This window comes from Leuciscus leuciscus (genome assembly GCF_965113295.1).
Source record: "Leuciscus leuciscus genome assembly, chromosome: 1".
Taxonomy (NCBI): domain Eukaryota; kingdom Metazoa; phylum Chordata; class Actinopteri; order Cypriniformes; family Leuciscidae; genus Leuciscus; species Leuciscus leuciscus.
In genome coordinates this window covers 72,324,111-72,396,199 of record NC_138725.1, presented here as the reverse complement: position 1 = coordinate 72,396,199, position 72,089 = coordinate 72,324,111, and the positions used below count along the sequence as shown (strand labels likewise).

At 38.6% G+C, this 72,089-nt stretch overlaps 3 protein-coding genes and 1 long non-coding RNA gene across 7 annotated transcripts in view; all 4 read left to right on the top strand.

Annotated features, from left to right (window-relative positions):
- pecam1a (platelet and endothelial cell adhesion molecule 1a) overlaps window positions 1-14,415 on the top strand; it is a 19,012-nt gene extending 4,597 nt beyond the window's left edge. The window contains exons 3-15 of one of the 4 annotated variants that reach the window (XM_082185466.1): window positions 641-934; window positions 3,223-3,504; window positions 4,842-5,102; window positions 5,676-5,945; window positions 6,175-6,456; window positions 8,208-8,477; window positions 9,500-9,638; window positions 9,740-9,819; window positions 10,652-10,705; window positions 10,782-10,847; window positions 12,845-12,916; window positions 13,734-13,808; window positions 14,173-14,415. In XM_082185466.1, the coding sequence (XP_082041592.1) occupies window positions 641-934; window positions 3,223-3,504; window positions 4,842-5,102; window positions 5,676-5,945; window positions 6,175-6,456; window positions 8,208-8,477; window positions 9,500-9,638; window positions 9,740-9,819; window positions 10,652-10,705; window positions 10,782-10,847; window positions 12,845-12,916; window positions 13,734-13,777 (2,114 nt within the window). In that variant the 3' untranslated portion in view covers window positions 13,778-13,808; window positions 14,173-14,415. Of the gene's footprint in view, window positions 1-640; window positions 935-3,222; window positions 3,505-4,841; window positions 5,103-5,675; window positions 5,946-6,174; window positions 6,457-8,207; window positions 8,478-9,499; window positions 9,639-9,739; window positions 9,820-10,651; window positions 10,706-10,781; window positions 10,848-12,844; window positions 12,917-13,733; window positions 13,809-14,169 lie in introns of all 4 variants that reach the window. The other 3 variants (XM_082185464.1, XM_082185463.1, XM_082185465.1) reach the window with 3 other exon arrangements.
- Window positions 14,416-53,993: 39,578 nt separating this feature from the next.
- LOC309510885 (uncharacterized protein) lies at window positions 53,994-58,280 on the top strand. Its single transcript, XM_082185856.1, has 4 exons — window positions 53,994-55,343; window positions 55,563-55,613; window positions 57,574-57,657; window positions 57,904-58,280. Exons 1-4 carry the CDS (start codon window positions 54,128-54,130, stop codon window positions 58,119-58,121), a joined length of 1,569 nt encoding a protein of 522 aa, XP_082041982.1. The 5' UTR covers window positions 53,994-54,127; the 3' UTR covers window positions 58,122-58,280.
- LOC309513155 lies at window positions 56,320-57,031 on the top strand. The gene is made up of 2 exons (XR_014211345.1): window positions 56,320-56,363; window positions 56,774-57,031. It is a non-coding gene; the product is annotated as an uncharacterized lncRNA (long non-coding RNA).
- Window positions 58,281-66,912: 8,632 nt separating the features above from the next.
- ppp1r27a (protein phosphatase 1, regulatory subunit 27a) lies at window positions 66,913-70,682 on the top strand. Its single transcript, XM_082187310.1, has 3 exons — window positions 66,913-67,653; window positions 69,142-69,292; window positions 69,613-70,682. The coding sequence occupies exons 1-3, from the start codon at window positions 67,236-67,238 to the stop codon at window positions 69,731-69,733; spliced, it is 690 nt and encodes a 229-aa protein (XP_082043436.1). The 5' UTR covers window positions 66,913-67,235; the 3' UTR covers window positions 69,734-70,682.
- Window positions 70,683-72,089: the final 1,407 nt, after the last annotated feature.

Here is a 72,089-nt window from a genome sequence, read left to right as displayed (position 1 = left end):
CCCAGCTCGGTAGACTATAGGGTTGACTATTTTCAGGCGCTGCGTCATATCATTACGCCTGCTGCACTCATGGTACGGCAGCAAAGTTTCTTGATTATTACGCAGGAATGAGAGTATAGTTCCTAGCCATAGTTCCTAGCCAGTGTGAGTTGAGTTGATCACGATCTTTTTGAAGCTCACGACGGAGTTTGGAGGTGTTTCTGTTTAGCCTCTGTCATGCCAATAAAGTGACAATGGGGCAATTTCATCCAGACTCATTTGTGCTAGGCCTGTGATTTACATGAATGTGTCCAATAGGTTAAAAGCTTTCTGAAGCTTAGAAAGTATAAGTCATTGTGATTTCATCCAGACACTACAAAGGCTTATAAATTGGTCAAAACGTGTTTTGTTTTAAATCTAGTGTTTTGTTTCTATGATGGGTGTAGGTTTAGTGGTAGATATTTTGACATAAAAGCAATGGAAGTCTATGCAATGTCCTCTCTAATATAGTGAAACAAATGTGTGTGTGTGTGTGTGTGTGTGTGTGTGTGTGTGTGTGTGTGTGTGTGTGTGTGTGTGTGTGTGTGTGTGTGTGTGTGTGTGTGTGTGTGTGTGTGTGTGTGTGTGTGTGTGTGTTTTATCTCTGGGTCTTTCTGAGCAGCATTCACCATTGATCAGGTGACGTTGACTGTGCTTCCTGGTAATAATGTGGCGAGTGGCTCTAACCTAACCTTGCATTGTGAGGCCAAAGTCAGTCACAGCCTCCCCCAGCCACTGACATACACCTTCAGCTTCCTGCTGGACGATCAGGTCATGTACTCCAAAAATACCAGCGCCTCATTGGTGGAGCGCAGTTTATCTCCAGCCAGGGTGTTCAACTCGGGTCGCTACCAGTGCGCTGTCCGCATCTACGACAAGATCAAGACAAGCACCAGTCAGAAACTCATAGTCACTGGTTAGTTACATAACTGATGCTCATCAAAGCATAATTCTACTAATTCTATTTTAGCAGCTGTTGCTGTCCACTTACAGTGGATATAATAGTCTACACACCCCTGTTAAAACAGCTGGTTTTTGTGATGTAAAAAAGGAAATAAATCATATCAGAACTATTGCATGTTTATTGTAACAGTTGCAACCTCTACAATGTCACTGAAAACAGCTGTTTTAACAGGTGTAGACTTTTTATATAGATATTTAAAGGGATACTTCACAGTTTTTTCATATTAAACTATGTTATTCCCTTAAAGGGGTCATGACATGTTTTTTTCTTTTCTTTTATTGTGTTCCCTTAGGTGCAATTATAGTATTACTATAGTTTTTTGGACACATTTTTTTTTAATTTAGTGATTTATGACCTTTTCCCACCCTGTTTCTCATCCTCTGATTCAAACAGTCTGTTTTGGGGGGGTTACCCCTTTAAGAGTTCAGTGTTAACGCCCACTGTTATGATTGGCTAACGTCAGTGCCTATGCATCAATTGTTAACGCCCCCTTGTCAAAACGTGCGGATTTTGCGGAGCTGTGTTTACCGTTACCATAGAAATGGGTGATGCGTGCCAGGCGATGGCGATTGCAATGATGTCTGAGTCGGAATCAGAGGAAATGAACCATCAACACAACTAAGAATGCATCAGCCCGTCCACATAGAAAGTGAAACTATTTTGTCAGTTTGACAGCCTACATCTTTTAATAGCCTACGGGGCATGAACATGACGGTCATGAAAACAATAAGTAGACTAAACTAAGTAAAAACACGGTGATTATTCATAATGAATTAAACTGCAATTAACGTTTTTAAAAAGTTTTAAGTTTTAAATAGCCTAACGTTACATTGCTTACAGTTTGCGTCGTCGTTGTTGAGGCCAGAATAGTCCACACGGCCTTATCTTATACAAAAGTTTTCTGCCAAAGCCAGCATCATACTGCGATTGTTCTCAACTGTCACTCATCCTTGAAATGTGGAGAACACACGCTTAAATTAACAGTGCCGTGACTGGGACGTCCGCAAAAAATAAACTGCATCCTTCTTCCCCTGACGTCTGGAACTTTCAGCAGCGTATATTATTCAAACATGTTGTTTGTCCACAGCCAGGAACAGCACATCTGTGACATCGCAATCTTATTGTAAACAGACCCACTCGCTGCACGTCGACTGAACACATGTGAAGCGCGTGACAGATGCGATGATGAAATGAGGCATAGTTATCTTGCGCTTGAAGCGCTTGTCTACGCTGGAGGCGGTCATATGCAAACGACTGGTACGTCACTTCGTACCGTGACGTCACTTCATACCATGGATCCAGAACGAGCTGTATTTAGAGCTTGATTAAATAAATGATTCGTTTATAATGGGGAGGACGTCTTAAGCTATGAAACTTGCAGGACGTTTTAATGCTACAAAGACCTCTTACATACCAAAAGATCAAGGCAAATTTGGTTTATCATGTCATGACCCCTTTAACTAAGACGAGTTGATACATACCTCTCTTGTCTCAGTGCGTGCACTCAATCGCTCTGGCGCGGCGGCACTTTGATAGCACTTAGCTTAGCCCAGTTCATTCATTAGGATCCAGACAGAGATGAAGTTAGAAGCGACCAAACACCTCCATGTTTTCCCTATTTAAATACCGTTACACGAGTAGTTACACGACCAAGTATGGTGACACAAAATAAAATGTGGCACTTTTCTAAGCGGGTAAAAATGATAACTATAATGTATGGCGGAATAGCACTTGGGAGCACTTCGACTCGGCGTAGTAAAAAGTCACTCCTGAAAAATCCTCTCCCCCTCTCCCTCTCACTTCTGTCATTAGAACCAACGTGACTTTTTACTGCGCCGAGTCGAAGTGCTCCCAAGTGCTATTCCGCCATACATTATAGTTATCATTTTTACCCGCTTAGAAAAGCGCCGCGATTTATTTTGTGTCACCATACTTGGTCGTACCCCATACACCCTGCAGAGCGATTGAGTGCACGCACTGAGACGAAAGAGGTATGAATCAACTCGTCTTAGTTAAGGGAATAACATAGTTTAATATGAAAAAAACGGTGAAGTATCCCTTTAACCACATATGTTTGCGACTATTTTTTATTTATTTTTAGATTCGCACCAATAATGTTTGAGATCTTTTTGGATTTGGAAAGTATTGCATGGTTTTTGTTGTTGTCACAAAATTTTGTAGTTGATGTGACTGACAAAGGTGAGTTCAGGGGTTAATGAAGAGTCTTTAAACTCATGCAGGCCTTCAAGTCCCCACGCTGAAGGTGAAGTCTGATATCATTTCTGAGGGGGAAGACATCACTGCCACATGCAGCGCACCCGAGGAGACGGGCAGTCTGACCTTCTATTTCTACGAGGACGATCAGGAGGTCAAGCGAGTCCCTAGTAAGAGCAACTCTGTGACGACCACTCTCACCTTGCAGAAGCTCAAAGACGTCTACCTGCACTGTGTCTATGTGGTTATCATGCATCCTGACGCGGGCTTCTCCAACAAAAGCAACACGGTGAAAGTGATTGTAAAAGGTAACATCATGTACATTTTGCTGTTACCCATGCATGAAATCAAAATTGTTGTTTTGTGGCTTTTAGTCCACATCTGTTGGCTACACTCAAAATTATTTTAGTCTGTTTTTAAGGGTTAGTTCACCCAAAAATGAAAAATTCTGTCATTCATTTCTCACCCTCATGTCGTTCCAAACCCGTAAGACCTTCGTTCATCTTCGGGACACAAATGAAGATATTTTTTATGAAATCCGAGAGCTTTCTAAACCAGCCATAGGCAGCAATGTCACTGCAACTTTCAAGGCCCAGAAAGGTAGTAAAGACATAGTTAAAATAGTCCATGTGACTACAGGGGTTCAACCTTAATATTATGAAGCGACGAGAATACTTTTTGTGCGCAAAAATCCTCCAAAATAACGACATTATTCAACAATCTCTTCTTCTCCATGTCATTCTTCTACGCTGTTGACGTAGTGTAAACAGTGCAGCGCTTCCTGGTTCTATGTCAAAACGCAAGCTCACTATTGGCCAGCTCCTGTATCAGCATCACACGCATGTGTCATGTGCTCACATCACCAGCGTCGGCCAATAATTAGTCAGCATTCTGGTGTATAACCCGTAAGCGCTGTACTTTGTTTACTACGCGAATAGCGTAGGAGATCTGACACAGAAGAGAAGAAATTGTTGAATAATTATTTATTTTTTGAGCACAAAAAAGTATTCTCGTCGCTTCATAACATTAAGGTTGAACCACTGTAGTCACATGACCTATTTTAATGATGTCTTTACTATCTTTCCTGGGCCTTGAAAGTTGCAGTGACGTTGCTGTCTATGGAGGAATCAGAAAGCTCTCGGATTTCATCAAAAATATCTTCATTTCTGTTCCGAAGATGATAGAAGGTTTTATGGGTTTAGAACGACATGAGGGTGAGTAATTAATGACAGAAATTTCATTTTTGGGTGAACTAACTTAAAAAAATTATGCATTCAATTGTATGACTGATGGATTGATCAAATAAATGCAGCCTTGGTGAGCACAAGAAGCTTCTTTAAGAAACATTAACAATCTTACAGAGCCCAAACTTTTGAATGGCAGTGTAAATGCTGGTCATTAATATCAAAATTATTGAATCTTATTTCACTTATGGATTATGTACATTTTAGTCCAATAAAACGTAAAGTTATAATGCCCCTAAAGTTATAATGCCTCTCAACCCCATATGATATGGCAAGAAGTATAGCAACACAAGAAAATACAGCTAAGCAAGTCATTTCATGGGGTCTTTATTGAGCATATTCACAGCTGACTATATTTTGCATCGACAGTGAGATTGATTTTTTATTTTATTTTTTTACAGATCTTGATGTGATCAGGCCGCAAATAAGCATCTCCCCCAACGCGAATGTTGTTGAGGGTGACAGGGTGCAAATCACATGTCAGGTGCAATATCCCTCAGATCTCGATTTGTTCCTTACCAAAGGCAACACCGTACTTAATAAATATCACACAACGTTCACACACAGCTTCACCGTAAGAGCTGAGGATTCAGGGGACTATGTGTGTAAAGCAGAGAAAGGCAGTGTGCAAAAGAGGGCCGTCTATGGGCTAAATGTCACAGGTAACTAACCACAACCATACACATTTTGACTAATCTTAGAATGCTTTCAGCTATCAAGAGTCCACTTTCATCTCCATATGACATAGTTGGATTAAAGGGTTTATTTGCTTTTTGTTATTATTATTGCATTATAACAAGTTTGCCTTTTTATTTCAATAATGTAATTTATGCATTGAAGCGAAAATTGGAATATCACGTTGAAATGGAAAATGGAATGTTAAACATTTTCACCATTACAAAATATTTTACACACATTTTGCACATAATGCTATACTGTGTAATTCTATACTGCGAATGCAGATTTTGTTTTGATTTGTTTATCAGAACAAAATTAATTAATTTATTAATGAACAAATAATACATTTTATTTAGCCAAGAGTGTAATAATGTATATTATTATAATACACAACATGTAAAATAAATTATATATATATATATTTATTTTTTATTTATTTTATTTTTTATTTTTTTTAAGTTTATTTTATTTCAATAATGCACTATTTTATGAACTATAATAACCCTAAACTGCATGATAATAAACTAAATTTGTCTGACTCCATGTTCACTCTTTAGAACTGTTCTCGAAGCCGATTTTGAGAATGAGCACAGATAAGGTTTTTGAAGGGGAACGCTTCAATCTGACCTGCCACAGCGCTGTAAGCTCCTCGGAGAAGATCAATAAAGCGGACATTAAGTACACTTTGCTGAAAGAAGATCAGCACATTTATTCAGGTGCCGAATACTCTGCCACTGCGAGCCTGGCCACCAATGGGAAATACTCCTGTATGGCAGTGGCTAAAGGAGTTACCAAGACCAGCCAACCACTTGATTTAAAAGCTAAAGGTGAAGAGAATGCTTTTACCAAAGCTCCGGCATTAGAGGACATGCATATATTATCCACATTATTAAAAGATTGTTATAACAAAGCATTTTCCATTATTACTACTATGAAAATAAAGCAGACTTATTTATTTCAATTGATATGGTGCATTGCAAGAACACACTTTATTTAGTGAATAGGCACCCTAATGCTTTTTTCATGCTTCTCATTTTCCTCCCCTCTTTTTTCCAGTGCCTGTTTCTACCCCAGTCATTCGTGTTGTTGATATGGTGATTGTTGGTCGGCCATTCAAGGTTTTGTGTGAGGCTGAGAATGGAACGCTTCCAATAACATACACCTTGAAGTCCCACATGTCAGAGGCTGAGAGGAGAGTGGTTGAGGCAACTGATAAGGCACTCTTCAGCAATAACTACATCAGTTCTCCAGAAGAGATTCACAGCTTCACATGTCAGGCTCAAAACGAGGGGCGATCAATCCGTATCGCTAGTCATCCACTAAGAGCAGAAGTCATAGGTAAGAGGACCAAACCCTGATATCTTCATGCTCAATAATTTGTGTGCCTATTCCATAATCACTGATAGACTTTTGTGTCCGGTACCATTTTTGATGACTGTTACATTCATTGTATCCCTGTTCTGCAGAGACACAAGCTTTTCAAGACAACATTCAAAGTTTGTCTTGACGAAAAAAAACAAGCCTCTATCTACATTTTTTTTTTTTTTTTACTCTAAAAATATACTTATGCATACAATTCACTGCGGTTTCCAGCTGAAATAAACAAGAGTGGCAGTAAAACACAGATAACATCAATTCCTTTTCGAATTATGATAACAGTTAATTAGCACTAATAGATTCATAATAATAAATTAGCAACAATGTCCTCCTCAGCTATTTTATCAAAAATGTTCCCCCAGATGATGTTCCCCACAGCGGGCGGACCTAGTCAAAAACTAAGTGATAACAAGCCCCACCCATTCAGAGGAACAATATGATTGGTCAATTTTCCTGTCATTTGATATTCGTCTTTTGACCTCAAAACACTTTTACCATAGTGCATGATTTGTAAACATACATTTTGACGTTTACATTACATAATCAGCTCCATGTGTATGGCTTTTCTGCTGTAGTAAACTTGTCCAGTATCCAGTAAAACATAAATCATGATAAAAGAGCTCAATGAATTGCTTCAGCAAATGAGTCTTTATCTTACTTTTGCTTTCCTTAACACTATCTGTTAGGTTTAGTATATGGTTTGGAGTATCTCATTTAAAATCAAGTTTAAAATCTGGAGACTCTTCCAAAGGAATTAATTAATTAATCAGTGTCGGAGAAACCAACAGTGAACATACTTTATGAATGCATGTTAAATCTGTCTATTGTCAAAACACAAGTTTATAAAGTTTTTAAAGGGGTAGTTCAAAATAAAAATAAAAATTCTGTCATTATTTAATCATACACACACACACACACACACACACAAAGCATTCAAATATGGCCTAATCTGCACTGTTGTCATGGTTAACGTTTAAAAAACACAAAGAGATGCATGACGCAGGGTGATGATTGTCATTTTAAATAAATGTAATAGATTTAATAAACACTCAGAGAAAACACAACCACTATTAACGCTAACGCAAGACAAAGAACTGAAGAAAACTGAGGGCTTAAATACACATGGAATGAAAATCAGTGGAACAGGGAACAGGTGTGAACTAATCAGACGTCATGACAACTAATGAAAGAACTAGAACTCAGGAGACAATGAAAAAAAAAAACAGAACAAGATAATTAAACTAAACAGAACAAGACATGAGTTTTACCTTTATTTTGAATTACACATTGCATTATGTTGTGCTTTAGGGTTGAAGGAAATGTCTGGAAACTTGACAGAAAATGTACTGGTAATTTTTTGCCGCGATATTATCAGTTGTTCTACTGATAAAAAAAGTGATCAATTTTTTTATTCAAAAAGTGGTCCGTTAAACTCATTCTCTATTTCTTCTTGAGTCATAAAATAGTTTTAAATAACAGAAGTTGAAATCAGAAATCTCATTCCTGTTCACATTCAGATACAAATTTGAAATGACATTGACTCCACACCGGAATGGTGAATGGGATTTAAAGTTGCGACAGAGCAGTCAATTTCTAGTTATTAATGACTGAAAGATGACTTCAGAAAATTAATGGACTATAGTATTATTGGCGTTAACTGTCTCTTACTATTTTTGACTAAAGTAGCTGGTATTTCTCTGTCTGTCTATCAGTACCAGTGTCCAAGCCAGTCCTGGTGCCACAGGACATTACAGTCACAGAGGGCTCAAATCTCACCCTCACCTGCCGTGTACAGAAGGGCACTTACCCAATCATCTTTACCTGGTATCACAACAGGCTCCCTTTACCCACCCAAGAAGTCAGATCCTTAGAAGGAAGTCATATCATCAAAGCCATAGAACGAGACCAGCGAGGCGACTACTACTGTGAGGCATCCAATTACAACATTGAAATTAAAAGGAGTCATCCTTCCAGGATTGGAGGTACATTTTTAAATACCACACCATCACACCATTTGATCACCATGATAAGCCATAGTAGAACTTCTCTGCTTTGAAATATAATTTTTAGAACTATAACACTTACTCTACGCAGATGAAAGTTGAATAAAGCAGTCAGTTAATGCAGTTTTTCTTAATTCTAACAATGCAATATTGTGAGAACATGAACGTGAACAAACATAAACGACGCTCTGGAAAGTTGACGGGCCAGTGCTGCAACGTCACAACATTGTAAGCCTTGCCAATTTAGATATTCAAGCGCAAGAAGACGTGAAAGGGAACTCAATTCATCACTCGCGTTTCAGACAGCGCTCGAATACTGAATTGAACTCTCTTTTACGTCGTCTTGTGCTTGAACGGACAAATTCACACAAATTCCAGTCTTGGCTCGAGTATCCTAGTAAAGATAGTCGGTTATGTATTAGGTGAACGTAAACAGTCGAGAAAGACAATGCATGTGTATCAGTATATTGAATCCGTGCATTAGGTATAGAAGTGACAGCAGCCTAATATTCCTGCTGCACTGTGTTTTTAATGTTAATAAAACAACAAAGGAGAAAGATAAAAATAAATAAAAAAAACACTCTCTGCTCTTGACTGAATAACATTTGTAACTTTAATAATCTGTTTAATTTATACAGTGAACTTTGTTCAATGTCTCTACCTGAAAACTACAGTTACTTGTCTCAATGTTTTAACTTTATATTAGTTAGGCTAGTTGTTTTAGCTGCAGTATCGAAATTTGAATAGAGAATTCTGTAACATCGAATATTGTTATCATAACTGCCTCTTTTTGCAAAAACGGGCGGTAAAAAAATATTTATGGCTGGTAAAATTTCTTAAGTCAGCGGTTATTGGCAGGTGTGGCAAAACGTGTGTTTTAGGCCCTTGCTTGTACTCATGTAGAGTATGTTTCTGGCATAAATGTGGCAATGTTTACAGAAGATGTTGGTAAAGGTGTTCACAAGTTCTTTCTGATTATTTGTTGTGTGTGTGTTTTATAGTCACTTTAGCGGTGTGGAAGAAAGCTCTTATTGGAGTGTTCTGTATCTTGCTTTTGGTGGCTATCGTCATAGTCCTGACAGTCTTTTTGAAGAAAATGCCAAATCCACGCAGAAAAAAGCAAGCAACTGAGTTATCAGTGTAAGACACACCTTAATTTCAATTGAACATCTACAGTTCGTATGTCTAATATCATAATTTGAATGTTTCTTCATTCTGTTTGAAAATGCTTTTTGTCTCAGAAAACCTTCAAGGCCCAAATCAGGTGACCCTATGAGAATGAGCCTCACTCTCGACATTGAAGACAACACCATTCTCAATGGTAGACAATGTCCATTATTCTTGTCTTGTTAATATTAATAGTGCATTTGGCTATTTTTGAAGCTGCTGTGTGTTTAAGGCAAGGCGCCACAGGTGAATAGGCTAAACACTAATAGATATTACCATACTTTCCCTAGTTGATTAATCACAGTATATTTAGACAATCGTTTTGTGGGATGTTATGTAATATGCAAATTAGGCATTATCTAATTACATATGCACACATTTACATACACTGCATAAAGCCAGGTTCAAAAGTCTTGTTAAAGGTTTTTGAATTTCTCTATTTATGACAGCATAAATCAGAAAGTACTGTCAACAGCCATAAAAAAAAGAAAAAAAAAAAAGTATTTTTAGGTATACAATGTTATATAAATCAGATGAATGTGCTTCTGAAGTGGATATTTCTGGCTTTTCTTATTGTGATAAAATGGCCTTTGATGATATACTAATTGAAATAGAGGGGGAAATTGTTATAAAAATAAAACAAGTGTTTTTTTTTGTTTTTTTCCACTAGTATAAAAGAAGACTAGTTATGTGCCTGTTTATTATTTGAGCTGTATACTGTTCTAAATCATACTTTCTATGAGTACTTTTCTTGGTGGATGAACTTATGATTTTATTATTACCATAGTAATTCTTGTACATGCAAACAGTGATATGCAGATCGTTACATCATATCTGGTATCTTTGCGTGTTGGGTTAGGTTAGATTATTATAATGGCTGAATTGTATTTTGATTACCAACTCATATTGAAAATTGCATTTTATCACTTTTTTTCCCCCCTGACACCGAATGTTGAAGTCATGTCTTGTTTGTTTCTGCCTTACAGGCACTCCCTGTGTGATGGGCAGGAATGTCTGGAGTGAAAATGTTTCTGGCTCAGGTACAGACTTTAAACAGGATGAGGCCTATGTGATGTGAGTTCATCTCATGACAATGTCTGCTTGCTATCAAACTAGATTCTGACGATCACACCGATGTGGACTCTGAGCTGGTTCACCCACAGGAAGTGGATCCCAGCAAAGGTGAGAATGTCAACGAATCCCTCAAATGGAATCATTGCAAAAAAAAAAAAAAAAAAAAAAAAAAAAAAAGTTATATATATATAATGTCAGTTCTACCTGAATATTGAAAGAGCATTGAAGCGATTTGGGTATTTTTGTAAACCACATCTGGTGCTCAAATTATAGATTTGTCTCTGTGTGAAATGCTGAGCCACTGTAAACGTTGTCATGACACTCTGCGTATTTTCTAATCTCAATTAATTTTATTAAGAAATTGCAAGAACACAATTTAGTGTGCACATACAGTGATGTCACTGCCACCAGATTTTCTAACTTCCACATTTTAAAACTATAAAATAAATTAAAGTATAAGTACAATTGGTTGTGCTTCAAGATGCAGATTTCAAACTGGCGACCCAACACAGTACAACATGTGGCACAAACCTTGATATTGATTAAGTACAGTTTTCGAGGTTGAAGGCATAACATTTGACCTGTTTATATTGGCCAAATAAATTTGCATCAGTGACATCGAGATACTTACGTTTTAATTTTAGTCATAAAATATGTCTATATAGTTTTTAGTTTTAATTTAGTTTAATTTGAGTTATTTTAGTAGGCTACATTAAGTTAAACTAATAAAGAAGGATGACTAATAAAATAATACAATAATTGTAAGATTTTTTATGGTTTTAGTTAACCAAATTAACCCTGATTTGCATTGGAATTGAACTGACCACGACACACAGGAAAATGAATTGGAATAGGAATTTTAGATATTCAGAGAAATTCAACACAGGTAGCAGACACCCTCAAAATGAAATTAATTTATTACTGTAAATACAATGAAATATGTCAATTTGATTTCGGCTGTACAGCAGCTTTAAAAGAAAATAGTCAGCTGAAGTCAGTTCAGTGTTAATTCAATTCCGTTGTAAAGATCTTCAATTATTAAATTAGTTTATTTAATCTATAAAGCAGTTCTGCAGAAAACAGTGATCATCATCATCCGGCTCAATTCAGTTTTCATCCCACGGTATCAGTGCAGTTAAATAAGTAATGTTGTTGAATTTTAAGTGTCCCCAACTAAGCAAGCCAGAGGCGACAATGGCAACAAACCAAAACTCCATCAGGTGACCAAAATAGAGGTGAAAAAAAAACCTTAGGAGAAACCAGACTCAGTTGGAAGGCCAGTTCTCCTCTGGCCAACGAACGGACACGGTGATGATTCAGGATGCATCTCAAGTCAGAAATCTGATTGTGGATCGGTAGCATCGGTAGTACAACCAAAATCAGACCAACTCCTACAGGTAGTCTCGGGGTTTGGTCCCCCAGCACGTCCTGATGTTGCTGAGTCAGTCGCGTTCCTCTGTCAACATATTTTGTTGATCCTGGAACAACATTCCTGTCGGAAAATGTAATCCTTACCCTATCCCTACCCCTAAACCTAACCCATAAGTTATCCCTAAAATCAGAGGAAAATGATAGGTGAATAACACTGATGTAGACGCGCTTAACCCTCAAATCTGATTGGTTGTTCAGAATGTTGTTCCAGGATCAGCAAAGATGTTGATCCAGGAACATGTTGCACTTGGTGAAATCAGGTTCTGCTGGTACCCCGATGTGCATCCGGATCCATGTGTGAAAGCCCCCTTAGTGGACCCATCTATATGAGCATTCAATCACTCAGACAAGTGGACACAAAAATTGAGCTGTGTGAGGACTGTGTGCATGGACATCAGCGGACTTAAATTACTTAAATGAAAAGTGAAGTATAACTTTGGGTTTATTTTTGCTGTCCTCACTATGCATGATTATGGTTAGTTTAATTATTTGCAGTGCTAATTATATTTTAAGTATTGTTGTGTGTGTTGTTTCTCCCCTACTGTCTAAAACTAGAAATGTAGTTATTGGATCATGACTATTTATAAAATCACTAAAGTCTACCCAGTAAAGTAAAGAAGAGCAATTTCCATTTTGATGCTGAAAAAAAAAAAATGTGTTCATATTTCTATTAGAATTTCTTGTGAAGAAAAGCATAGAGCCTGAATACAGTGGCCAGCATACAGAGGTCCAGATGTCCACACCAGGTGAGCTCTGATCTTTGAATCACACACATTACAGCACGACAACCCTATGGAAGCTTGTTTCCACCATGAAAAAAAAAAAGGGGGGGGGGGGGGGGGTACTGTGACTTTTTATCTTGCAATTCTGACTTGAAAATGTAACATTTCTTGCAATTGTGAGACACTCGAAATTGCGAGTGAAAAAAAGTCAGAATTGTGAGATTAAAAGTTGCAATTACCTTATTTATATTTTATTCTGTGGCAGAAACAAACTTCCATACTACCCTCCCCTTCAAGCATGACCATAACAGGCAGTAAAAGAGGCACATTGTTGCATTGCGTACTAACATTGTTAATGAAAGTGTGGTTTCATCATGCATGAGACGCCAGGTGGCTTTTTTCCTGTGCCGGTGGGAAAGAGCTTCCTGTTTTTCACAATGGGCCCTGGAGCCTCATGTTCCTTTGCCCAACCGACACAGAAACTCGGCCATTGTTTCATCAGCGCAAATAAACACTCCATGGCCCCTTTTCCCTAGTTGATTAATAGCGAGACATCTTGATAATCATTGCGGTATGCGTGTAAAACAATGCTGAAACATAGCAGAGGTCACACTGAAATGGGTTTTGGCATGCCCACAGATTGCCAAACAATAGCTGCATCTGGAGGGAAACAGATTACTTACACAGGCACATTAGCATGGCACTAAACCGATAAGCCCACGGCAGGCATCACACTCCTCTTCCTTGGGAGTTGGTTCAGGAAGTTGGGCTGTAGTTATTAAATTTGCATCTATTTTCCGCTGCGGCTCTTTTGTGACGGTGGTTCATTTGTTTTTTATAGGAGTTTCGGAACAGGCTGAGGGCGTAAGTGACGCACAATGTTGACACAGACACAGACACACAAGTCCACATGTAGGTATGTACAATTAGTTTTGCCACAGGGAGGCCCTCTTGTGGAAGAAATGGGTGCCACAGAAGAAATACCTCATATCTCATGTGGTCTAACTTATGAAGCATGACAAGAAAATGTGCTGGTCATACAAAATCCAAAGAGGAATAATTAGAAACTATATTTTGCACAAACATTTTTTTATTTCAGGACAGATAGATAGATAGATAGATAGATAGATAGATAGATAGATAGATAGATAGATAGATAGATAGATAGATAGATAGATAGATAGATAGATAGATAGATAGATAGATAGATAGATAGATAGATTGATTGATTGATTGATTGATTGATTGATTGATTCTTTTATTTGTGTCTTTCTCAGCAGGCGGCTCTGGAGTATGCGCAACTCAACAACAGTGAACAAGAACCTGCATAGTGTCTCAACACATTACATCTAATTTATTCAGCTTCTTCACCACCAGAAGCTGATTTTCATTTATGATATGTTGACATTGAACATTTTGGTTTGACGGTGTCATTAATATTACTTTGTGGCCTGGATGGTGTGTAATGTGAGTAAGATGTGTTGTGATGTTTATATATCAGATATTAAAATCTGAGCAGTCAAGTCAAGTCTTTATTCTTATTATTTATTTTTTTTTCCTTTTTGGAGTGTTTTTTCAAGAACTATGAGGAAAAGGAAAACCATCTGTGCTTCCAGAACATGGGGGAGCTGCTGAGCCACTGGAAAAATGAAGTATTTTAAAGTGGAGTAAATTAAAAGGGACCATTATGGGAGGTTGTTGTAACTTAATTGCAAGAATATCTAGTTATTTTTGAAAAAAAAATTCACAGGTTTTAATTCTCACCATAAAACCAAAACTGCATTGATTGCTGTTGTAAACAATCTGAGACTGAGGCATACATGCTGCCAATGAAAAAAACTGTGCCATTTTTGTTTTATTATAAAAGTTACCTTTAGTTTGTGTAATCAGGCAAAACACATATCAGCCCTGTTAAAAAAATAAAATTAAAAAAACATGCAAGTAGTATCCTTAAATTCAAGTTATACCCTTATAAGCTGTCTCTGCAAATATTTTTTGTGGAGATTTTAACATATTCTAAAATTAGGTTTAGTTTTTTGGGGGTCAAATTTTTACATATTTTACAAACTAACTAACTCAGTGTTTGTGACTTTGGACAGAAGTAAGGTTCTTTTACAGGCCATCTCTGAATATCACATAAAATAGTGCACTGCCTGTGATACTTCTGGTGTCCTTGGATGGTGTCAGGCTGCTTGAGGGTTCCAATGTGACACTCATGGGCTTATCAGCATGACTTCCCATCTATCATATTACATCATGGGCAGTCACAGCAATGGTCCCCCTTTGTGGAAATAAGGGAGTCCCATAATGAGGTGCCACTTTAGCAGCTAGCAATGAATAGATCTTGAGGGGTGCTACAGTAACTCCAATGGCTTTGTGTAGGACACCACGCATTGCATAAGTCGTAGCAGTAAGGTGTGTACATTGAGCTTTTCATCACTCTCAGACATGTGCTTATTTTAGGGAGGGGGAACATCATGTACCTCTTTTTTACTGCCATAAAGTGTCCCTCTCTTGCTCTCATTCGGTCATAACATGAGCCCCGACTCGATGTTGCACCGAATTCCAGTCCTGCCGTTAGCTGCAATGCTAAAATTGGCACGCTGACCCCTGTGAAATGTATTCTGGGAATATGTTGTCTTACACTTTGCCTTATGGGGCCAGTCCAGAACGCAACATTGTGAATATCTTAGACTTGTGACAAGAAGCTCCTCTTTCCTGCATACACACCCTTCAGCACTGTAATGCAACACTCCATATCTTCAACAGTTAAAATGTACTTTATTATTAGATATCATTAATCATAATGGTTGTGTAATCTGGTTAGTGTGAAAATTAGGAGACACACTTATGCAACAGTTCACAGGTTACCAAATATTTTTCTTAGATGACTCTGTTTAAATGTGGTACAACTCAGGTCAGTAGCTAGGAAATCTGTGTCTGCTAATTGATATTTCTTTCCAGGTATATTATCCTTTCGATAAATATGTAATTAACAGAAAATGAAGGACATATGTATGATAGCATGTATGAAATCTTTTATGTGTATGAATGGATGTTTTGTTGGACTACAGATTTAAGGCTAGCCCACACTTAAAGATTTTTTAAAAATCTTATTAGATTTTCAAAATGTGCAAGGCCACAAACATGACGATAGATAAAAAAATTATAGATTAACAGTTTTATTCGGATAGTGTGTGGAGTGCCGGGATGTGACCAAGACAGCACAGTAAGCACTTACAGATTCATTCACAAACCACCAGAGTCCCGACTGTAAAATCTAGAAATCTTGCAAAATCTCTCGGGGTCAAACGTGACTTTAGAGTAAACAAACATGGCGGACGACGGGCAAGAAGAAATGGCGATAATAGTGTTTGGACTGTTTTTGACAGAAAATTCATTAAAAAAAAAAAAGAAAAAAGAAAAGAAAAGATGGATGAAGCTGGTTATGCTTCCGTTGCTTTCTGTTTGGGTATCGTTTTGTTCCAATGACAATCTACAGAGAGTGTGCGCATTTGTCTCTGGGTTTCCCCCACACAACAGGATTTCTGATCATAAATATTCAGCGTTCAATGTTGGATATTTACAATTTGACATTGGCGTGGCCCCGACATTCTTCCAAGCAGATTCAATCACTCTTAACACACGTCACACCAAAAGAAAATGTGATAAGGTCACCTGTAGAACCATTAAGATAATAGGGACTTTACCTAGGATTGTCGGAAGGGGAGAATTGGGCCAAAATTTGGAACCATTATCTTGTAGTGGGGGCCTTAAGATTGACACCATCAGATACCGCCAAAATATCCTGTCAGCAAGACAGACAGGCATTTATGTCTCTACCTGTCTGTCTTCTTTAGATGAGCTTCCACTTTCCTCGAAAAGCTCCCGATGGGATGACATGATGAGGGAACAGGAAGGTGCCTGGAATAGACTATCATCCATCTGAAGATGATATCTGTGTTATGTAAAGAAGTCATGTGGGTATAGTTCACTCCTCACTAACCTTCACCCAGCCTGAAGATCAAATTCATTTTCCAAATGAATGAAATTAATAGTTTTAGTGGATGTTAGAGCTTAATGTAGATTTTTATTCTGAATGTACCTTTTGTATGTGCCCTAAACTCTGCAATCCAATGAAAATACCTGATTACCTATTCATCACATGTATTCAGAATTAAATATATGTGCATATAAAGAGTGGCAGTTCAATAGCATTGTGTACCATCTTCCCATAACAACAACCCTTGCTATATTGGTGCTGCAGTATGTTGTTATGGGGAAAAGGAGGTGGGAACCGGCGAACATTCAACAACTTTGATAATAAAATAAACAAATGCAAAATGAAAGTAAAATCGTGGTAGCCCCTCACGGACGACTGCCGCACACACGTAATAAAACACAACATAAAATCCAGGCCTAGTCCTCTCTCATCCTTCACTGTCGTCTCTCTGCCTTTCATGCTTCCAAAGCTCATCCGTGAGAGATACGAGACCGATGCGTCACGCAAGTGGCGCTCATCAGTAATCACGCCACCGGCCTCGCCGTTCTCTCCCGGCCATCGACCTCGACCTGCTTTCCACAATCATTGAGTCATCAGGTAGCATCTATCTGGTCCCATGTTGCTAACAATGCAAAAAAAAAAAAAAAAAAAAACGAGAGAGAGAGAGAGAGAGAGAGAATTAGAAAAAGTGTTCCAAATTTCTTTTGCTAATATGCGTAAATGTAACAGGTCCTTCTCAACCCACTCCGAGCGGGATTCGAACCGGTCTCCTGCGTGGGAGGCATGCGCGCTAGCAAGGACGCTAACATGGCTCTTGAGGCCAGCGGAGTGTGGTTTACACGCACAGCTCTTACTGGCCCACGTCCGTAACACTCACCCCCCTAAACTTCACTCCCATCCGCGTCATGGCACCAAATGTTACCGGTCCTGCTTGACTCGAACCAGGGTCTCCGGCGTGGGAGGTTGGCGCTCTAACAAAGACGCTAAAGACCGTACCCGTCAGCGTAAGTTGCTAGTGCACCTCTTGAGGCCAAAGGACGTTTTTTTTGTTTTTTTTGGGGGGGGATGGGACAGTGCATATTAATGAACGTACAATAGAAATTGACGTAAATACGCCGGATTTAGCACAATGCTAATTTCCATCCGTAGTCCCAGACATAGGAAAAAAAGAAAGAAAAAAAATTCATTACTTATATTATTAAGTACTTATTATAATAATTATTTAAGGTGTGTAAATGCCTGTGCATAGACATCCTAAAGTGCTTGTTATAAATATATAAATCTACCTATCTGTCTACCAATCAAAATCTACCTTCTTATTATGTTCACATTTTTGATTGTTATTCAGCCATCTTTTAAGCTGTTTCTTAAATGAAACAAAAGTGGGGCTACCTCTAATTTCCGTTGGCATACTGTTCCAATTTGTGCAGCCTTTAACAGAAAGGACGTTTTGTTCAAAAGTAGACTTTCTAAATTGTACTTCACAATCCCCCCCCCAAGTAATTGATCTAGTACTAGTCTCGCTATTTCTCTTTTTGATAAAATCCCCCAGGGGTGGTGGGGCCATTCCATTCATTGATCTATATTTAAGACAGCTACTTTTAAAAACTTTTACATTTTCAAAACTTAGGAATTGATACTTCTCTAGAATTGAACAAAGGTGAAACGACTGAGGTTTCCTATCAAATACCTTAATTGCTCTTTTGTAGAGTTGATCAATGGGTTTTAGTGCAGTAACACCAGCAAATAACTAGACTGTGAAGCAGTATTCAATGTGAGAAAAAATCATACAATTTAGCAACCTCTGTTGTAATGAAAGACCTGATTTGTTTGTAATTTTGTAAATAAAATTGTATAGCATTGGTTACCTTTTTTATGTGCTTTGTGAAAGTGAGGTTTGAATCTAGTATAACCCCAAGGTTATAGTGAGGTTTACATGCACAGCTCTTACTGGCCTACGTCCATTATAGCCTCATGCCCAATCCTTTTGCAATATCTCTGTATGAGTAAAATTTGAAGACTTTCTCATGTAACTAAATATTCAAGACTGGGGAACCACAGGTAAAAATGTAAAATGTAAAAAAAAAAAATATATTGATCAACCATTCATCCGATGTGTGTTCCTCAATGTCTGTGAGGGTTACAACACTGCTCTTGGCACTGTGTTTTAAATGCCCCTTTATCCCCTTTTGCAAAGTGTAAAGCACTAACAAGTGTATATTGCAACATGGCACCTGTTTTGCTGAGTGTTACTCTGATGTATTTTTTGGGGGGGCTAAATTAGCTTACCTTGTACTGTGTCCTTTCCACTTCCTGTTTCCTTGCTAAGCACGCACTCATTGGCTGCTGATGGTGTACAAGAAAAACTCACGCCCCCATTGTGTAAGCAACACAGTGACCGTTTAAAGCACCCACATCTTTTTTGGAGTTGGGAACTCAATCCTCACACAAACAATCATACCATCAAAGCTCTCTCAACCCACCCAATGAAGTCAGATACACACATGCGCCTGCAATGCTTCAAAACAGCTGCGTGGCTCTGCTCAGAACTTCAGGCTATTCGCAAGCTAGCATTCTTCATACCTGCTCAATGTCAGTGTGCCCCGGCTCACATTTGCACAAAACTAACAGCAGGCGCTCAGGAGACTGGTGAGAATCAAAGAGTCCAATCAATAAACACGTCATAAAAAGCTTTGAATGGAGCATTGTGTGAAGCTCTCTGAGGTGGACAGACTGTATTTGTGGTTTGTTTTGTTTGGATCTAAGGAAAAGAAACAGGGATTTTCGTTCATTCAGGAGCTAAGAGTGTTAACCCAGCTACAACCTATAATGTGTTTTCTTTTGTCACCTGCATAGTTCAGCAGTTCAATGTTCCTCAAAACATTTGCAAATGTCGTCGCAAAATGATGTGGTTGGAACAACAGCAATTGACCTGTGGTTAGAAGAATAGTTAATTGTTATTATGGCCTGTGAACTTACATAGACCATGGCAAGGATGTAGTATGATGTTTCATATGTAAGGAATAATTGACTCTGGGCCGTTGAATTATTTTTCTAATAATTTAGCGGCCCGGAGTCAATTATTCCTATCATTCTGAGGCAAAAAAATGGTATTCTATTGTTTACTATATTTATTTGCTTGGTCAGTGTCGTTGTGGGTTTTGGTTCTTTTGCTGTTGTAGTCTGTAAAGACCTTTTAAATAACTGAAATCATTTGGCGAAGTGATATGGAACTGTTATTCGGTCAAGACCTTCCTGGAACTACTTTAGCCGTGCATTTCCCTGAAAATAATTGCACACCATAGAACATTCGTCAACCAATCCGATTCAAGCATTCAGCAGCCCTGCAGTATAAATAGAAACAAATAAACTCATCTACTCACTAGTCGCTTTCACAGCCTTGATGTGTTTATTATCGCGCACTTACAAACTACTCACACTTTCAGGGAAAATGTTTTAACAATAAAGACTTGTAGGATTGCTTATTGAGAATTGTAGGAAGCTTATAGTGATGGTGATGTTGAAGTCATGTGACTGTGGTGTAGTTCACTTATATCACGTTATGTTCATATGTTTAGCTTTTTACATCTGACGATTTTATATTTAGGCTTTCAAAATTCATAAGTTGTGTTCATTTGTGAAGATTATTATGGTGAACAAAACATGGAAGAATCAAACTTTTGCTGGTCATAGAGCTTATTTTCTGCAATAATACGAAAATCAGTGGAAAAATCATACTGGGTTTTTTGTCGAGGGAATCAGTGTGATGCTTAATTTACGAGTTGGTCTACAACAATTCAACATCACTGCAGCGCTTTGTATCCTGGGGTCGGGTGACAAGATGAACCTGCAACTGTATCAAACATCATGAAATAAAGGAAAACAAAGGAGAACAAAATATTGAAGCAGTCCTCAGATGCATGTTTGCTATTTACAGCAATATTCTGATATTTATTTGATCTCACTCATTAATTAGCAGAAGTTATTACTCCACCAACTGCATGACATAATTAACGACAGTTCTGTTGTTGAATCAATGTGGTTTAAGTGACGAACGTGCAACAAAGTTACTACATTTTCTTGAAACTGTTGTGACTAGCTAGTCATGCTAATGTTCCATTATAATGTCTATAACTAGCTAGCTAATCACAACAGTTTCGAGAAACTGTAGTAACTCTGTCCACAAACAAAACCTTACTGTTTAAAGCACTGGTCTTTCCAGCAGGGGTAAATGGTCAGGGAAGAAGGGACTTTTGCTTTCAGGGTAAGGAGGGTGAGACCTGTTAGGGTGACCTATTTTTGCTACACTCCATTAATCTGCCATCTGACCTAAACTGTGCTCCATTATTAACAGCCCCTAGAGAACCTGCACTAATTCTATAGACTGACTTTTAGTTCCAGAGGATCATACTACTCTAAATGTTTGGTGAGTTACGTGTTGCATATTTTGTGTATGACATGTGGTGGCTTAAATTCTGCTAGTCCTAAAATTACCTTATTATCAACACGTATTTCCACTAGATAAACAGTTAAAGTTGCTAAAATAGTTTAATTATTTATATCATTTGCACCTTTATTCCACTTATACTACGGTCACACCTCAATATATTGTTCAGATGTTTTATTTCAAGACATTTGTCAGGTTTTTGTCCTTAAACCTTAGGTTTATGTGAGGCGTTAACAGATCGAATCTTAAACCTTATGATCTGAACTCAGACACATCGGGGATGCCCCGATAATGTCAAACATGTTTGATATTTAGGATTTTAAATTGGGATGATTATGATTATGAATATAATTACATCAGTGCTTTCACAATAGCCAATGAGAGACAAGTTTAGGGACAGCTTATAGATGATAAAGTGTAATTATGTGGGGAACAGAATGGATATAGTTTTTGAGTAAAGATAAAGGATGGAGCAAGATTTGGTTTGGGGAGGGGAAGGGATTTAGAGAGACTGATTCATCTGACAAGTTGCTTGAGAATCACTGAAAAATAATGTGCAATGCATATTATGAGAAAATGATGCATGTCAATCTGTTGTAGGAGGCCTCCAAAACAAAATTAGGAGCCTTTAAAATAGCATAATAGGGGCATTTTAAGGACCTTTGAAATGGCTTAACTGAAATCATTTGGAGAAGTGTAATGCGGTCAAAACCTGCCTGTAACTACTTATCCGTGTGTTTATTAGAAATAATTGTTCATCTTAAAACGATTATCATCCAATCACAATCAAGCATTCAATACCCCCCGGAATATAAATTGAAATAATAAACATGTATATATATTTATAAGCGTAAATTTTATATTATATTTACGATTTAAGGTGAATTTAGGTTGATTGGGACACTTTTTCCCATTCATCTCAAAGGAAAAAAAGTGTCCCAATCAACCAAAATTCACCCCCTATATAATAAATCTTAAATGTAAAATCTAAATGTACAGCTATATTTCACTCATTAGGGAGCGATTGGGGGTTCGGTGTCTTGCTCAAGGGCACCTCAGTCGCTTCCTGTCGGCTCAGTCGCTTCCTGTCGGTATTGAGAATCGAACCCACGACCTTCGGCGCACAATACTTTCTAACCATTAGGCCATGTGCAACCAAAATATTTTGTCCCAAATGTATTAATACTTCAAAAATGATCTTTTATTTTTTGACATGCAACTGGAAACTCAATGGAAAACATGTGCTAGTGGCTTAAAGCAGGGCAACTCTCCAGTTTATGGGATAAGATCCATGAGTCTATTCCGTGCAACCAGAGCTAGGTGTGGAAAAGTCTTGTTTTGCTGAGTGCAAAGCTCAGTTTAAGCCTGGAAACTTCTCACAGAAAGCAGGCCACAGTGGGCCGTGCCAGGGCATTAAAATCTGTCAGCTCTCCAATCTGTTGAAGGCTTTATAGTCTTACATTCAGCACACCAGCAGAGTAAACAATATTTATATTGTTCTATGGTAAAATACAAAAATTGGGATGAATTTTGTAGGAGGTGTTTGTGAGGTTTTGTCCAAGACCAATCTTTTTTCATTATTTGGTTGCTAAAAACTGTTCATGCAAGTTTAAAGTGGAACTCTATGAACCACACCAGCCTTCACTATGCTTTCTACTGTAACTTCTAGCACATGGTAATATCAAAAGCAGCTGCTAAAACAAAGTAATGCATGAAAATACCCATCATGCAGCATATGGTGAATGCTGGCTTTCTGAGTAGACGAAGCACTGCTTGTGCTAAAGACCACATGCTAGCTTTGTGTGTCCTGTGTCTTTACAGCGGTCACCGCTAGCAGCAGGTGATTAGCCGCTCCATTTAGACGGTGGATTACTGAACCCTGATATAGACATGGGCTATACTTTTTATATTCTGTTCTGGTCATGATCTAAACCCCTCTTGCATCCTCAGTAGTGTTTATGGTCCAAAGATCAAAATGAAAATCCACACATTCGTTCCAAAATATTCTAATGCAGGAAACACATGCACAACCCGATTTAAATGTGTACTTCATAGGCGACAACTCAGAAGTAATTCTCCTCACACAAAGCACACATACATATAAGCCAACATTTTGGTATTGGCATGTTTTTTTTGTTTTTTTTTGTCATGCTTTTAAAAATGTGTACTTACTGTAAACTAATCAACTTTTTCAGGCACCTAATTGATGTTGACTGCGATTAAATGAGAATGTATTATAGTTTAAATATTAAAATGTGATTTAGTTGAACTTTACTGAAGTTGAACTTTGTTTTTGACCCACTTAAGTATATCTTTATATGTAATTTCATAATTACTTTTATTGTCTTAGAAATATGGTTAAAGTTACTGCTGAATGAACTGACAAGCATTTATGATGAACTAAAATATACTTTAATGTAATTTCCATTGAAACTTGTGTCATTTATTTAAATATATTTGTAATTGCACGTGTGTAATTAAGTTAGATAAGAATATATTCACTTTAAATATATTCTAATATATTTTAATATATTCACTCTTTATTGAAGAACACACTACAGTTAAAATGATCACCAATAATCAATAAAAATCAATTACTTTACATGTGCTTTAGTATGTTAGTCAGCATAATAAAATAAGTGTACTTCTTTAAAGCACGACAAAAGATTATTAAAATAAAGTAAAACTTTTAATTTGCCATTATTTCAAAGAGAATATTTAAAATGTACTCAAGTGTTTTAAGAAACAGTCATGAAAGTGTGCTCTCTTTAAGTTCACTTAAGTGGACTTTTATTTCAGTAATATGTTATCTGTTATAAGTTAAAATTAAGTTTATTTTGTATTTTTATTTTATTTTATTTTTTTAATAAAATTGTAAGATTTAATGTAGCCTACACTACAAGTGCACATTCAGTAAAATTAAGCACACTTCTTTTTCACAAGGGTCGGTACCTTTTGGAGTATCCTTAAAGGGATACTTCAGGATTTAGCTTTGTATCAGTAGAAACCTGTAGTATTTTCAAATTACCGTGCTTCCCTCCCTCATATCCCCCTGAGACGAGAGATTTACGTATTTTTTGTCTGTAAAAAATCCTCAGATGACGCAAAAAATCGTCATTATGCGTCATCAGAGGCTTTTTTGGCCAGAGGCTAAAAACTACAACCAGTAGAAGGTGCTAGATCCGCATGTTTTCAACCCGCCCATAGAGGGTGGGATCTCACTCACAGAATGTACACATAGTGTCAGCCATCTTTTATTTGGAAACTAAGCTAACAGGTTCTTGTTCTGTGGAGAAAGCTGAGTAGTAGGGATTACCATCCTCTTTTTCCCGGACATGTCCGGCCGTCGAGATCGTCCAAAATGTCCGGGATTCGGATTTTGCTTTCTGCAGTCGCCATTCATTGTTTACATGCACACCTTTTCTTTCAATCGGACTGAATTCATTCCGATTGGTGAATCTGAATGCAGTGTTTACATGAACGCTAAACAAGTGATGGGTTAATGAGAGTTTTAACATTGCTAAGAAAAATCTCGCTCCTCCGTGAGAGATACGAGACCGGTGCGTCTCACAGCTCATCAGTAATCACGCCACCAGCCTCGCGTCGTTCTCCCGCGGCCGTCAGTCTCGTCCTGCTCGCCACATTGACATAATGAATGGCGACTGTAGAACGCAAAAGCCGAATCCCGGACTTTTTTGGCGATCTCGAAATCCCGGGCAGACTTGTCACGGAGACTCACTAGTAGCCTAGCCTTGTTGTTTAACTGCGCTCTTACCGGTAGGCGTGGCTTGGGAGTGGCCTCCTAGGGCAGCGAAGCAAGTGCATTCTGGGAGTTGTTGTCTTTCATCCACATGAGCCACAAATACATTGTCTGGCTTTTCTCAGTGTAGAAAGCTCCAAATTAAAAAATAAAAAATTTCTACTACATAAATGACCCATTTTAAATACACATTCATCTTTCCAGAGGTGAAGTATCCCTTTAAAGGAATAGTTTAAATGAAAATTATCCAATAATTACTCATCCTCAAGCCATTCTGGCTGTATATGACTTTCTTCTTTCAGCTGAAAACAATTGGAGTTATATTAAATAATATCCTGGCTCCTCCCAGTTTTGTAATGGTATTCCCAGACAGCAATCAAGTGTCGGCCCAGATCCGGGCCACATCTGGTACATGTGGATTAAACACGACGTGCCAGAATTGGGCAGGATCTGGGCCACTGGACACTTTATTGCTGTCTGGGATGTGTTCGGCTGAAAGAAGAAAGTCATATACACCTAGGATGGCTTGAGCATGAGTAAATTATTGGATCATTTTTATTTCTGGGTGAACTATTCCTTTAACCCCCAGGTATACTTTCTACACTTCAGGTATACTAAGACCTTTCAAAATTGACCATGAACGTGGATGAAGTTGAAACGAGAGCCAGTTTGACAGATTATATGCAGAACAAATGCCTGTAGTCTTAGCTGTGCTTGAACAGGACTGTGTTTGTTTGTCAACTCATGGTCAGCAGCAGTACACCTAATACTGGCTACCTGACAGCCGTAACATCAGCCCATCTATGGTAAAGCACTGAGCATGTAGCAAATCTAACGCATGACAGCAGGACTGACACTGCAGCCAAAAAGGCAGAGAGGTCAAATACCAGACCTCTCATAAATGGACAGCTTTTCAAAGTGAAAGCACTACATAAATTCTCCACATGAAGACACAGTAAACTAAATTATGAGTGAGTGTAGCAGATGCTACAGTAAATGAGGTTAACAGTTTTATTTATTGGTGAACTAGCAACCTTCTAATGACTAGGCCTTAGCTTTAACCCAGTACACCACGCCATCTCATATAGTGTTACATGGGTGTCGTAAAGCACAAGCTATACTGTGAGCACATGTTCATTTAATAAATGTTCGGTGTCATTACACAAATTGAGTAAGTGTGGAGAGTTTATGTAGTTTATTAAACTTTATTTATACACCCCTTTATTAAATATGTTGGCTTTGATTGCACATTCAACTATCAATAGTGTGATTTTAAAGCATAGTAAAGTAAACATGTAAATCATGCTCCTAATGTGCATCGTTTTTTGATGGACATAATTTTTGTTTTTTAAATAATATTCTATTGATATTAATTCATATGTTTTTCTTATTTATTTATTTTTTTTACCAAATTTAACTTGCAGAAGTTACTTTTGTAGGGGTGGGTTTAGGGCTAATGCTTACACTTACACCACTGTTCAAAAGTTTGGGGTCAGTAAGAACTTTTTATGTTTTTGATATTCACCAAAGCTGCATTTATTTGATCAAAAATACAGTAAAAACAGTAATATTATGCAATATAAAGTTATGTTGTAATATCTGTTAAAATGTTATCCCTGTGATCAAAGCTAAATTATGACCATCATTTCTCCAGTCTTCAGTGGTACATGAAGAAATCATTCTAATATGATGATTTGATGCTCAACATTTCTGATTATTATCAATATTGAAAACAGTTGTGCTGCTTCGTAGTTTTGTGGAAACCGTGGTGCATTTTCGGTAACACTTTACTTGAAGAGGTGTGCATGAGACTGACATGACACCTTCATAATCATAACATAATCATCATAATATGAAGGTTTTATGCTTGTTTATGACAACTGTCATTAAGTGTCATTCGCTCAATTATGTAATTTTTAATGCAAAGATGACATTGTTTGAGATGTCTTTGTTATGACAACATGACATAAACCAATACATCATAAATGTGTAATAAACATGACATAGCAGATTAATCATCAAACTTAAGAAACTACTTAGCTTTATGAGTTAACATTATATTTCTGATAATCTATAATTTCTGTCATTAAGTGTTAATACTGTCAAATTATGTTATAACTAATACTGGAATACTGGGGAAAAAAGTGGTCAGAAATATATTTATGACACAGTTATAATGGTGTCATGACAGCCAATGTCAAAACCATCCACATGTTAACCCATAAAGCTAAGTGGTTTCTTAAGTTTGATGATTAATCTGCTATGTCATGTTTATTACACATTTATGACAGGTTATGGTGTATTGGTTTATAGCAAGTTGTCATGACAAAGACATCTCAAACAATGTTATATTTGCATAGAAAATGTCATAATTGAGCGAATGACACTTAATGACAGTTGTCATAAACATGCATAAAACCTTCATATTCATGACATGTGTCATGTCATGATTATGAAGGTGTCATGTCAGTCTTATGCACACCCCTTCAAGTAAAGTGTTACCGCATTGTCTTTCAGGATATTTTGATAAATGTAAAGTTTAATATTTGAAATATACATCTTATTACACGTGTCTTTACTGTCATTTTTGCTCATTTGAATGCATCCTTGCTGAATAAAAAAACTTTTGAATGGTATAGTTTACTTCAACCTTACAGTTTTTCTCATTGAATATCCTGTGTAGGGAAATACAGTGGGTTTCGAATGGCATTTCATGTAAATATTTAACCTGAAATATCCCCCCAGATTGTGTCTATGTCAGTATTATGTTCTGTTACGTGTGTTTTAGTCCAGTGACAGTGACAGTGACCGTCTGGCCCTAATCATTACTGAGATATATATGAAGAGTTCAGATGCAAAAGCCTCTAAATGCCATTTGAAATTTTCTTATAGAATGATCATTTTTATCAAGCTTGTACATTTAAGTTCAGTAATTTCACTTAAATGATAATTAATAGATAATCTTCATTGCCATTTAAGTGAAATTATTGATTTTAAGTATACGAGCTTGATAAAAATGATCATTCTATAAGAAAATTTCAAATGGCATTTAGAGGCTTTTGCATCTGAACTCTTCATATATATATATATATATATATATATATATATAGAGAGAGAGAGAGAGAGAGAGAGAGAGAGAGAGAGAGAGAGAGAGAGAGAGAGAGAGACTCAAGACTAGAGCGATACACTCTGCACGTTTAGTGTAGGAGTTCTCTGTTCTCTGTTCTGAAGTGTGTATCACGTACACTCTGGAGCAGAGTGTGGGCAGGGCTGCTTGTACTATGTATAACATGCTTTATTTGTGATGTTGACCTGTATAATGTGAGAGGTCTCATCATGTTGGCACATATCCAAGGGTGATGCAATGCACCAAGAAACAATCCCTTCTAGCCAACCATGTTCATTTTCTCCTCAACTGTGGGCCAATCTCTGTCGCACTGCCATAAATTATAGTGTGCAATATGATAGTCAGGGTAAAAACAGCTACCCCTGACTGTGAAAATTGAATTATCTCCACCTCAATAATATCTCTATGTCTAGACTTCAGCTCTGGGCCAATTCAAACTAGGGCTGTGCAAATACAATCAAATCATTCTAATATGGTGAATTACTGCTCGAGACACATTTCTTATTATTATCATATTTTTGAGCAAAACTGCAATAGATTTTCTCAGGATTCTTTGATGAATGGAAAGTTTAAAAGAACAGCATTTATATGAAGTAAAAATCTTTTCAAAAATCTCGGTGTGTTCACAAATTGCATGAACAACGCAAAAGAGATGGATCCCACAGATTCACTGACATTCAATCCAATTATATTGCAAAGTTGCAATGTAAATGATGTATAGTGTGACATATTGCGATGTGTATCATATTGTATCATCAAATTAATTCATCCTCAAAGGTGCTAAAGGTATAGTGGAGGATTTTCTTTTTCCGGGTAGATCATCAAGACTATTGGTCCTCCTAATTGTCAATCATTCTGGTGATATGTTTACGTAAGGCTATCGTACGTGCTCGTCCTTTCTGCGCATGCGCACTTTCAGGTGTATATGTGTGGTGAGCTACGGTTTCAGACATTCATTGAAGCTCGCCGTTCTCACCGGGTTTTTTCAAAATGTCTGAGGGTCGCAAGAGAAAAAGTGTCTACGAATTGTATGACAAGAAGAGAAAGGCCTCTGAAGAAAGAAACAAGACCAGAGTGTTTTTGGGAGAATATTTCACACGCTGGCGTGCGCTAAAAGCACAGGTTGGGCTTCCCACTGATGCCTCAGTCGCGAAGTTTCTACTCGAAAGGTAAAGTTTGGCATGCTATAATGTGACCCTGGACCACAAAACCAGTCACATGGGTCAATTTTATGAAATTGAGATTCATACATCATATGGAAGCTGAATAAATAAGCTATCCATTGGTGTATGGTTTGTTAGGATAGGACAATATTTGGCCGAGATACAACTATTTGAAAATCTGGAATCTGAGGGTGCATAAAAATCGAAAAACATTGAGAAAATGGCGTTTAAAATTGTCCATTTATGTTCGCGATTGTGCTGCATTCACTCACAAAAATAAATATTTTATATATTTACGGAAGGAAATTTACTAAATATCTTCATGGAACATGATCTTTACTTAATATCCTAATGGTTTTTGGCATAAAAGAAAAAAACGATACTTTTGACCCGTATTGTTGGCTATTGCCACAAATATACCCGTGCGACTTAAGACTGGTTTTGTGATCCAGGGTCATGGAGAAATCCATTTAAAATCACTGCTAGTAAAAGTTAATGTAAGCTATGATTAGCGATGCTAGCCGTCTCTCGTGCACACGTTTAATAGGCGTTCCCTCTCGGGAGCAGGTAGAGTGTTGCGCATGTGCATTTTTTCAAAAAGTGGAGAGGGCGGTTCTTTTCTAAAATTCGGGAAAATCCTCCACTATACCTTTAACATCAAGACACCCCAGTACCTGACATTTTATTGAGTGCTGTTCGTGTCCTGTTCAGGTCATAATAGTGTTGAATATATGAGCGGAGAAGAGAGAGAACGGATTATGTCCTTGCTATTTCTCCTGGCTGTACTACACCTCTTGTGAAATGCTGCTGGCTGAAACTGAGGCCTTTGAAATCCAGAAGGAAGCAGCTCAGGCACTCCTGGAGGTCTCAGTGATCATAAGAAGACAGCTGCAGTGCTGCGGGTCAGACCTAAGGATCAGAGGATGGTGAAAAGACACAAATGACTGTTCATACCACAGAACAGCTATGTGCGAGCTGGCACGTACATCAGTCTGACCTTTTCAAGCTCTTTAAGGTCAAGAAGATGAAATCACTAATTAGGTTTGCCAGGATTTCATGAAAAATTACAAAAATATCAGTGTAATGACAGTATATTGGACTGAATGTGGGGAATTTCTAATTCGTTGAAAAAAATGTTGTGATGTGTCACAAGGGGTTGAACAGACCCAGCAGCAGTTTAGAACGGAGATTAACTTACCTGTACAATAAGTTGTGTAAAATGTGCATTCAAGCGATAAATTTTGAGCATCCAGATGGTATAATCAAATATATCTTGAGGAGCATTATATCTGAGTAAGCAATTATTTGTAATTTTAACTGAAACGGAGTGTAAAAGTGGACTTCAAAGATTTATTATCCTGTTGCACACTCTATAGGCCATGAATGATCAGCGACTAGTCGGCATCAAGCTTAAAGCTTCATGGCAGACCATTAAAGTCGACTAGTCGCTGATCATTCATGGCCTATAGAGGGTGAGCAGTAAGCTGTGAGAAATACAGGTTCAGGCTTATTTGTTCATCAATGACGCCAGTGGCGTATCCCCCTTGGTCCTTTCGCGATCTCATTCCGGGGACTGAGGGCGTATCCTCCTTGGTCCTTTCGCGATCTCATTCCGGGGGCTGGGGGCGTATCCTCCTTGGTCCTTTCCAGATCTCATTCCGGGGGCTGGGGGCGTATCCCCCTTGGTCCTTTCGAGATCTCATTCCGGAGGCTGGGGGCTTATCCCACTTGTTCCTTTCCAGATCTCATTCCGGAGGTTGGGGGCGTATCCCCCTTGGTCCTTTCGCGATCTCATTCCGGGGGCGTATCCCCCTTGTTCCTTTCCAGATCTCATTCCGGAGGCTGGGGGCGTATCCCCCTTGGTTCTTTCGAGATCTCATTCCGGGGGCTGGGGGCGTATCCCCTTTGGTCCTTTCACGATCTCATTCCGGGTGCTGGGGGCATATCCCCCTTGTTCCTTTCCAGATCTCATTCCGGAGGCTGGGGGCGTATCCCCCTTGGTCCCTCTGTGATCTCATTCCGGGGGCTGGGGGCATATCCCCCTTGTTCCTTTCCAGATCTCATTCCGGGGCTGGGGGCATATCCCCCTTGGTCCTTTCAATATCTCATTCCGGGGGCCGGGGGCGTATCCCCCTTGGTCCTTTCCAGATATCATTCCAGAGGCTGGGGGCGTATCCCCCTTGGTCCTTTCCAGATCTCATTCCAGGGGCTGGGGTCGTATCCCCCTTGGTCCTTTCCAGATTTCATTCCAGGGGCTGGGGGTGTCCCCCTTGGTCCTTTCGAGATCTCATTCCAGGGGATGGGGGCGTATCCCCCTTGGTCCTTTCGCGATCTTGCGGTGTGTGTATGTATGTGTGTGTTTGTTTTTATCACATGGTGGGGTCCTCACCATGTTAGCACACTCACAAAGTGGGGACCAAAAACATGGTGGGGACCAGTTCCCCGGTCCCCACAATGTTTTGCTTGTAATAGTCTCAGGGGGCGTTGCTGATATGCCTAGTGCAGTTTTTTTCTAAATCCCCACCATGAGCATATACCTGATCTCCGTGTGTAAGTGTGTATCGCAGCGCTGCTCTTTAGCGCTCCTGTAGTATGTTCGCGGAACTGCACCCGTAAGCACACTTGTGACGTAAGACGCACATTTCACCAACTGCTCATGCGCAAAACAATCGCTTAATCAAACGACGACGAGATCACGGTTATTGGTTTCAATCAACAGTATTAATCCATTTTACAGGTAATTAGACAATTTTTTTATGTTATATTCGATAATTAAATAAAAACACATCACAAGTTCGAATAATTTAGAAAGATTGTTGAATTACATGACCTAATGGAGTTTTCTAATGAGGTGTAATTGATGTTATTCGTTGACTGTGGCGAATATACTATTGATAAACTTTAGAATATACATGTCGAATTGCATGTCCATAAATAATTTAAATTATTTAACGTTACTTGTTGACTGCGCGTGGTGTAGTGTGTGGTAATTTGCCAAACGGCGGGAGATTTAAGCGAGCGGAGCGGAGCGGCCTTCGTGAATCCCCGGGGTGACGCTGAGACGAGCCTGGCTTCTTCATCAACATGAGACGGAGGAGAATTAGACCAGCAAAAGATGCCGAGGACCATGTCATCAATGCCACTGATAAGACCGACGCACTGGAGGCTAGATACATAAATGATCATAAAGGTAGGTTTGTACAGAGTTTATAAATGTGAGTTGACTGTAAAGATTTGGTTTTATTATCGTACTACGGAGCTCAGCCCATGACGCGGGAAAAATGTATATAATGGCGGCCATGAATTAGAACCTATTTTTTTACAGTCTATGATTAGAACACATTCCCAATTAATGTTGATTAAACTAACACCAAGCAACAGATTAGTAAATCGTGGTTATGAATAAACGAGTTGTCGAATGAATTCTCTTATATTATCATTCTGTATAGCCCGCATTAATGAGTACGGCTCCTTATTGTAACTATCTTAACTATGGTAAGTTATGTGTGGTAAATTCACAATTAACGTTACTTACCACAGATTCTTAACTATGATATTTTATGTCAAATGACCCAATACTTTTGTAACTATGGTTATCTTCAAAAGTATGGGCTCTGGGGTCATTTAAAACCTATAAATATGAGGGATATTTTAAAATTGTGATTTATTTTTTGTTTAAAAAAATCTGATTACTTATAATTATTTACTCATTTACAAATTATTAATTTTTTAAAAACATTTTAGCAGTTTTGCATTAAATTGTCTGCAGTAGTTCTCTATAAATGTATTTGAAAAAGCCATTAGTCTTGAAGGTGTTCTTAGAGATTTATTGTCAAAAGGTGTTGAAACCCTGGTTAAACTATTACATAAGTTATTTATAATGGGCTAACCATCAGTGTATTATTAAATGTCTAGAAGGGATTGTATTAACACATTTTATTTGTTTACCCTTTTTTTCAGGTCGTGGAGTGTTTGCATTGGCTCCTTTTAATAAAGGAGATTTTGTTCTTGAATATAGGGGGGAAATTATTGCTTTAATCGAATCTGAACGCAGAAGAGAGGTCAATCAAAATACTGTGTTTATGTTTGACTTCATCTGGCAAAACAAGAAGTGGTGGTAGGTTTTAAAAATAGTTAAATAATTTTTAAATTTACATAAAAAAAAAAAATCTTTGTGATTATGTCCTAATTTGTTTGTTGTTATGGGCTGGGTTTCCCAATAACGTTGTCTCTTAGCGCACTATGAAGACTCTTAAGGTATACAGTGTTTCCCCTAGGTTTACAGCTTTGGGGGTGGGGAAAATTGACACAGACAAAAACACTTAAGAGTCATGGTGTTCATTTGTTTCTTTTAATGGCAGCAGTGAATAGCCTATATTAACTGAACAATTATTTGAACTGTACATTAAACTAAACATTGGGACATTTATATTTATTAGAGATGCACCGATTATATTTTTCTTGGCCGATTCCGATTTCCGATTTTTCATTGAGTTTGACCTGCCGATACCGATTTTAACCGATTCCGATTTCATTTTTTCTAACCACTTTACAGCACACACAAATATTTATTTTCTATCTTTTCTTTAATAGAACATTTTGCATAGAACATAAAACATTTTTTGAACAGATAATCGCTATAAAATGGAACTATATAAATTACTCCTGGTGTGGGAAATTAAGTTAACTAAAATTAAACTAAAAGAAAGCTTATACTGTATATTCTGACTAGTTTACAATTTTTATTTTTTATAAAACACCATATAGTACTTTTACCCAAACTGAATACTAAAAACAAGTTTAAATGGGTAAATTTTCTATAAATGTTATTTTCTGACATAACCTATTCCAGTTCTTGTTAAAACACACTAGACATGCAAATTCTGTGCATTTTGGGCACTTTTTGTGTGAAATAATACTTATTTTGGCCATCAAAAGTGTGCTTTCACTTTAATTGAGCGTGAGCAGCAGCAAAAATAGACTCGGCGCCGAAACCCTTCACTGCTGCTCACGCGACGCTCCTGCTCGCGGTGTGAATGCACTCATTGATTAACATGCACGCCGAAAAAGCTACTCCGGCTGCTACTCGCAGTAGAGCGAGTGTTGCCATCTTCAGTTCCCTGTGAGCGTTTAAAAAACGCAAATATTTTTGTCTGGTTTTCATCTGGTTGATGCGACATATTTCCCACTGCGCACGCTCTGTCCGCTAGTGCTCATCTGTATGTGTCGCAAGTGTTTGTGTGTGAGTGTGTGCGCGTGCGCACTCATTGGGATAATTGTAAACGCGCAAACACAGCCATCGTGGAAATAAGATAAATAACATATTACTTAAGGGCTATTTAGTTTGTTTAATAAATTAACAAATTGCAATCTGGCGCTATAAAGAAAATCAAATCAAATTTACTTGACCTCCAAGGGGGGCGGGGCAAGCCGTTAGTAGGGTGGGGCGCCCCCCTTATATAATGGTAGGGGAAACACTGGTATAACTTAACTGAAGGTATACCATTTCTAGGCGTGTTCCCCGAACCATACCTTAAAGCAGTGGTTCTCAAACCTGTCCTGGAGGACCACTAACACTGCAGGTTTTCGTTGTCTCCCTAATCAAACACACCTGATTCAACTCATCAGCTCATTATCACATGGGTTAATGAGCTGATGAGTTGAATCAGGTGTGTTTGATTAGGGAGACAACGAAAACCTGCAGTGTTGGTGGTCCTCCAGGACAGGTTTGAGAACCACTGCCTTAAAGGGATAGTTTGGCCAAAAAAGATATTTAACCCATGATTGACTCACCCTCAAGCAGTTCGAGATGCACATGTCAATCTTTTTTGATTGATGGCGTTATGACGTAGCGTAGGAAGCGCCGTGACGTAGAACGAACGTAGAGTTTTGTTTTGCTCTGCTGTCTGGCTGCGCTGTCACGTTCGTTCTGCGTCATGACGCTTCCTACGCTACGTCATACGCCAGCATCCATCTCCGTGAACGCTCGTCGACCGCTACCGGAAGCCAGTTATTTTCGTTTATAAAGTTTTAAATATGTATATTTTTATGACAAAACCGCACGGATTACCCTCAGAAGGCCTTCGTTTATCCCCCTGGAGCCGGATGGATTACTTTTCTAAAGCATGCATGCACATTTTGGGACTTGAAGGAGTGGACCCCATAGCTTCACATTATAACCACTGAAAGATCTAAGACATTTTCTAAAATAACTGAAAATGTGTTCGTCTGAAAAAAGATTGACACGTGCATCTCGAACGGCTTGAGGGTGAGTAAATCATGGGTTAAAAATCATTTTTGGCCGAACTATCCCTTTAAGAAGTTGCTTAAGATATTCCTTCTTACGTGTGACGTTACCCGGTGCTGTCCGTGGCGATGCTGCTGAATTGGTTGATATCGATGGCTCGAAAATCAGTTATTCTCTCATGTTTATGTGAGAAAGCGGTGTTCTTTATAAAAGAAGCACTTCAGAAATAGTTGAAATTGCATTTATTAGGACTCATGGGATATTATAAAAAATAATCCAAACTATAATAGCCTATAATAACCTAGCCTACATATTTTAAATTGTATCATATATTGCTGCCATAATAACCATTTAAATTTGTATGTGCTTTCTTCTTTCACATTTTTGTTCGCTGAGGTGGAGCTGCGATGAAATATTGTTTTTTACTTTCCAGCATTTCAGTAATAAGTGTACATTTTACGTACGGTGCTCGGTAGTGATCAAAAAGGATTTAAACAGTGAATTTTTAATCTCTTCTTGTAAACTCAAGAGATGTGGATTCAGACGGCAATTAAATTCCCACACGACCAGTTTGTCAAAAAACAGTAAGTACAAATTTGGCCAGGGATTTTTACGCGGGTTGGGTGAGAAAAAACATTGATGATATGGATTCGGACGGCACTAAAATCACAGACTCACCCCTGTAAATGTTTAAAATACCGGACGAGCCCATGAGAAACAATATTAGCGTCCGAATAGGACTTAACTGACAGTAGCCTATGCTTTCACTGGCCTTTAAAAGTGTCTTTAATTAAATTAATAATATTGTATAATAATATAATTAAAAATCTAACAACAATCAGTGTAATGACAATGTTATTCTTTGCATGAAAACACTTGAATTAGCCTAATTGAACACTGTCTGGGTGTATTAAAACTTCAGAATTATATTCATATAGACCTGCAACAGTGATGAGGTGAAGCTAAGAGTGGTCCAGACCAACCTTCCGAATGCATGACTTACAGAAGGTATACTTAACTAAGTACGTTTCGGGAAATACATATTAACGATAAGGTACAGCTTAAAGGGGCTATATGCAACTTTTTCCCCAAAATAAACGTAACAATAGCCTTTTTATTTTACCATTTATGACTCAAACATCTCCTGATGAGCATACTGACACCTTGTCCGCTCACAGTGGGAGCACCTATACTGCCGTGCAAAGGCAAAAGACCGTAACCTCGTTTTTGGTCGAAAATGAGTTATTTATATTTTTGGCACATTCAAGACCTTCTTTATCATGTGAATAAGTATCTAGAATCAATTCGGGGTTTTTTTCGAGAAAATAATGATTTGTCTTAACAGTAACTTCCAAAAGCCCACGAGAAACCAAGGCAGAACACCGTAACATCAGTTACCGCTCTTTGGCTTTGTTTTGGAACGTTAAAATTGAGTTACGGTGCTCTGCCTTTGTTTAGCCGCGCGTCAATATGAAGTTACTGTGCCGGTGTTCAATCAAATAATGCTACCTACCAGATTGTACGGTTATCTGCCTTTGTTTTAATGTCCATTAAAATTTAAATTACGGTGTAGCCTGTGTACTTTGTACAGCTGCCATCAGTCCCTCTAACTTCTGATGTCCTCAGAGCGGTCAGAACATTTAGTATGGTCTGAACCCGCTCCATCGACAAACGTGCGATATCGATCGCGAAGGATTATGCAGAGTTGACAGAAAAACGTTACACATTGCCGTATCAGATGAATACAACCAAGAATTAAAGCTTGGCAAACTAGCTGGCAAAGTGCCAAAAACTTCGCCTTCAGCCCCGCCCTAAACGCGGTCGAGTCAACACTGGACTAATATATCTATGGAGGTATTTTGTCATGTCAAATGTATTAATAATGCCATCAGAATGCAACCAAAGCCCAGGATAGCAATAAGTAGATGGCTATAAATAATTGTAAATCATACAAAATAAATGCCATGATCACTAGATTTTATACAGGTGTGTACATAATGATTTCGTTAATGGTGATCATCAGCAACTAAATATTGATAATGTGGAAGTTACTACTGCCTTTTGCCTTGGCATGACTTCTCACTTTTTGCTGACAATACAAAGGCAGAGTACAGTAACTTTAAAATGTATATATCATTTTTTTATGTATATAATTTCCATTACTAAAACATCTATTTGCCAGATTTCCAGTGTCCTACCTATAATTAATTTGGCGGGACAACTAAAAATCTTTAAAGTAATTTTTCTCAGTTCCACACTCTAGCGACTTAAGGTCTTTTGCCTTTGTAGGGCAGTATAAGCCTGTATCCTATTTTTCCTATTTTCTGTCGGGTCGGATTTTTCGCGCGCTGTCTGCGGATGTGACGTCAAGCGCATTCATGTTAAACGTTTCAGATCACTCTGCCACCACCGCTAGTCAGCAAACAAACTTAGTTTCTCAAACAATATATGTATTTGACTGTTCTTACCTCTGTAAACATAATGTTGACTTCTTTGCAGTGGATGACTTGTGAAGTGTGCACGTACGAGAGCGAGCAGAAAGGAAGAGCAGTTCTGTTTTTTGGCCACAGGTGTCAGTCGCGAGTTTAAATTTCAGAAAATCGCATATAGCCTCTTTAAGGTGTAACTTAAGAATGACATAGCGTTAAGAAGGTTTCGGGAAACCCAGCCACGGTTTGTTAGGCTAAACCTTAATATAAATTCAATGTGTTTTTTTGTTTGTTTTTTTCTCCTCCCAAGCATTGATGCAACTCATGAGAACACCACTCTTGGCCGGCTTGTGAATGATGACTGCAGGAACCCAAATTGCATAATGAAAAAGGTTATTGTCGAGGGAAAGCCACATTTGTGCCTTTTTGCAGCAAAAGACATCATTCCTGGAGAAGAAATCTCATATGACTATGGAGGAAGTGACTGGCCTTGGAGAAAGGTTTGGCAAAATTTGTCTACTTTTCTCATTTTTACAGTTATGGGTGTGTATGTCTGTCTATCCATCTATCTCTCTATCAGTAGGGCTGTGCTAAAATATCGATAGAGCTAACTATCGCAGTGCTTTTTTTTTCACAATAGATTATCGATATTCCAACCTTTTTACAATACAGATTGTTTGAAAAGCTGCTTTACAGTGACAACAGGAAAATAATGCAACCAAGTTTGTTTCGGCTGTACAGCAGCTCTAGAAGAAAATAGCGTCATAGTCCATCCTAAGTTAGTTCACTACTTAGTTCATAATTTATTAATTTAGGTTGGAAAAAGCATTAGTAATTAATTTAGTTGATTTATATATACAGCCGCTGCTGCTCTTGAGAAAACAGTGATGTCATCGCCTAGCTCAGTTCAGTTCTCATATAATGCTGTCAGTGCAGGAGATCAATAATATTGTTGAATATTAACTCATTTTTTTAACTCTTTTATTATAGGCTACATGCACGGATGATGAAGACATGATGACAATAAAGAACTGCTCTGGGGATTCTGTTACAACTGCTGGCATTTCACGACGTACAGTTGAGGTACATATATTTAATATCTATGTCTATCCATCTCTCTCTCTATCAGTCTGACTGTCTATCCATCTCTCTATCAGTCTGACTGTCTATCCATCTCTCTATCAGTCTGACTATCCATCTCTCTCTGTCAGTCAGTCTATCCATCTCTCTATCAGTCTGACTGTCTATCCATCTCTCTCTATCAGTCTGACTATCCATCTCTCTATCAGTCTGACTGTCTATCCATCTCTCTCTATCAGTCAGTCTATCCATCTCTCTATCAGTCTGACTGTCTATCCATCTCTCTCTATCAGTCTGACTATCCATCTCTCTCCATCAGTCTGACTATCCATCTCTCTCTATCAGTCAGTCTGACTATCCATCTCTCTCTATCAGTCTGACTATCCATCTCTCTCTATCAGTCTGACTGTCTATCCATCTCTCTCTCTATCAGTCTGACTATCCATCTCTCTCTATCAGTCTGACTGTCTATCCATCTCTCTCTATCAGTCTGTCTGTCTATCCATCTCTCTCTATCAGTCAGTCTATCCATCTCTCTCTATCAGTCAGTCTATCCATCTCTCTCTATCAGTCAGTCTATCCATCTCTCTATCAGTCTGACTGTCTATCCATCTCTCTATCAGTCTGACTATCCATCTCTCTCCATCAGTCTGACTATCCATCTCTCTCTATCAGTCAGTCTGTCTATCCATCTCTCTCTATCAGTCTGACTATCCATCTCTCTCTATCAGTCTGTCTGTCTATCCATCTCTCTCTATCAGTCTGACTATCCATCTCTCTCTATCAGTCTGACTGTCTATCCATCTCTCTCTATCAGTCAGTCTATCCATCTCTCTATCAGTCTGACTGTCTGTCTGTCTATCCATCTCTCTCTATCAGTCTGACTGTCTATCCATCTCTCTCTATCAGTCTGTCAGTCTATCCATCTCTCTCTATCAGTCAGTCTATCCATCTCTCTCTATCAGTCTATCTGTCTATCCATCTCTCTATCAGTCTGACTGTCTATCCATCTCTCTATCAGTCTGACTGTTTATCCATCTCTCTATCTGTCTGTCTGTCTATCCATCTCTCTCTCTATCAGTCTGACTGTCTATCCATCTCTCTATCTGTCTGTCAGTCTATCCATCTCTCTCTCTATCAGTCTGACTGTCTATCCATCTCTCTCTATCAGTCTGTCTGTCTATCCATCTCTCTCTATCAGTCAGTCTATCCATCTCTCTCTATCAGTCAGTCTATCCATCTCTCTATCAGTCTATCTGTCTATCCATCTCTCTATCAGTCTGACTGTCTATCCATCTCTCTATCTGTCTGTCTGTCTATCCATCTCTCTCTCTATCAGTCTGACTGTCTATCCATCTCTCTATCAGTCTGTCTGTCTATCAGTCTATCTGTCTATCCATCTCTCTATCTGTCTGTCTGTCTATCCATCTCTCTATCAGTCTGACTGTCTATCCATCTCTCTATCAGTCTGACTGTCTATCCATCTCTCTATCAGTCTGACTGTCTATCCATCTCTCTCTATCAGTCTGACTATCCATCTCTCTCTATCAGTCTGTCTGTCTATCCATCTCTCTATCTGTCTGTCTATCCATCTCTCTCTCTATCAGTCTGACTGTCTATCCATCTCTCTCTCTATCAGTCTGACTGTCTATCCATCTCTATCAGTCTGTCTGTCTGTCTGTCTATCCATCTCTCTCTATCAGTCTGTCTATCCATCTCTCTATCAGTCTATCTGTCTATCCATCTCTCTATCAGTCTGACTGTCTATCCATCTCTCTATCTGTCTGTCTATCCATCTCTCTATCAGTCTGACTGTCTATCCATCTCTCTATCTGTCTGTCTGTCTATCCATCTCTCTCTATCAGTCTGACTATCCATCTCTCTATCAGTCTGTCTGTCTGTCTATCCATCTCTCTCTCTATCAGTCTGACTATCCATCTCTCTATCAGTCTGACTGTCTATCCATCTCTCTCTATCAGTCTGAATGTCTATCCATCTCTCGCTATCAGTCTGACTGTCTATCCATCTCTCTCTATCAGTCTGACTGTCTATCCATCTCTCTCTATCAGTCTGACTGTCTATCCATCTCTCTCTATCAGTCTGACTGTCTATCCATCTCTCTCTCTATCAGTGTGACTGTCTATCCATCTCTCTCTATCAGTCTGACTATCCATCTCTCTATCAGTCTGTCTGTCTATCCATCTCTCTCTATCAGTCTGTCTGTCTATCCATCTCTCTCTATCAGTCTGACTGTCTATCCATCTCTCTCTATCAGTCAGTCTATCCATCTCTCTATCTGTCTGTCTGTCTGTCTATCCATCTCTCTCTATCAGTCTGACTGTCTATCCATCTCTCTCTATCAGTCAGTCTATCCATCTCTCTATCTGTCTGTCTGTCTATCCATCTCTCTCTATCAGTCTGACTGTCTATCCATCTCTCTATCTGTTTGTCCATCTATTATATGTGGTCTTGACTCTTACACACTGTTTCTAGTGTAATGTACTTTGTGGGGACCTGTATTGTCTCAGGAATGCCATATAAACCCCTCTGTGATTAAATACACACACTTCCTACAGGTTTAGCGTAATGGGGACCTTGTCTGATGAGTATCAATTATAACTAATTTTTTTAACTCTTTTATTATAGGCTACATGCACGGATGATGAAGACATGATGACAATAAAGAACTGCTCTGGGGATTCTGTTACAACTGCTGGCATTTCACGACGTACAGTTGAGGTACATATATTTAATATCTATGTCTATCCATCTCTCTCTCTATCAGTCTGACTGTCTATCCATCTCTCTCTCTATCAGTCTGACTGTCTATCCATCTCTCTATCAGTCTGACTGTCTATCCATCTCTCTATCAGTCTGACTGTCTATCCATCTCTCTCTATCAGTCAGTCTATCCATCTCTCTATCAGTCAGTCTATCCATCTCTCTCTCTCTATCAGTCTGACTGTCTATCCATCTCTCTATCAGTCTGTCTGTCTGTCTATCCATCTCTCTCTATCAGTCTGACTGTCTATCCATCTCTCTCTCTATCAGTGTGACTGTCTATCCATCTCTCTCTATCAGTCTGACTATCCATCTCTCTATCAGTCTGTCTGTCTATCCATCTCTCTCTATCAGTCTGTCTGTCTATCCATCTCTCTCTATCAGTCTGACTGTCTATCCATCTCTCTCTATCTGTCTGTCTGTCTGTCTGTCTGTCTATCCATCTCTCTCTATCAGTCTGACTGTCTATCCATCTCTCTCTATCAGTCAGTCTATCCATCTCTCTATCTGTCTGTCTGTCTATCCATCTCTCTCTATCAGTCTGACTGTCTATCCATCTCTCTATCTGTTTGTCCATCTATTATATGTGGTCTTGACTCTTACACACTGTTTCTAGTGTAATGTACTTTGTGGGGACCTGTATTGTCTCAGGAATGCCATATAAACCCCTCTGTGATTAAATACACACACTTCCTACAGGTTTAGCGTAATGGGGACCTTGTCTGATGAGTATCAATTATAACTCATTTTTTTAACTCTTTTATTATAGGCTACATGCACGGATGATGAAGACATGATGACAATAAAGAACTGCTCTGGGGATTCTTTTACAACTGCTGGCATTTCACGACGTACAGTTGAGGTACATATATTTAATATCTATGTCTATCCATCTCTCTCTCTATCAGTCTGACTGTCTATCCATCTCTCTATCAGTCTGACTGTCTATCCATCTCTCTCTCTATCAGTCTGACTGTCTATCCATCTCTCTATCTGTCTGTCTGTCTGTTTGTCTATCCATCTCTCTATCAGTCTGACTATCCATCTCTCTCTATCAGTCTGACTGTCTATCCATCTCTCTCTATCAGTCTGACTGTCTATCCATCTCTCTATCAGTCTGACTGTCTATCCATCTCTCTCTATCAGTCTGACTATCCATCTCTCTCTATCAGTCTGACTGTCTATCCATCTCTCTATCAGTCTGACTGTCTATCCATCTCTCTCTATCAGTCTGACTATCCATCTCTCTCCATCAGTCTGACTGTCTATCCATCTCTCTCCATCAGTCTGTCTATCCATCTCTCTCTATCAGTCTGACTGTCTATCCATCTCTCTATCAGTCTGACTATCCATCTCTCTCCATCAGTCTGACTGTCTATCCATCTCTCTCCATCAGTCTGACTATCCATCTCTCTATCAGTCTATCTGTCTATCCATCTCTCTCTCTATCAGTCTGACTGTCTATCCATCTCTCTCTATCAGTCTGACTGTCTATCCATCTCTCTCTATCAGTCTGACTGTCTATCCATCTCTCTCTATCAGTGTGACTGTCTATCCATCTCTCTCTATCAGTCTGACTGTCTATCCATCTCTCTATCTGTCTGTCTGTCTATCCATCTCTCTCTATCAGTGTGACTGTCTATCCATCTCTCTATCTGTCTGTCTATCCATCTCTCTCTATCAGTCTGACTGTCTATCCATCTCTCTATCTGTCTATCTGTCTATCCATCTCTCTATCAGTCTGTCTGTCTATCCATCTCTCTCTCTATCAGTCTGACTGTCTATCCATCTCTCTCTATCAGTCTGACTGTCTATCCATCTCTCTCTATCAGTGTGACTGTCTATCCATCTCTCTCTATCAGTCTGACTGTCTATCCATCTCTCTATCTGTCTGTCTATCCATCTCTCTCTATCAGTCTGACTGTCTATCCATCTCTCTATCTGTCTATCTGTCTATCTGTCTATCCATCTCTCTATCAGTCTGTCTGTCTATCCATCTCTCTCTCTATCAGTCTGACTGTCTATCCATCTCTCTCTATCAGTCTGACTGTCTATCCATCTCTCTATCTGTCTGTCTATCCATCTCTCTCTATCAGTCTGACTGTCTATCCATCTCTCTCTATCAGTCTGACTGTCTATCCATCTCTCTCTATCAGTCTGACTGTCTATCCATCTCTCTATCTGTTTTTCTATCTATTATATGTGGTCTTGACTCTTACACACTGTTTCTAGTGTAATGTACTTTGTGGGGACCTGTATTGTCTCAGGAATGCCATATAAACCCCTCTGTGATTAAATACACACACTTCCTTCAGGTTTAGCGTAATGGGGACCTTGTCTGATGAGTATCAATTATAACTCATTTTTTTAACTCTTTTATTATAGGCTACATGCACGGATGATGAAGACATGATGACAATAAAGAACTGCTCTGGGGATTCTGTTACAACTGCTGGCATTTCACGACGTACAGTTGAGGTACATATATTTAATATCTATGTCTATCCATCTCTCTCTCTATCAGTCTGACTGTCTATCCATCTCTCTATCAGTCTGTCTGTCTGTTTGTCTATCCATCTCTCTATCTGTCTGTCTATCCATCTCTCTCTATCAGTCTGACTGTCTATCCATCTCTCTCTATCAGTCTGACTGTCTATCCATCTCTCTCTATCAGTCTGACTGTCTATCCATCTCTCTCTATCAGTCTGACTGTCTATCCATCTCTCTCTATCAGTCTGACTGTCTTTCCATCTCTCTATCTGTCTGTCTGTCTATCCATCTCTCTATCTGTCTGTCTGTCTATCCATCTCTCTCAATCAGTCTGACTGTATCCATCTCTCTATCTGTTTGTCCATCTATTATATGTGGTCTTGACTCTTACACACTGTTTCTAGTGTAATGTACTTTGTGGGGACCTGTATTGTCTCAAGAATGCCATATAAACCCCTCTGTGATTAAATACACACACTTCCTACAGGTTTAGCGTAATGGGGACCTTGTCTGATGAGTATCAATTATAACTCATTTTTTTAACTCTTTTATTATAGGCTACATGCACGGATGATGAAGACATGATGACAATAAAGAACTGCTCTGGGGATTCTGTTACAACTGCTGGCATTTCACGACGTACAGTTGAGGTACATATATTTAATATCTATGTCTATCCATCTCTCTATCAGTCTGACTGTCTATCCATCTCTCTATCAGTCTGACTGTCTATCCATCTCTCTCTCTATCAGTCTGACTGTCTATCCATCTCTCTATCAGTCTGACTATCCATCTCTCTCTATCAGTCTGACTATCCATCTCTCTCTGTCAGTCTATCCATCTCTCTATCAGTCTGACTGTCTACCCATATCTCTCTATCAGTCAGTCTATCCATCTCTCTATCAGTCTGACTGTCTATCCATCTCTCTCTATCAGTCTGACTATCCATCTCTCTATCAGTCTGTTTGTCTGTCTGTCTGTCTGTCTATCCATCTCTCTATCAGTCTGACTATCCATCTCTCTCTATCAGTCTGACTGTCTATCCATCTCTCTCTATCAGTCTGTCTGTCTATCCATCTCTCTATAAGTCTGACTGTCTATCCATCTCTCTCTATCAGTCTGACTATCCATCTCTCTCTATCAGTCTGTCTGTCTATCCATCTCTCTATCAGTCTGACTGTCTATCCATCTCTCTCTATCAGTCTGACTGTCTATCCATCTCTCTATCTGTCTGTCTATCCATCTCTCTCTATCAGTCTGACTGTCTATCCATCTCTCTCTATCAGTCTGACTGTCTATCCATCTCTCTATCTGTTTTTCTATCTATTATATGTGGTCTTGACTCTTACACACTGTTTCTAGTGTAATGTACTTTGTGGGGACCTGTATTGTCTCAGGAATGCCATATAAACCCCTCTGTGATTAAATACACACACGTCCTACAGGTTTAGCGTAATGGGGACCTTGTCTGATGAGTATCAATTATAACTCATTTTTTTAACTCTTTTATTATAGGCTACATGCACGGATGATGAAGACATGATGACAATAAAGAACTGCTCTGGGGATTCTGTTACAACTGCTGGCATTTCACGACGTACAGTTGAGGTACATATATTTAATATCTATGTCTATCCATCTCTCTCTCTATCAGTCTGACTGTCTATCCATCTCTCTCTCTATCAGTCTGACTGTCTATCCATCTCTCTATCAGTCTGACTGTCTATCCATCTCTCTATCTGTCTGTCTGTCTATCCATCTCTCTCTGTCTGTCTGTCTATCCATCTCTCTCTATCAGTCTGACTGTCTATCCATCTCTCTCTATCAGTCTGACTGTCTATCCATCTCTCTCTATCAGTCTGACTGTCTATCCATCTCTCTATCTGTCTGTCTGTCTATCCATCTCTCTCTATCAGTCTGACTATCCATCTCTCTATCAGTCTGTCTGTCTGTCTATCCATCTCTCTCTCTATCAGTCTGACTATCCATCTCTCTATCAGTCTGACTGTCTATCCATCTCTCTCTATCAGTCTGAATGTCTATCCATCTCTCGCTATCAGTCTGACTGTCTATCCATCTCTCTCTATCAGTCTGACTGTCTATCCATTTCTCTCTATCAGTCTGACTGTCTATCCATCTCTCTCTATCAGTCTGACTGTCTTTCCATCTCTCTATCTGTCTGTCTGTCTATCCATCTCTCTATCTGTCTGTCTGTCTATCCATCTCTCTCTATCAGTCTGACTGTATCCATCTCTCTATCTGTTTGTCCATCTATTATATGTGGTCTTGACTCTTACACACTGTTTCTAGTGTAATGTACTTTGTGGGGACCTGTATTGTCTCAGGAATGCCATATAAACCCCTCTGTGATTAAATACACACACTTCCTACAGGTTTAGCGTAATGGGGACCTTGTCTGATGAGTATCAATTATAACTAATTTTTTTAACTCTTTTATTATAGGCTACATGCACGGATGATGAAGACATGATGACAATAAAGAACTGCTCTGGGGATTCTGTTACAACTGCTGGCATTTCACGACGTACAGTTGAGGTACATATATTTAATATCTATGTCTATCCATCTCTCTCTCTATCAGTCTGACTGTCTATCCATCTCTCTCTCTATCAGTCTGACTGTCTATCCATCTCTCTCTCTATCAGTCTGACTGTCTATCCATCTCTCTATCAGTCTGACTGTCTATCCATCTCTCTCTATCAGTCAGTCTATCCATCTCTCTATCAGTCAGTCTATCCATCTCTCTCTCTCTATCAGTCTGACTGTCTATCCATCTCTCTATCAGTCTGTCTGTCTGTCTATCCATCTCTCTCTATCAGTCTGACTGTCTATCCATCTCTCTCTCTATCAGTGTGACTGTCTATCCATCTCTCTCTATCAGTCTGACTATCCATCTCTCTATCAGTCTGTCTGTCTATCCATCTCTCTCTATCAGTCTGTCTGTCTATCCATCTCTCTCTATCAGTCTGACTGTCTATCCATCTCTCTCTATCAGTCAGTCTATCCATCTCTCTATCTGTCTGTCTGTCTGTCTGTCTGTCTATCCATCTCTCTCTATCAGTCTGACTGTCTATCCATCTCTCTCTATCAGTCAGTCTATCCATCTCTCTATCTGTCTGTCTGTCTATCCATCTCTCTCTATCAGTCTGACTGTCTATCCATCTCTCTATCTGTTTGTCCATCTATTATATGTGGTCTTGACTCTTACACACTGTTTCTAGTGTAATGTACTTTGTGGGGACCTGTATTGTCTCAGGAATGCCATATAAACCCCTCTGTGATTAAATACACACACTTCCTACAGGTTTAGCGTAATGGGGACCTTGTCTGATGAGTATCAATTATAACTAATTTTTTTAACTCTTTTATTATAGGCTACATGCACGGATGATGAAGACATGATGACAATAAAGAACTGCTCTGGGGATTCTGTTACAACTGCTGGCATTTCACGACGTACAGTTGAGGTACATATATTTAATATCTATGTCTATCCATCTCTCTCTCTATCAGTCTGACTGTCTATCCATCTCTCTCTCTATCAGTCTGACTGTCTATCCATCTCTCTATCAGTCTGACTGTCTATCCATCTCTCTATCAGTCTGACTGTCTATCCATCTCTCTCTATCAGTCAGTCTATCCATCTCTCTATCAGTCAGTCTATCCATCTCTCTCTCTCTATCAGTCTGACTGTCTATCCATCTCTCTATCAGTCTGTCTGTCTGTCTATCCATCTCTCTCTATCAGTCTGACTGTCTATCCATCTCTCTCTCTATCAGTGTGACTGTCTATCCATCTCTCTCTATCAGTCTGACTATCCATCTCTCTATCAGTCTGTCTGTCTATCCATCTCTCTCTATCAGTCTGTCTGTCTATCCATCTCTCTCTATCAGTCTGACTGTCTATCCATCTCTCTCTATCTGTCTGTCTGTCTGTCTGTCTGTCTATCCATCTCTCTCTATCAGTCTGACTGTCTATCCATCTCTCTCTATCAGTCAGTCTATCCATCTCTCTATCTGTCTGTCTGTCTATCCATCTCTCTCTATCAGTCTGACTGTCTATCCATCTCTCTATCTGTTTGTCCATCTATTATATGTGGTCTTGACTCTTACACACTGTTTCTAGTGTAATGTACTTTGTGGGGACCTGTATTGTCTCAGGAATGCCATATAAACCCCTCTGTGATTAAATACACACACTTCCTACAGGTTTAGCGTAATGGGGACCTTGTCTGATGAGTATCAATTATAACTCATTTTTTTAACTCTTTTATTATAGGCTACATGCACGGATGATGAAGACATGATGACAATAAAGAACTGCTCTGGGGATTCTGTTACAACTGCTGGCATTTCACGACGTACAGTTGAGGTACATATATTTAATATCTATGTCTATCCATCTCTCTCTCTATCAGTCTGACTATCCATCTCTCTATCAGTCTGACTGTCTATCCATCTCTCTCTCTATCAGTCTGACTGTCTATCCATCTCTCTATCTGTCTGTCTGTCTGTTTGTCTATCCATCTCTCTATCAGTCTGACTATCCATCTCTCTCTATCAGTCTGACTGTCTATCCATCTCTCTCTATCAGTCTGACTGTCTATCCATCTCTCTATCAGTCTGACTGTCTATCCATCTCTCTCTATCAGTCTGACTATCCATCTCTATCAGTCTGACTGTCTATCCATCTCTCTATCAGTCTGACTGTCTATCCATCTCTCTCTATCAGTCTGACTATCCATCTCTCTCCATCAGTCTGACTGTCTATCCATCTCTCTCCATCAGTCTGTCTATCCATCTCTCTCTATCAGTCTGACTGTCTATCCATCTCTCTATCAGTCTGACTATCCATCTCTCTCCATCAGTCTGACTGTCTATCCATCTCTCTCCATCAGTCTGACTATCCATCTCTCTATCAGTCTATCTGTCTATCCATCTCTCTCTCTATCAGTCTGACTGTCTATCCATCTCTCTCTATCAGTCTGACTGTCTATCCATCTCTCTCTATCAGTCTGACTGTCTATCCATCTCTCTCTATCAGTGTGACTGTCTATCCATCTCTCTCTATCAGTCTGACTGTCTATCCATCTCTCTATCTGTCTGTCTGTCTATCCATCTCTCTCTATCAGTGTGACTGTCTATCCATCTCTCTATCTGTCTGTCTATCCATCTCTCTCTATCAGTCTGACTGTCTATCCATCTCTCTATCTGTCTATCTGTCTATCCATCTCTCTATCAGTCTGTCTGTCTATCCATCTCTCTCTCTATCAGTCTGACTGTCTATCCATCTCTCTCTATCAGTCTGACTGTCTATCCATCTCTCTCTATCAGTGTGACTGTCTATCCATCTCTCTCTATCAGTCTGACTGTCTATCCATCTCTCTATCTGTCTGTCTATCCATCTCTCTCTATCAGTCTGACTGTCTATCCATCTCTCTATCTGTCTATCTGTCTATCCATCTCTCTATCAGTCTGTCTGTCTATCCATCTCTCTCTCTATCAGTCTGACTGTCTATCCATCTCTCTCTATCAGTCTGACTGTCTATCCATCTCTCTATCTGTCTGTCTATCCATCTCTCTCTATCAGTCTGACTGTCTATCCATCTCTCTCTATCAGTCTGACTGTCTATCCATCTCTCTATCTGTCTGTCTGTCTATCCATCTCTCTCTATCAGTCTGACTGTCTATCCATCTCTCTATCTGTTTTTCTATCTATTATATGTGGTCTTGACTCTTACACACTGTTTCTAGTGTAATGTACTTTGTGGGGACCTGTATTGTCTCAGGAATGCCATATAAACCCCTCTGTGATTAAATACACACACTTCCTTCAGGTTTAGCGTAATGGGGACCTTGTCTGATGAGTATCAATTATAACTCATTTTTTTAACTCTTTTATTATAGGCTACATGCACGGATGATGAAGACATGATGACAATAAAGAACTGCTCTGGGGATTCTGTTACAACTGCTGGCATTTCACGACGTACAGTTGAGGTACATATATTTAATATCTATGTCTATCCATCTCTCTCTCTATCAGTCTGACTGTCTATCCATCTCTCTATCAGTCTGTCTGTCTGTTTGTCTATCCATCTCTCTATCAGTCTGACTATCCATCTCTCTCTATCAGTCTGACTGTCTATCCATCTCTCTCTATCAGTCTGACTGTCTATCCATCTCTCTATCAGTCTGACTGTCTATCCATCTCTCTATCAGTCTGACTATCCATCTCTCTCCATCAGTCTGACTGTCTATCCATCTCTCTCCATCAGTCTGACTGTCTATCCATCTCTCTCTATCAGTCTGACTGTCTATCCATCTCTCTATCAGTCTGACTGTCTATCCATCTCTCTATCAGTCTGACTGTCTATCCATCTCTCTATCAGTCTGACTATCCATCTCTCTCCATCAGTCTGACTGTCTATCCATCTCTCTCCATCAGTCTGACTATCCATCTCTCTATCAGTCTATCTGTCTATCCATCTCTCTCTATCAGTCTGACTGTCTATCCATCTCTCTATCAGTCTGTCTGTCTGTCTGTCTATCCATCTCTCTCTATCAGTCTGACTATCCATCTCTCTCTATCAGTCTGACTGTCTATCCATCTCTCTCTGTCTGTCTGTCTATTCATCTCTCTCTCTCTATCAGTCTGACTGTCTATCCATCTCTCTATCTGTTTGTCCATCTATTATATGTGGTCTTGACTCTTACACACTGTTTCTAGTGTAATGTACTTTGTGGGGACCTGTATTGTCTCAGGAATGCCATATAAACCCCTCTGTGATTAAATACACACACTTCCTACAGGTTTAGCGTAATGGGGACCTTGTCTGATGAGTATCAATTATAACTCATTTTTTTAACTCTTTTATTATAGGCTACATGCACGGATGATGAAGACATGATGACAATAAAGAACTGCTCTGGGGATTCTGTTACAACTGCTGGCATTTCACGACGTGCAGTTGAGGTACATATATTAACTGTGGCATTTTAGTAAGGATGATGTAAAGTAAGCCCATCATTGTTGGTAAATAAACCCTGACATGATCAGGACTAGGGCTGGGTATCGATTCAGATGTTACAATTCGATTCGATTTCGATTCGCAAGCTCTAATTCGATTCGATTTCGATTCTCGATTCGATTTTCGATTTCGATTCTCGATTCGATTTTTCCAATTTCGATTCTAAATTAATTTCGATTCGACTCACTCAATGAATATTAAATACAAATCCTATATTTATTAAAAAAAGAAAAAGAAAAGAAAAAAAAGTGAACAAGTTTTCAAGTGTTTAATTAATAAAAAGAAATTAAGAGCTACAAACCTGTATATTAAACTCTTTTTATTTTAGGTACACTTGGGTACATTAAAACAGAACCCAACTCTATATTTCAAATGCATACAATGAATAGACAGGATTTTGATGCAAGATGAAAAATTGATGCTGAAAATTGGACAAGTCAGAACAGTCGCATGTCTTGATCAAACAGGTTAACAATCCTCACATAAACCCACATATAAAAACGTTGCATATAATATAATATGTGCCCTTCCTGTCTAACAGCTAGGCCATAGAAATTGAATAAAATTATCAAACAGTCTGTGTTGCATTAATTATAAATTATATATTGACTAATCAAAGTTACAAAAGTTCTTTATTCAAGAGCAGTGAGTGTTTTTCTCTGTTCTCTTTGTTCTTTGATTAACTTAAATGACAGAGATAATTAGTGGCTACAGTGTACTGTCCCTTTAAGACCAGCCGCTGTTGACAGAGACGCGGAACTCACACGCGGACTCATTCTCTCACGAGGCACAACTCTTCACGTTCGTCATAAGACTGCTCTTATGTTATAAAGATACTCGACAAAAATACATTTTGGCATAATTGTGTGTGTTCTTCGTTCAAGCGTGAAAGATCATTCTATTCTGTGCTGTCTTGTGCGCACGCACGATATCATCGCAAGTTTTTCTGTCACAGTCACGACAGCATTTTGGCAGCATTTTGGTCATATAGCCTAATTGCGTATAGGCTTGTCATAGCGATTGCGATATGATTAAACGTGCAGCACTAATTGAGGTTATTTTATGATTTAGATAAAACTACCATAAAATCTCACAGCATTAGCTATAAAATTGAGTTTGCAAGCCTATGAACAGTGGAGGAAAACTAATACATAAAGATGGAAAAAAATCGATTCTTGGCGTTTGAGAATCGATTTTGAATCGACCACATTTAAAAAAACGATGAATCGAAAAATCGATTTTTTTGCCCAGCCCTAATCAGGACCCTAAATTGGAGTTGTCTTATGGTGCTTCAAGAAAGTCTTAAATAATTTGCCCTAAACTGTTAGGACAGTTTTTCAATTTTTTTTTTCTTTTTCTTAACAGCCTTTGGTTGATTACTCAGACAGTGAAGATGACATTTCGTGTTCTAAAATGATGACATCTTATAAACAGGTATTTATTTTTCATTGCTATTACCATTTCTTTTTAATTGCCTCATACTTCAAAAGCACTTTTTTTTTTAAACTGCATAATATTGTATTTTTATTTTTCATTATATGATAAACATAGTTCTATAAGCATATATTTTCCTAGTTTATTTGAAGGCTTGCCATTCTGACGTTTGTCTAATTTGTCTTTTTTAGATGAGACCTGCAACTCATGAGGACTCCGATATTTTTTACTCTGAAAATTCCAGTGGAGATGACAGTACAGACATTCAAGATGACATCAGACTGAAACATACACCATTTGCAATGAGTGAACAACATTCCACTTGTGCCACAACATTCAAAAGACCAAAAAACACCAGAGTAAGTGTTTTATTTAATTTTTTTTTCATTTTATTTATTAATCTATGAAAGAGGATTAACTAAACTGGATGGTCATTGTCTTTCAAGGCTAGAAGGAAGATTGCTGAGCACTCAGATGTTTTTGATTCGAGCGAAGATGAGTTATCTGAAGTCAGTGAGGAAGAGTACATCCCTGACACATCAGAAGAGAGTAGTGCATCAGATAGTAGCACAAGCCTTACTGTTTCACCTAAAGGTAAAGGAAAGCTCCAGACTTTGCCAGTCCAGTGCAGTTCAGCTGAGAACAGAAGTACAAACTACAATCCTCAAAGCAGCTGTGACTTAGGGAGCTTCCAGAGCCATGGTGCAGCCTCAGTTCCTGACAGCACAAGTTCAGTGATTATCCCAGCTATCATTAAAAAGAGGGATGGACTGAGAATGTATAGCAAGAGACAACATTGCTTTTTTTGTGACAGTGCTTTTACGAAAATTGCTAGACACCTAGAGCGCAAGCATAGCAATGAAGTAGAGGTAGCAAAGGCTCTAAGTCATCCAAAGGGCTCCAAAGAAAGGAGAATGCAGCTTGAGTATCTACGCAACAAAGGTAATTTTGCTTACAATGCTACTGTTATTAATACAGGCTCAGGACAGATGATTCCACGGAAACTGCCTAAAAAGAATTTGGATGGGGAAAAATGTATGCATTGCATTTACTGCCAAGGACTCTTCTTAAAGAAAACCCTGTGGCGACATGTGAAAGTTTGCAAATTCAAGCCTTCTGACGTGAAACCCAAACCTGGAAAAACCCGTGTGCAGGCTCTCTGTAGCTTTGCACAACCTCCCCCACCAGGAGTAACTCATGGTGTTTGGAAGCTGTTAAATGCTATGAACCAAGACCAAGTGGCACTTGAAGCTAGAAATGACTGGTGCATTTTAGAGCTGGGAAAGCATCTTTACAACAAGTATGGATCAAGAGTTAAAATGCATGAATACATCCGTCAAAAGATGAGAGAGCTTGGAAGACTCCTCATATGTACTAGAGAGGTAACACCCCTTACATCTATTAAAGAGCTCATCCATCCCACAAACTTCATGCATGCCGTTAATGCAGTTAAAAGAACAGCTGGATACATTGAAGAGACCAATGTGTATGAAAAGGCTAGTGTTGCTGTGAAACTTGGTCATAGTCTGAACAAAATCGCAATGCTTATTGAGAGCCATTCTACAATCAATGGAGACAAAGCAAGTGCAAATTTTGCGAGCAGCTTCCAACAGCTGTATCAAACCCGATGGCCCGAGTACATTTCTTCAACAGCACGGCGAACAATGGAGGAAGCCAAGTGGAACTGCCCACATTTGCTCCCGTTCACTGAAGATGTCAAACGTCTCCATGTGCATCTTGATGAGCAAGAGAAAGTGTACCGCAAACTCTTGTCAACACAGCCATCATCTCAGCATTGGTCAAAATTGGCAAAGGTTATATTAACTCAGGTTATGCTTTTCAATCGTAGGCGAGAAGGGGAAGTGTCACAAATGCCTTTGTCCGCATACACCTCCAGCAACCAAACAGAAGCTCATCCGGATATTAGCATGGCCCTCACAGAGTTGGAAAATAAACTGTGTCAGTACTTCAAGCGTATAGAGATCAGAGGCAAAAGAGGCAGAAAAGTTCCAGTGCTTGTTACTCCTTCAATGCAAGAGTCGATCAGCCTGCTGATTAAAAACCGGAGCAAGTGTGGAGTACTGAATGAGAACCCTTTCCTCTTTGCACGTCCTTCTGCAATGACCTTTTTCCGTGGCTCTGACTGCATCCGTGAATTTGCAGGTGCATGCAATGCTAAGAATCCTCAAACTCTAACTTCCACCAAGTTGAGGAAACAGATTGGTACCCTCTCTGAAGTGTTAAATCTGAGCAACACTGAGCTTGATCAGCTGGCTGACTTCCTAGGCCATGATATTAGGATACACCGTCAGTTTTACCGCTTACCTGAGGGGACCCTTCAGCTGGCCAAAATGAGCAAAATTCTTCTGGCCCTCGAAAAAGGACGCTTGGCAGACTTTAAAGGGAAAAATCTTGATGAAATCATCATTGATCCAGAAGGTACTATACACTGTTACTGTGACCATTGTCTGAATTGAATTAATTTAGAGATATTGGTTCTGTTTTTTTTATTCTGTAATAGTTTACATAAATTGTAATATAGGTTTTTGGGAATGCTTTGGAATAGTATGCATGTATTACCTTGTGTTTTTAAATTAAATGTTTATTTAAAATTTAAATAAAAGTTAAATGATTCATTTCTGTGTTTTCTACCCTCAGAGAACGTTACAGTGGACAGTGATTTAGAGGAGTCTACTTCCAATCCGAAAGGTAACAATTTCATTTAGCCAGTTTTTTCCAATTCATTTTTGCCTAATTCTAAATTGTTGTTTCTAGGGATGGCAAATTGGTTTGAAATGGGTGGTTCATCTTTAGATTATTTTTCTCACTTTCTACTGACTACATGCACAAATTACTTTAGCATGTTGCTTAGGCATTTCCAGTTTAGTTTTTTCCCTCGTGGTTTGCGCATGAGCCCGCACACACCCCAAAACACTTTTGCCAACTTCTAAACCCTGCTCAAAGTTGCTTTATGTTGTTAAATGGCATCATAAGCTAATTAGCATAATCATTACATAATTTATATATTAATATTTGTCAAAATACAACACCAATTGAGATTGAGAGAGCGGCTTTATTCGCTAGACTTAAACCTAAAAATACTCCTGTATATATGGTGTATTTGGAAAATGCAGTGTTTTAAAATTATCATTCTGCTTTCTATGCACAAAATACAGATTATGTGTGTTTATCAACCAGTATAGCTATTTTCCTTAAAGGATAATTCTGGTATTTAGCACTTTGAGTCTCTTTTCTGGTTTGTTTTGGGTGAACTAGAGTGGTGGACACAGAAATGTTGACGATGGGTCCTATCTCGACTTTTTGACTCGTTTAGAATCGCCTTTGACCGCTTCAGAGTGGCTGTCTATGTATGGGCCTGCACGAACATCCTTAAAACAACCCTTAACGTTCGTTTTCAAAACTGTGCAACTCACCGAGTGGTTAGTGGTGTTCGTTGATGTTCCAAAACAAGTAGCGTAGCGAAATACAGTTTCTGTCGTGTTTTATTTGGCATTTTGTAAAATCCCATTGATCTCTTTTGGAGGACTCATTGCTCGTTGATATTACTGCGCTACCGGGAACGGAAAAGATGCTTCAGACTCAAATAGCGAGCGGAAGTTTATACTCGGTTGTGAGGTATCTGAAAAAATAGTTCCACTATAGCAAATAATAACACGGATTGAAATCATACATTGCGCTGCTATATTTGTTTTTAATAATCAACGAACACCACTAATCACTCGGTGGGTTGCACAGTTTTGAAAACGAACGTTAAGGGTTGTTTCAAGGACATGTTCGTGCAGGCCCATACATAGACAGCCGCTCTGAAGCGGTCAAAGGCGATTCTAGAAGTCAAAAAGTCGAGACAGGACCCATCGTCAACATTTCTGTGTCCACCACTCTAGTTCACCCAAAACAAACCAGAAAAGAGACTCAAAGTGCTAAATACTGGAATTATCCTCTAACACGCCCATCTTGGTTTTGGTACAGGAATGCAGTCAACTATATTTTCCAGCCGCTGAATGATGTAGACTTTTCCAGATTCTGACTAAGCTAGCTTGCTGCAATAGTGACGTCACATGCATGCAATGATTACAAATGTGAATAGGGATGATTGGATTGTTAAATTGTTTAGCAATTAGATTAGTTTTTTAGAAAGTGTGACTTTTTGGATGGTGAGTAATATTACTGCAATTTTATTAGTAATTGGTTGCACTACTAGTTACCAGGGAAAGTAATTGTATTGCTGTGCATTACAAGTACTCAGTGGAAGTATGATCCCCCATGGGTTAGAAGTAAGTTTAAATAACTGATTAAAAAATATTACAAAGTCCTCTTTTTATTCCAAAAAGGAATACAATTTTATTTTATTTTCATTGTTTTATTCCAGTCCCCAGGACACACCTCCCAGAATATTTTAGATGACTCCCTAATTAAACACTAAGAAGCTAAGTTGAATCAGGTGTTTTAAATAGTGAGGCATGTAAAACACCTCAAAATTCTGGTAGGTGGGTCCCCAGGACTGAAGTTGAGAACTGCACTTTATGTTCTCAAGTTATTTTGGTTGCATTTAAAACAGCAGTGATAAATAATAACAGATGCGGGGTAGCTTTGTCAGTTTAATGAAGATATGTGTTAATACTCAGACTGGCATAATTTTTACTTTCAGAGTGCACAACAGGATCATCACCACAGCACCCTGAATGTGAAGACAGCACACTTCCCGCAGACCCAGTGTCCAAAAAAAAGAGGGGTATGTTCATTTTAATTTCAACTGATTGATGGTTAATATGTTCTCCAGTTGCAGTAGGTTTCTATTTACAACATGATTTTTGAAGCATTTCAATATACTAACTACGGAAGATTGAGATTATTTCAAACATTGAATGTCTCAAGCTGATCTCAAGGATCCGTATCTTGGACCGATTAAGCATTTAAGCAACTTCTTACTAGTGAAATGCTAAGATATATGATGTAGACCTACTTGTTCCCTCTACAGGTCACATCAAGAGGACAGCCTGGAACAAACACGAAATTGATGCAGTAGAGAACCACATGATGAGGTTCATAAAGAACCGCAAAGTTCCAGGGAAGGCAGACTGCGTAAGGTGTTTGGAAGCTGAACCATCTGCTCTAAAACAGAGAGAATGGTCTGCTCTGAAGTTTTATATCAAAAATCGAATCTCTGCTCTACAAAGAAAAGATCTAACACACTAATATGGAAGTAAAATAATGACAAATGTTTTTGAAACTAAAAAGCTTGTTGAATTGCACTAAGTAAAAATATGCAGTGCATTAACCCTGCTTGCATTTTAATGCATTGTATTTTCAGGCCTTGCATTTGTATGGGCTGAAATTCAACATGGTTGTATATTTAAGCTGTGAATATTTCAATGCAAAACATTTCACACATGTTTTCATTCTTAAAAATTCAACAATCCATATTCACCTTTCAGATTGCACTTCCAAAATGTTCATTCTGTTTAAAAATACAACCTATAATATTCGACTGGCAATTTTCGGTCCATTTTATTCCACTTCCACAAATTCAGTGGTTCAAATTCGAACTGCAGGAAAAGCAGTAGATTGCCGATTGATGATCTCCATAGCTGTTAGTCGGCCTCACCAGCAGGGGAGCAAGCGGCCGTTGACGAAGAACACTATAGAGCAACGGGTGAGAGACTCACTCATTCGTTGAATTACAGAAATGGAGCGAGCAGTAGTAGGCCATTTGTGATTATCATCAGGGCGATGAATTGTGATGATTATCATATGGAAAAGCTGATAAAGACACAAAAGCTGTGTTTACATTGAAGTCTTCACTGTTACTTTTGTACATGCAAGTTTTGCACAGCTTTCTCTGTCGTGACCGAGATTGTTTTTCCCCGATGCTGATGCACAGATCAAACGTTAAATCTGAGGTAGTAGACATATATTTCTCTCGGTTGTTTAGTTTTCTTAACTGTATATTGCGCTGCTGTGCCGCAGAACTGGGGATTCCCTTAATACGTCACTCTCCAGGATTCCCCTGTGGTCTCAGGACACTCAAAGTTACTCAATGGACAAAATACAGTGATATAAAAGACCAAACTCGCAGGCAAGCAGATGGACTCAGAATAACGCGCAAAGCTTAATGCTGAGCATTTCCCAGTGATAGACTGGCATAAAGTTAGCTTGGCGTTGGACATTCGCACATTTAGGGACCGTCTCTAAAGTTACATAAGACATTGGTACACATGTTTCTAACTTCAATTGCATTTGAAGAGAATGACTTAGTCATAAAACCAACTGTAAAGTGTTAATAGGTGCCATGATGCACACTTTTACTTTACAGTTGGTTTTATGACTGTAAGTCATTCTCTTCAAATGCTATTGAAGTTAGAAACATGTGTACCAAAGTCTTATGAGAGACGGTCCCTAAATGTGTGAATATCCAGTTTCAGGCGAACTTATGCCAGTACTTCACTGGGAAACGCTTAGCGTGAAACTTTGCGCGTTACATTCATATTCTGGTCCATCTGCTTGCCTGCAGCCTATTAATATCGCCCTCATCCCCAATAAGGTGGGAGTTTGGTCTTTTATATCACTGTATTTTGTCCATTATTTTGAGTGTCCTGAGACCGCAGGGGAATCCTGGAGAGTGACTATTGAGGGAATCCCCAGTTCTGCAGCACAGCCGCAAGGACGTGCAAAGAGGAAAGGGTTCTCATTCAGTACTCCACACTCGCTCCGGTTTTTAATCAGCAGGCTGATCAACTCTTGCATTGAAGGAGTAACAAGCACTGGAACTTTTCTGCCTCTTTTCCCTCTGATCTCTATACGCTTGAAGTACTGACACAGTTTATTTTCCAACTCTGTGAGGGCCATGCACAAGCTGTTTATGAGTCAAGATACGTATCTATCATTAAATCTTTACATTTCATTCTGATGATGACAAACTGAAGTGAAATGAAGAGACTGACTGTATGTGTTAATATTTATGAACAAATCATAGTTACATTTGAAAAATTCATTATCTACTTCACTTTCATCTGAAGTGCTGACATGTTTTTTCTCTCTCTCTCTTTTAGCTTTTCTGCAAATATGTGTTCACATGCACTAATATTTACTTTCTTTAATTGTTCAATTTATTTAGCATAAAAATCAACATATCATTAAGAATCAGACTACATCAAAACGACCCGTTCACATACAACATCATTTTATTAAATCATTCTTCGTACAAAAGTAAATCTTCTGAAATCTTTACACAGATCTCTCTGATCATAAACTGAAGTGACATGAGATGATATGAGGAAACTGACTGTGTTAATATTCGTTAGTTTAGATGAAGGGGAATACTCACAATATAAAGTTAAGAAAACTAAACCGAGAGAAATATGTCTACTACCTCAGATTTAACGTTTGATCTGTGCATCAGCATCGGGGAAAAACAATCTCGGTCAGGACAGAGAAAGCTGTGCAAAACTTGCATGTACAAAAGTAACAGTGAAGACTTCAATGTAAACACAGCTTTTGTGTCTTTATCAGCTTTTCCATATGATAATCATCACAATTCATCGCCCTGATGATAATCACAAATGGCCTACTACTGCTCGCTCCATTTCTGTAATTCAACGAATGAGTGAGTCTCTCACCCGTTGCTCTATAGTGTTCTTCGTCAATGGCCGCTTGCTCCCCTGCTGGTGAGGCTGTCTACAGCTATGGAGATCATCAATCGGCAATCTACTGCTTTTCCTGCAGTTCCCGGATATCAATGTTGAATTTTCTGTCGAATTTGAACCACTGAATTTGTGGAAGCAAAATAAAATGGACCGAAAATTGCCAGTCGAATATTATAGGTTGTATTTTTAAACCGAATGAACATTTTGGAAGTGCAATCTGAAAGGTGAATATGGATTATTGAATTTTTAAGAATGAAAACGTGTGTGAAATGTTTTGCATTGAAATATTCACAGCTTAAATATACAACCATGTTGAATTTCAGCCCATAAAAATGCAAGCCCTGAAAATATAATGCATTAAAATGCAAGCAGGGTTAATGCACTGCATATTTTTACTAGTGCAATTCAACAAGCTTTTTAGTTTCAAAAACATTTGTCATTATTTTACTTCCATACACTAATATTGACACCATGTTGAGTATTAGTCACCAGGTTATATCTTAATCTTGCCTGTATGGATTTGTTGATTCAGTTCTTTTCAAATGTTTTTAAAGTGTTTCAAATAACTTTTATACTGCAGTTAATGATTTGTTTTGTTTTTTTAGCAAGTTTTCATAATTGTTTTTTTTAATGCCAAATGTTTACTATACACGCAGGCATGCAAAAGTTTCATGCTGAAGTTTTACTTGACGATACGTTTTGAGAAACTGTTTAGAAGTGTTTGTCAAGGGTTTTATTAATTAATATGAACATGAGCATGGAATAGTCTTATGCTAGATCTATTTGTTGACAGACATTTGATGCAAGTTTTGAAAATGTTAACATTACATGTCACAGATAATTATTTATACACGCATGTACATGTCTACATGTACGTATGTTTGTGTGTATGTAGGTTATACTTTTTTAGAAGTAAAAACATTTAATGTTGCTTTCTATAAATAAAGAACTCAAAGTAGATTCTCTTTTTACACTGCTTTTTAAAAAGTGCCTTTTAAAAATTGTTACTGGGGCAGTCTTCTCAAAATTAGTTGATACAAGGATACAAGTAGCTATGTACGTTTGACCCCACGATGACCTAAAACTAGTTTGGTGTGTGTACGTTTGATCCCCACGATGACCTAAAACCAGTTTGGTGTGTGTACGTTTGATCCCCACGATGACCTAAAACCAGTTTGGTGTGTGTACGTTTGACCCCACGATGACCTAAAACTAGTTTGGTGTGTGTACGTTTGATCCCCACGATGACCTAAAACCAGTTTGGTGTGTGTACGTTTGACCCCACGATGACCTAAAACTAGTTTGGTGTGTGTACGTTTGATCCCCACGATGACCTAAAACCAGTTTGGTGTGTGTACGTTTGATCCCCACGATGACCTAAAACCAGTTTGGTGTGTGTACGTTTGATCCCCACGATGACCTAAAACCAGTTTGGTGTGTGTACGTTTGATCCCCACGATGACCTAAAACCAGTTTGGTGTGTGTACGTTTGATCCCCACGATGACCTAAAACCAGTTTGGTGTGTGTACGTTTGATCCCCACGATGACCTAAAACCAGTTTGGTGTGTGTACGTTTGATCCCCACGATGACTAAAAACCAGTTTGGTGTGTGTACGTTCGATCCCCACGATGACTAAAAACTAGTTGTGTGTGTGTGTGCGTTTGATCCCCACGATGACCTAAAACCAGTTTGGTGTGTGTACGTTTGATCCCCACGATGACCTAAAACCAGTTTGGTGTGTGTACGTTTGATCCCCACGATGACCTAAAACCAGTTTGGTGTGTGTACGTTTGATCCCCACGATGACCTAAAACCAGTTTGGTGTGTGTACGTTTGATCCCCACGATGACCTAAAACCAGTTTGGTGTGTGTACGTTTGATCCCCACGATGACTAAAAACCAGTTTGGTGTGTGTACGTTCGATCCCCACGATGACTAAAAACTAGTTGTGTGTGTGTGTGCGTTTGATCCCCACGATGACCTAAAACCAGTTTGGTGTGTGTACGTTTGATCCCCACGATGACTAAAAACTAGTTGTGTGTGTGTGTGCGTTTGATCCCCACGATGACCTAAAACCAGTTTGGTGTGTGTACGTTTGATCCCCACGATGACCTAAAACCAGTTTGGTGTGTGTACGTTTGATCCCCACGATGACCTAAAACCAGTTTGGTGTGTGTACGTTTGATCCCCACGATGACTAAAAACCAGTTTGGTGTGTGTGTACGTTTGATCCCCACGATGACTAAAAACCAGTTTGGTGTGTGTACGTTCGATCCCCACGATGACTAAAAACTAGTTGTGTGTGTGTGTACGTTTGATCCCCACAATGACTAAAAACCAGTTGTGTGTATTGGCGGACCTCAGATTTACACAAGACCTGAAATGACCCCACAAGTAGCCACTGTGTCATGTTTGAAAATTTTATAGCAAAATATTTGTAATCTGAAAGGACATTTTCTAAACTGATATTGTATTAGTTGTCATAATATTTTTTTTAGGTCTTAAAGTTTATTAGAAAGGGTGGTCCCCATTATGTAGCATTTCTGACAGGTGACCCCCACAATGCATATAAACAAGTATGTGTGTGTGTGTGTGTGTGTGTGTGTGTGTGTGTGTGTATATATATATATATATTAGGGGTGTAACGGTTCACAAAATTCACGGTTCGGTTCGATACGATACACTTGTGTCACGGTTCGGTACGGTTCGGTTCAGTACATTTTCCATAGGCTACAGCAAAAAGAAATAAATGCCAGAGAAATTTCCTTGAATTATTTTTTTTTTTAAAAAGTATGATTTTCGTATGACATCATAAAGTATGATTTAAAAAAAAAAAAAATGTGTTGCTTTTTTTACTGAGCAATAATGGAGCTATACTTGACTCTTCTTATGAGCATATAAAACAAAACAGCTCCTTGGACAAAATTAAATGTAATATTGTAGTAGTAGGCTAGTTATAAACAAAGGTTTATTTTAGTTCAGATTAACATTTGAGGGCAGCAATTGTATTCATAATGTCAAAATAAAACAGACGTAATGTTACTTGAAAGCATTATAGCCCACTATTCCTGACAAACTTCCATACCTTGCAGTAAGTGTTACTACAGCAAATCCATTCCACGGTGAATGTTGTTGATCTGTGGACACCGGCCAGTTCATTCATGGCACGATGTTTCTTACTGGTTTCCACGTCAGCGCTGTTTGATCCGTTAATAACAGAGAAATGTGGATGTTTCTCACTAGATCTCGCAGCGATGTTATTACTTCAGTGGCGAATTCAAAAAGCATTTGAAATTCAAATGCTTTCTTTACTGGTCTGGATCTCTTAGCGCTGTGTGGTGTTGCTTGATCAGGCTCGCGCATAGGGCTCGCGAGTCCCACTTCACAGGTCAAAACTGATAAACGGTCCACACAAACACAATAAGAGTAGCTCAGTTTCGTTCCTTACATTGCATTTGCCAGTTGATGTTGTGTTCGCGCCAGCCTCTATGAGCGCGCTTGCCACCCGCGACGCGCCTTCATTTGAAATAACGAAATTTTGGTCGGCAGAAAAAATGGTCCAACGAACCGTTCGGTACGTAATGCGTACCGAAAACCGAACCGAAAGCCTCGTACCGAACGGTTCGATACGAATACGCGTATCGTTACACCCCTAATATATATATATATATATATATATATATATGTTACTTAAAATAATATAAATGTTGACAGAAATAAAGTTGAATGTATCTCAACAGTAAATATTGACAAAATATAAATTATTCCATTAAGCAAGTGGAAAATAGTGTTTTTATTAATTATTTATTTATTATAATATTTTTCATAAAATAATTCAACCATATTATCAAAAAAATTATTCCTCATTTAGGATGGCTAAAGCAGCATCTAAGCTGTATATGTCCCATATCAAGACATACAGAAATAGAACTGAAATTGAAAATAACTACTTTTTGTGTTGTGTCCCTGCACCATATGACCTACTTGGTTCAATAGTGAGGGTGATGTTAAATTTAGAAGGCCTGATTTACAGCCCTGTGACCAAACACATGACAGCATCAAGGCACAGTACACAGCCCATGTTTTGATGCTTGTCTGATCATTATGTCTCAATAAAGTATTGAGCTTTCATGTGCTTTTCTGGTAAATCATATCATGCTTTGTGTTTTTCCTCTGTGTGGAAAACATTGAGCAATGATAACTTTAATTTAACAAAAAGGTTGCAGCCATATACAACTGTGACCTTAAAATGAGTATGACTGCCTTGTCAATCTATTATATGCATACTGGAATATCCATTCAAAACACATGATTATAGCTTTTAGCTAAAACCTTGCTTTCTTTTAATCAGATTCAATGTTTTTATTAGACACTATTTTGATGTAATTTTGTTAGTAATCTTGTAATCATTTCTCTGAGAATGTTAAGTCATATGTAACATTTCAATTGTTTTTCTGTTTATCAAAATTAAGATCTCACACTACCTAAATAAATAAATAGTATTAAGTTATTGATCATTTAAAAAAGAAATAAAAAATATATTCAATGTAGTAAATATATGAATCTTAAAAAGTAACACTACTACCAGAGTTGGGGATAATGCATTACAAGTAACGTTACATAATCAGATTACTAACAAGTGAAGTAACACATTACGTTTAAATTTACAACAAAATACCTAAGTTACTTTTTCAAACAATTAACACAAGTTACTTTGTTTTTCCATTTACTGCCCACTCTCCTTTCTCCATGTTGAGAGAAATTGTAAGTGCAGAGGCATTGTGTGTGAACATGATGGTTATTGTAGCTCTAAATGTGAGCATGCATTTACTCATCTCACTCGCACAAAACACAATCACTATTCCTCAAAATGAATTAAATCAGTGAAATGGAAACTCATAATATTATGCAATAATTTAATATGTTAAATTACACAAATATACTGTATTTAATCTGTTATTAACCAATGTTTTTTTTACAGCTGACCTTTGATGATCAAATTAACCATACCAACATGAATTCAGCGTTTCTTCTCCTGCGTCCTATTCTTCTGCGATTCAGCATGGCAGCACAGCTGAAAGCTTTGAGTGGCACCCTCTACTGTACAGGTGTGAAATTGCATTTCCTTGTGTGAAAGGGTCTTTAAAATTGGCAAAAATACAACAAACAAGCCCAGACTAGGTGAGAAAAGTAACGCAAAAGTAACATAATGCCTTACACAATTAGTTACTTTATTAAGGAGTAACGCAATATTGTAAAGCATTACTTTTAAAAGTAACACTCCCAACACCAATTACTACTATGTGCCAACAAAAGGAAGAGATTTACTTTGTGCCTTTTTTCAACACCATCATCATTCATCGTGCTTATATTTTTGTGTCACAACCACTACATGAACTCTATTACCCTAACTGTAAATCGTTTGCTATTTTTAGCTAATTTCCCTGAATTTAAGAAGACATTATTAGAAGCTACAACATCAGAACAACAAAATGGCTAAAGAAAATGTATTTAATGTGTTATTATTATTTTGTCAACAGCGTAACATGACAATGACAACATGATGAATGTAGTATGTTCAGATTACATGCACATTACACAGATTCATACTACATATAGAACATAATTTTTTTAAGTGGTTGCGAAGTTATTCCAAAGAATTCAGAGACTATGTGATTTCAGACACAGCCAATGTCTAGACCATACACAATCTACGTGGCGCGTCCATAGCCAATAAAGACATTCACGCCCCATGGAGGCACGCAGTTTATTTTTATTTATTTTTGTCTGATGGGGTTGGTGACATTTCAAATAATGCATTTATCAATCATTTGAATGCTATCTTGTAACAACACAATTTTTCCGTGTAGACACGTCAATCCAAAATAACTTGGTTTATGCCTTGTCTGTTTTGTGGCAGTTCTCAGGAAACAGTGCACAGTGTTCTCTAAGCTGTGTGGATATCCAAAACCTACTAAGGAACATTATTTAAATGTTATAGAAAGATCACACATCTCTTGCTGGTCTAGACTGTATCTCCTGTCATAAAACGTTAATTCCCTTCAGCTGTTGCCCATGTGTTCAATCACGCCATTTAGGATGAGCTCATTTATGTGGTAAACACATATTGTCCAAGTTTTTCGAAAGAGGCCCAGCAGGCTGCTCATTGGTGCTGTCATTGATATTTATTAGGGGGTGGCGTTGAAGCTTGATGTGCTTGTGAAAGTACAGTGGGAACCTGGGAGGAGTTACACCACAGTCACTCGATACAGGGGATGACATGCCCAAAATAACCCTACAAAGGGTATATAGGGATCTGCTTCAACCTTCACTGTCAGAAGAGCAGACTGTGCAAACCGTGCAATAAAGTTAATGAAACTAGTAGTGATGATGGGACAGATGAATTAACAAAACTTGACCAAAAAAGCAGATCCACCTAAAACGGAACAGATTCCTCTGGAAAAGTGACCATTATTTCAGACCTGAAGCGGATTGTGGTTGTTTTAAAAACAGAAGACGGTGTGAACCCAAAGTGTTGAGGTTCAAGATCCCCCCCAAAAAGGATTTTACTCTAACGTGGAGCTTGATTTGAGGCATTTTGAGTTCTTTGTCCTCCTCTTGAGCCTAGAGCCGAGGGGGGAGGCAGAGCCGTGGCGTCTGCGGGAATGAAGTACAGCTACCAGTATCCGGTGTCACAGTACACACGCTCCAACACGCACTATACATCCAGTCATTACACACCTTCACCTTACTCCAGCAGCTCGTACTCGCCCAGCTACTACAGTGCCACGAAGTTGAGCCCTACGACACTCCACACGCCATCATACTACACTCCACCAGCTTACACACCTGCGTACAAGCCCACCTCAACTTACACCGCTGTTTATAGCAAGCCATCACGGCAGAGCAGTTCGGCCCGGACAGGTGTACAACTTACTCCTACTGTAACCCTCAAACCCGCCCGGGCCGTGCGCTTCACAAACGATATTGTGTTCCAGGATTTAGTCCGGCACAGTGAGCTGGAACAGATCGGCCGGTTTATGAGGGCAAGGAAAGTGCGTCTGGACACCATCTTCCATTCTGGTGAGTGAACCTTACCAAATCTACAACTTATTTTAGAGGTGCTAAGAGATTGTATTGTGCTAAGATTAAGCAAACCATTCATAGGTTTACTTCCTGAAGAGTGTGAAGGCATCGGCTTTATGGCGTGTTTGAAACATAGATCAAACATAGCGGTCTAACATGTCAACTTCTGGTTCAACCAATAGTAGTTGGGGCAGGCCAATGGGGGTTAAGGGTTAGCTTCTGCAGTTACGGTGTGCTCAAGTCAGGTCAGAAAGAACATCAGCACAACTCATAATTGTTTAATTATGTAAGAGTTTAATTATGAGAATTAATGATTTTGTTAAGAATTTCGGAGTTGGGTGTGTGAAGGTGAGAACTATGTATTTATCATTTGTACTGTAGGTGTAGAGTTAAAGAATCTTGTTGAAATTGTATTGCCATCTTGCTCTGATCAAAGTTATTTGAAGTCATAATTATGACTAATAAACTCATAAATACAAACTTTTCAAGAGGACTTGAATGGACACATCTGTTTGTAGACACTGTTATGACAAAAAGTATATTACTCCTTTGATGTCTATTCAAAAGTAGCTGAGTATAATGTTTTTCACAAAAATTAATTAAAGCATGTGCAAACCAGCTTGTCACTGGGACAGTACCCTTAAAAGGATGAATCTGTACCCTTAAAAGTTGCATATTAGTACCTTAGAGTAATAGTATGTACCCTTAAGGTAATACTATGAAGTTTTTGTGGGTAAATAAGCAAAATAAGCTCTGAGAGTGAATATTGTTGTAGGATGGTTCATCAGTGATGGATTTTGTTGGCTTATTTTTTTCTCTGTTTACTTCAGGGACTTCTTTGTATATGTGTTTATGGTTATTTCTCAGACGATTGGTCAAAAACAATTCACCGGAACTTATTGCCTATTAAACAATGGTGAAAAAATTCAAATCACAGATTTCCTCGTCTGTACGCACCAGCAGAGCAAATGACATTAAAGGGATAGTTCACCCTAAAATGAAAAATAAATATATCCGGGACGTGTCGCATGGGATCATTATGTGATACTTTTGTGTCTTTTTTTAAAAAAGCTTGATGCTGGTCGCTATTCACTGCCATTATATGAACGAGCGTGAGTGGGACATTTTTATTTATTTATTTTATCCTTTGTGGTCCATAAAAGAAAGAAGGGCATGCAGCATTAGAACAACACCAGGATGAGTAAATGATGACTTAATTCTCATTTTAGGGTGAACTATCGCTCTAAGATGAAAGGGAACGTAAACAAATTGCTCTCAACTTCTTGGGAAAAAAATATGTTTGCCAACTAATGGATTTTGGGAATATTTTGCCATTACGTTTGGTGCCGCTTGTGGTTCAGAAATAGCACAATTAACTTAATACATGGTTCTTTATGTGTCTGTTTAGGGAGAATTAGTGTAATTCCATATTTCCAATTCCAAACCATAACAAGAGCTGATTTGTATTTTTCTTCATCTTCTCAGGAATGGCAGCACTCCATGAAGCCGTTCTCTCAGGAAACCTGGAGTGTGTGAAGCTCCTGATAAAGTACGGAGCTGACGTTCATCAGAGGGATGAGAACGGATGGACACCACTGCATATGGCGTGCAGCGACGGTTACCCTGAGATTGCACGGTGAGAGCAAGTTCACACCAGCAACACCAAAAACCATTAGATTACCCTGTGCTTGCGAAAACAAATGTATTTCAATGACAAAATCACTCATACATCAACACATATATTAACTCATGCAATAAACACGAACAATGAACAATGAACAATGAACCATGACAATGACAGTTTAACTCTACTATAACTATACCGGACAGTACGATAACAGGTACTGTTTTTCCCCGAGTACACTGAAGTTTTTCTTGTTTTCCAGAGGGGGTATAGTATCAGATTTGCTCAATTATTTGTATTAAAATGTAAAATATATTTCTTTTTTTCTCTAGGTACCTTCTCTCTCTGGGTGCCAGTGTGGAAGCAGAGAATGAAAATGGGGAGAAACCAGCAGATCTCATCGACCCAGACTGTAAAGATCTGCTCAAACTCTTCGAGACAGGCTGTGTTTAAGGGCTGAGCCGCAGAAGAACTGAGGAAGAAATGCTATAATTAATGATCACTGTCCTGAGATTCTCATTTTGTGTGGTTGAACGTTCTCCTGGATAATCTTCTTTCTTTCTTTTTTTTTTTTTTTTTTTTTTGGGGGGGGGGGGCTTTTAGCTGTAGATGCGACTTTAGTACGAGGCTACAGAGGAACAACAAACAGTACATATCTGTTAGCTTTGAAAGTCAAAACACTGCCATTCACAGCCCATTTTATTTCTGTAATCTTAAGTATTTCTGAGTGAAACATGATATTCAACAAGAAGAAAATTAGTGATTTTATCCATTTGGAATAGATTGGATTATGAAAAGTCGGTGTTACATACCAGATTGTCAGAAGGTTCGAGTGGAGAGGATGAAAGAGGAAGAGAGATTTCTAATGGCAGACATTTAGTTGAGGCTAAGCAAGTTATTATATTTTAATAAAAGATTACAAGGACAAATATTTTTCTCTGGAATAACACAATAATGCCAGGACTGTATATGTAAAGATGCATGTGTATGTGAACTTCACAGGAGCACCCTACATTTGCACAAACCAGCATATCTCAGTGTTTACAGACAGATCTTTTCTGAATGCCATCTGCAGTCGTGTTCATTTTCATTGCTGTGTTAAACATATATTGTACCAGGGGTCCCTTTGACATGCTCATGATTGTTAATAGTTTCACAAAAGAGATATTTTATGTGACAAGGGATTCAATCCTGTTGATGTAAAGAGTACTGCACTCCTGAGATGGGCCGCTGTGCTGTCTGTCTGCTGGGCAGCAGGAGCGCACACTGAAAACCTGCAGAAACACTGAGGGTTCGTGCACTACTGTTAAACCTGAGGGCACTACTGACATTTTGAATGTCTCTTGTCAAAGTCTTATCTTTATCTTATTTTTTACAATGTTTTCGTAAATAAATCTGCTTTTTATACAAATATTGAGTTGTTTCTACATCAAACTCTTTAAATATTATACGAAAAAAGAACAAGTACATAATGCTGTGTGACAGGAGGATGGATTATGTTTTTGGATTAAAATAACAAAATTAGGGAACAAAATAAATTTCTAAAGCATGGGCTCCTAAACATCAGATCGCTCAATCTTGTAACCTTGTCACAGGTGTGTTTGCAGGCCGGAAGACGAACACAGTTGAATAAAGTTCCAAACGTAGTTTAATAACAAGTAATCCAAAAGGCAGGCATTAACACAACAGATACGAAACGGAGACCTGACAATGAGTGTTAGCAAAGGCACAACTTAAGTAGCAAACACAAAGAAGATAATTTACTAAACACAGCTGAACTGAACTAAGTAATGATGGTAGCCATCGAAACAGATGAGTGGCGGGAAACAGAGACAAAGAAACACATTTGACGTGACGAAAATAAACGTCAATACATTTCGGAGTGCCACAAGGATCTGTGTTGGCCTCTCTATTATTTTTAGTATATGCTGCCACTTAGTGCTGCCGATGATACTCATACAAAGTTATGTCATGAAACTCTAGTTGGAGCAGGCTGATACAGGTCCTTAACTCAATTTGTTAGTGATTATATCGTTATCTACATAGCACAGCTGATTGGTTGTGGTTGCATCAGAAGCTAATGAGCTTGCTGCTTAATATTCAAATACTATTAAATATTCAAATAAAAATAATTCAGATAAGACCTAATTTGAAGCAAAAACCTGTTCAGAGAATTTAATGCTTTACTCTATCCTCTACAGTTTAAAATCTAGGTGTTATATTAGACAGAAACTTCGAAAATCATATTTTTTACAAAAATATTTGTTACAAAAACAGCCTTCTTCCACCTCAGAAACATTGCTACGCTCCGGAACATGCTATCTGTCAATTTATCAATCCATCACGCTCTTTAAGATCACAAAACTCTGGACTTCTGGTAGCCTACCTAGGATATAAGTCCACTAAAGGAGGGAAAGCGTTTTTGCATGTGGCTCCTAAACTCTAGAATAGCCTTCCTGATAATGTTCAGGGCTCAGACACACTCTCACAGTTTAAATCTAAGACTCATTTCTTTAGCCAAGCATTCACATAATGCATCTCATAACATTATACTCCGGTTATACCAGATCAAAAGCATGTGACTATCGACTATCTATTGCTTGAAATGTTATGAACAGCAGCTATGCTAATTATTTTCCATTTGCTTTTCTATTCTACTTTGGGATGCTATCCCAAGCACGCCAGCTCCAGTTTGGATCGAGCGTCTTATGGAGATTTTAGATGACCAAACACCTGTGAAGAGAGGACGCCAACCCCTGCGAGGACTTCAGATGACAACTCTGAATCATACAAAACTGCCCAATTTTCT

What these genes read in the sequence shown, in the direction of transcription:
- LOC309510885 (XM_082185856.1), top strand. Translation starts at nt 54,128, where the DNA reads ATGAACCAAGACCAAGTGGCACTTGAAGCTAGAAATGACTGGTGCATT. An exon ending in AATCATCATTGATCCAGAAG is followed by an intron (nt 55,344 to 55,562) that starts GTACTATACACT and finishes TTCTACCCTCAG; the next exon opens with AGAACGTTACAGTGGACAGT. An exon ending in GTCTACTTCCAATCCGAAAG is followed by an intron (nt 55,614 to 57,573) that starts GTAACAATTTCA and finishes TTTTACTTTCAG; the next exon opens with AGTGCACAACAGGATCATCA.
- ppp1r27a (XM_082187310.1), top strand. Translation starts at nt 67,236, where the DNA reads ATGAAGTACAGCTACCAGTATCCGGTGTCACAGTACACACGCTCCAAC. An exon ending in GGACACCATCTTCCATTCTG is followed by an intron (nt 67,654 to 69,141) that starts GTGAGTGAACCT and finishes TCATCTTCTCAG; the next exon opens with GAATGGCAGCACTCCATGAA. An exon ending in GGTTACCCTGAGATTGCACG is followed by an intron (nt 69,293 to 69,612) that starts GTGAGAGCAAGT and finishes TTTTTTCTCTAG; the next exon opens with GTACCTTCTCTCTCTGGGTG.